A 72,089-nucleotide genomic window follows, 5' to 3' on the forward strand; every position below is an offset into this window, starting at 1 on the left:
GTTAAACTATGCTATACCCGGCTATGTCCGACTAAGTCCCTACAGTGATATTTTTAATTGCTGCTGCATGCTTAATTATTGGGGGTAGGTGTGACGACCCGGAAATTTCCGACTAAATTTAAACTTTATCTTTATATTATTCTGACACGATAAGCAATGTTTGTTAAGTTAAATCTCAAGGATTTTAAACTATGTTTATACATTCATTTAAACCTCGACCAAATTCCTATGATTCACGAACCATTAAATGAACATATATGAATATGTATGTATATGTGTATATGTTATAAATTGAAAATGTCAACAAAGTATTTAAACGTATAATGCTTTATATGAACGTATTTGTTTCAATATGATTATCGACGAAATTAAAAAAAATATATTAAATGATTGAATTATCAGAAACATTGAATTATGATTACAAGTCTCTGTTGAGAGGTCCACTATGATTTGAGAAAATCTATTCATCTTAACGATATTCGAAATAATTTGTAAAGCTATTTATAAATAAAAATAAAAAGTGTCATTTACGAAAATTAGACAAAAGCTAGTGGAGAATTGGTTTCTATAATATTCTATTAATCTATTTTTAAACGTACAAAAACGTTTTCAGTTTAAAAAGAACTTTATTATTAAAACGTATATAACTTTTATAAATATCTAGAATCACTTTTGATAACTCATTACTTAACTAGCATAATAAATATAACGATATTTATATTTTATTTCATTAAATATATATAACGATTTAAATTAATATTATATATATTTATACGCGTATTATACATAGATAGATTTTATACTTTTACTATACTTTAACTTTACCTTTACTTTACTTTTACTTTACTTTAACTTTAATAATTCACTTTAATAATTCATACTTTAATAATTCATTTTAATAATTCATACTTTAATAATTTACTTTAATAATTCATACTTTAATAATTCACTTTAATAATTCATACTTTAATAATTCACTTTAATAATTCATACTTTAATAATTCACTTTAATAATTCACTTTAATAATTCACTTTAATAATTCATACTTCAATAATTCACTTTAATAATTCAAAAATCTATTATAAATAGAATTCAATAGGTTTCATTATTTGATAGAAACTTGAAAATATTTTCTCTAAACTCTCTCAATCAATTTACATATATATATTTACTCCGTATTATTTCAAGATATTATCAGTATACATAAAATATTACGACGGAGTGTTGTCCGAGTGATTTCGAAATTATTTTTTGAGCAGGATAGAGCTAAGGAAATTATGGGTTAAAGCTATGGAGGTTATGGGTATGGTTCGGGAGTATTGCTCGTGAGTCAAACTAGTATTTATCATCTCCGTTGCGTCTACGTACTTTTCCTGCAATATTGAATCTCAATATTGATACGTTCGTGAATCCAAGGCCAACATTGCACTTGTTCAATGACGTCATATGTATTTTTGCTACAAAATACAGTATTGTGAGTTTCATTTGCTCCCTTTTATATATATTTTTGGGACTGAGAATACATGCGATGTTTTTATAAATGTTTTACGAATTAGGCACAAGTACTAAAACTAATTCTACGTGGGTTTAAACCAGAAATATACCCTTAGCTTGGTAACATTAAACTACTTGTCTATGTACGGTAGGCGCGAATCCTAAAGATAGATCTATTGGGCCTGACAAACCCCATCCTGACTATGGGATGCTTTAGTACTTCGAGGTTATTTTAAACACACCTGATCTGGTGTACTTCAGAGGGTAAAACATGAACGTTAAGGCTTGTTACCGGGTGCCTACAACTTATAGAATACTTTTATACACTTGCGAGTGTACATATATTTATAAACGGAAATCTTGTGGTCTATTAATATATTGAAATGATTGTTATGATAAACTTATGAACTCACCAACCTTTTGGTTGACACTTTAAAGCATGTTTATTCTCAGGTATTAAAGAAATCTTCCGCTGTGCATTAGCTCATTTTAAGTATATTACTTGGAGTCATTCATGGCATATTTTGAAAGACATTGCATTCGAATCATTGAGTTCATCAAGATTATTATTATGTCAATTATAGTTGGATGTATTATGAAATGGTATGCATGCCGTCAACTTTCATTGTAATGAAAGTTTGTCTTTTAAAAACGAATGCAATGTTTATAAAATGTGTCATATAGAGGTCAAATACCTCGCGATGTAATCAACTATTGTGAATCGTTTATAATGTATATGAACGGGTCCTTTCAGTTGGTATCAGAGCGGTGGTCTTAGCGAACCAGGTCTGCATTAGTGTGTCTAACTGATAGTCGTTAGGATGCATTAGTGAGTCTGGACTTCGACCGTGTCTGCATGTCAAAAGTTTTGCTCATCATTTTTGTCGGAAATTACCTGCTTATCATTCTTAGTCTAGACACATCTTATTGCATTGATTTCATATCGAAAAATTCTTTATTCAATCGTACGAAATGGAATTCGTCATTAGTTCAAGTCCCTCGGATTCCGAAATGGAATCCCACTCAAGTTCCGAAAGCAGTGTGACCGGAATGGATCAACCAATTAGTCATCATCTATTCTGGATGAATTGGGGATGGGTTCGTAGCCTCCTTAATCATTGGAGATAAGAAGAAGGTGATCCTTTCCATCCACCACATTGCCCTCTTGGCGAAGAACCTGAAGCACTTACCGGCGAACCTATCCGAAACACCATTTTCTCTCTTATTTCCAGAGTATCTCGTCACGATTATATACTACATCAAATTCTAGATTTTATTTATCCGCTCGTTTGAACCGACAATCACCCCGGTGTAATAGAAGAAGTCAACGCGCTTCGCGCTCGAGTAGTGGCTTTAGAGAATATGGTGCAAGGGTTACAAACACTAACAAATAACGAAGTATTAATTCATAATTTCAATTTTATTGAATAAATACTCCGTAAAAGTTATGTAATTTCTAAAGTCTTTAGGGATTATTCAGTTCTAGTTTCAACCGTTAATCAAATGAGTTTAATTTAATATTAACTCATTAAATCTATGTTACATCTGAAGAAAATATGCACATATATATTTTCATAAAGACTGTAATAAAATTCTGTTGTACAAAATATTAATTGTGAAATTTTTTTTTAACGGGCAGGTAATACCCGAGAGATATATAAATTCACAATTAATATGTTACATTTTTCGAATCTGATTAAGCAAATCATCAACTATACTCCCAAAATCTCACAACAATATACATTCTTGTATAGTAATCAAAACAACCATTCTCACCCAAATTTGATTATGCATTCTGATTTTGACAAATCAAAATCCAAGTCATGATTTAACAGAAGACATCACTCTTAGATTCCTACATCTTTCAAAGCTATACTTTGAATTCAAAACTGTGTTAGAACATCATATGTATATTAACGATTACAAACTGTGTTCAAACTCTCTGAAGTTTTCGAAGACACTTCAAATAATGAACAATCAAGATGATGATCTAACCACATATTACCCACATTTATGTGCCTAAAAAGCTCTCAAAGCCAAAGTCATAGTTCGACGCGTATCCGTGTCAGACCCTTTGGCATTTATTAGCTAAAATGACTTTTCAATTCCTTTTCAAAGTAGATAGTTTTGTCACAGCTCCAGCAAGTCAACTTCAACTTTTCAGTCGGACTAGTCTTATTATAACCTCGATAGATACGTTGCCCTTTCGTCATCGTTACTGGGGACCTTTCATATCTCGCCACCTTAGCAATAAACTTACCAACAACTTCAATTATCTTTGACTTTTTGAAAAATCATTATATTTATTGAAATCACATCATTTACTCATTCGCATCTTATAACAAGAATTGTCATACGAATCATCGGAAAACAGTAACCAGTATTTTGAAATCTCGCAGCATGTCTACGCCAACAGTTATATGTATACGTAAAACGTCTATCTCCTGGAATTACATACTTTGAATGTGAAGTTCTGAAAAATATTTTGAACTGCAAACTAGTTCTTGAAATGCTGATGAAGCATCAAAAACTGTAAACGATCTTAACAGTAAAAAGTTTGATGACAAAGAATAGTAAGGTGGTAAAGCTGAGAAAAAGAGAAGGTTTGGAACTGGAAAACGGATTGAACAGACTATGAAGGAGGCTGTGGACAAATCACAAAGACTAAATCTGCCTTCAAAGAATTCAAATGATTCAGTGCCTGCTAAAGTCATTAACGAATACCTTACTCTTTATTCTAAACCTTTATAGACAAATCTTCATCATCATCCTTCAATATTAGAAATTCTAAGATATTATCATATCTTTCATTATAAATATCCGCGATATTTCTGAAGATATTTTCACAACTAATCTTATCTGAAGTCATTTATCTCTTTGCGCTATCAGTGTTACATCATATAAGAAACTATTAGTTTCTATATTCTATAAACTTTCGAGTTTAAATTATGAATGTTTTGAAGTAGTGTTGGGAACTGAAGCGTGAGTTAGTATAATATAATGACACTTGATCAACGTGATTATATTACAGTAAGTCATGCTGAGTTTCTAATGGGACATGACGATTCACAGACCATGCCGTCATCATGTTCCATGTTACACGACTCTTGTATTCTATTTAATCTCTAAAAATATCAAGAATATATTTTCGTGATGATTCGGTCTTTTCAGGGTATTCTGTAAATTAACAAATCAAGATCGTGCCATTACCATTTCCTTCTTAGAACGTTAACTATGTTCATTCTGAAATTCATATCTGCGAATACTGGAACATTATAAACGTTGCTTAATCGCAAGAAGAAGAAACGAAAGGACAAAACTCCAAAATAGAAATTGAAGTATAAATCGCAGCAAATAGAAGGGAGCATTAACTATGGATGTCAATGATTATAGAAGACAAAAGCAGGGGCTTTGAAATATAAAGAAAGATATAAAACCCAACAACCACCCAAAAATTATAAACCGTATATATCGATGCATATAGCAATATAAAGACACGGAAGAACTAAAAACACTATAAAACCAAGAGTATAGTAGAAGTAAATAGATTCTTCCGGATGCAGATGGAAAAGAAGAATGACAGATATGAAAGTGAGGAGTATATCGAGAATCAGTACTGGATGAAGCATATTGACAAATACTTTAAAATATGAGTTGAGGGAAAAAAAATAGAAGGTGTGAGTTGTAAGGAAACGAAGGAGGTGGATTTATAGTGAAATACCCGACAGAGAAATCAAGATGGATTATCGTATTAATTCGAAGAGAATCATAATCTCTTTAATCACCGAAGCATCAAATCCAACATAGATTACAAAGATTTTCTTTAAATTCAGAGATCAATTGTGATGACGTCAAAAGATATGACGAATCACTATAATCTTATTTCCTTCATTTACGATAACTTCCCTCTTACGCTTCAAGTAATCGAATTATTTTATCCATACTTCTTAGACATGATAAAACTTCATAATCGTTACGTCATAATAACATTCTCATTGTTAGTCATAACGACCTCTATCAAATTTTCGGGGACGAAATTTCTTTAACGGGTAGGTACTGTGACGACCCGGAAATTTCTGACTAAATTTAAACTTTATCTTTATATTATTCTGACACGATAAGCAATGTTTGTTAAGATAAATCTCAAGGATTTTAAACTATGTTTATACATTCATTTAAACCTCGACCAAATTCCTATGATTCACGAACCATTAAATGAACATATATGAATATGTATGTATATGTGTATATGTTATAAATTGAAAATGTCAACAAAGTATTTAAACGTATAATGCTTTATATGAACCTATTTGTTTCAATATGATTATCGACGAAATTAAAAAAAATATATTAAATGATTGAATTATCAGAAACATTGAATTATGATTACAAGTCTCTGTTGAGAGGTCCACTATGATTTGAGAAAATCTATTCATCTTAACGATATTCGGAATAATTTATAAAGCTATTTATAAATAAAAATAAAAAGTGTCATTTACGAAAGTTAGACAAAAGCTAGTGGAGAATTGATTTCCATAATATTCTATTAATCTATTTTTAAACGTACAAAAACGTTTTCAGTTTAAAAAGAACTTTATTATTAAAACGTATATAACTTTTATAAATATCTAGAATCACTTTTGACAACTCATTACTTAACTAGCATAATAAATATAACGATATTTATATTTTATTTCATTAAATATATATAACGATTTAAATTAATATTATATATATTTATACGCGTATTATACATACATAGATTTTATACTTTTACTATACTTTAACTTTACCTTTACTTTACTTTTACTTTACTTTAACTTTAATAATTCACTTTAATAATTCATACTTTAATAATTCATTTTAATAATTCATACTTTAATAATTCACTTTAATAATTCATACTTTAATAATTCACTTTAATAATTCATACTTTAATAATTCACTTTAATAATTCATACTTTAATAATTCACTTTAATAATTCACTTTAATAATTCACTTTAATAATTCATACTTTAATAATTCACTTTAATAATTCAAAAATCTATTATAAATAGAATTCAATAGGTTTCATTATTTGATAGAAACTTGAAAATATTTTCTCTAAACTCTCTCAATCAATTTACATATATATATTTACTCCGTATTATTTCAAGATATTATCAGTATACATAGAATATTACGACGGAGTGCTGTCCGAGTGATTTCGAAATTAATTTTTGAGCGGGATAGAGCTAAGGAAATTATGGGTTAAAGCTATGGAGGTTATGGGTATGGTTCGGGAGTATTGCTCGTGAGTCAAACTAGTGTTTATCATCTCCGTTGCGTCTACGTACTTTTCCTGCAATATTGAATCTCAATATTGATACGTTCGTAAATCCAAGGCCAACATTGCACTTGTTCAATGACGTCATATGTATTTTTGCTACAAATACAGTATTGTGAGTTTCATTTGCTCCTTTTTATATATATTTTTGGGACTGAGAATACATGCGATGTTTTTATAAATGTTTTACGAAATAGGCACAAGTACTAAAACTAATTCTACGTGGGTTTAAACCAGAAATATACCCTTAGCTTGGTAACATTAAACTACTTGTCTATGTACGGTAGGCGCGAATCCTAAAGATAGATCTATTGGGCCTGACAAACCCCATCCTGACTATGGGATGCTTTAGTACTTCGAGGTTATTTTAAACACACCTGATCTGGTGTACTTCAGAGGGTAAAACATGAACGTTAAGGCTTGTTACCGGGTGCCTACAACTTATAGAATACTTTTATACACTTGCGAGTGTACATATATTTATAAACGGAAATCTTGTGGTCTATTAATATATTGAAATGATTGTTATGATAAACTTATGAACTCACCAACCTTTTGGTTGACACTTTAAAGCATGTTTATTCTCAGGTATTAAAGAAATCTTCCGCTGTGCATTAGCTCATTTTAAGGATATTACTTGGAGTCATTCATGGCATATTTTGAAAGACGTTGCATTCGAGTCATTGAGTTCATCAAGATTATTATTATGTCAATTATAGTTGGATGTATTATGAAATGGTGTGCATGCCGTCAACTTTAGTTGTAAAGAAAGTTTGTCTTTTAAAAACGAATGCAATGTTTATAAAATGTGTCATATAGAGGTCAAATACCTCGCGATGTAATCAACTATTGTGAATCGTTTATAATGTATATGAACGGGTCCTTTCAGTTGGTATCAGAGCGGTGGTCTTAGCGAACCAGGTCTGCATTAGTGTGTCTAACTGATAGTCGTTAGGATGCATTAGTGAGTTTGGACTTCGACCGTGTCTGCATGTCAAAAGTTTTGCTCATCATTTTTGTCGGAAATTACCTGCTTATCATTCTTAGTCTAGACACATCTTATTGCATTGATTTCATATCGAAAAATTCTTTATTCAATCGTACGAAATGGAATTCGTCATTAGTTCAAGTCCCTCGGATTCCGAAATGGAATCCCACTCAAGTTCCGAAAGCAGTGTGACCGGAATGGATCAACCAATTAGTCATCATCTATTCTGGATGAATTGGGGATGGGTTCGTAGCCTCCTTAATCATTGGAGATAAGAAGAAGGTGATCCCTTCCATCCACCACATTGCCCTCTTGGCGAAGAACCTGAAGCACTTACCGGCGAACCTATCCGAAACACCATTTTCTCTCTTATTTCCATAGTATCTCGTCACGATTATATACTACATCAAATTCTAGATTTTATTTATCCGCTCGTTCGAACCGACAATCACCCCGGTGTAATAGAAGAAGTCAACGCGCTTCGCGCTCGAGTAGTGGCTTTAGAGAATATGGTGCAAGGGTTACAAACACTAACAAATAACGAAGTATTAATTTATAATTTCAATTTTATTGAATAAATACTCCGTAAAAGTTATGTAATTTCTAAAGTCTTTAGGGATTATTCTGTTCTAGTTTCAACCGTTAATCAAATGAGTTTAATTTAATATTAACTCATTAAATATATGTTACATCTGAAGAAAATATGCACATATATATTTTCATAAAGACTGTAATAAAATTCTGTTGTACAAAATATTAATTGTGAAAATTTTTTTTAACGGGCAGGTAATACCCGAGAGATATATAAATTCACAATTAATATGTTACATTTTTCGAATCTGATTAAGCAAATCATCAACTATACTCCCAAAATCTCACAACAATATACATTCTTGTATAGTAATCAAAACAACCATTCTCACCCAAATTTGATTATGCATTCTGATTTTGACAAATCAAAATCCAAGTCATGATTTAACAGAAGACATCACTCTTAGATTCCTACATCTTTCAAAGCTATACTTTGAATTCAAAACTGTGTTAGAACATCATATGTATATTAACGATTACAAACTGTGTTCAAACTCTCCGAAGTTTTCGAAGACACTTCAAACAATGAACAATCAAGATGATGATCCAACCACATATTACCCACATTTATGTGCCTAAAAAGCTCTCAAAGCCAAAGTCATAGTTCGACGCGTATCCGTGTCAGACCCTTTGGCATTTATTAGCTAAAATGACTTTTCAATTCCTTTTCAAAGTAGACAGTTTTGTCACAGCTCCAGCAAGTCAACTTCAACTTTTCAGTCGGACTAGTCTTATTATAACCTCGATAGATACGTTGCCCTTTCGTCATCGTTACTGGGGACCTTTCATATCTCGCCACCTTAGCAATAAACTTACCAACAACTTCAATTATCTTTGACTTTTTGAAAAATCATTATATTTATTGAAATCACATCATTTACTCATTTGCTTCTTATAACAAGAATTGTCATACGAATCATCGGAAAACAGTAACCAGTATTTTGAAATCTCGCAGCATGTCTACGCCAACAGTTATATGTATACGTAAAACGTCTATCTCCTGGAATTACATACTTTGAATGTGAAGTTCTGAAAAATATTTTGAACTGCAAACTAGTTCTTGAAATGCTGATGAAGCATTAAAAACTGTAAACGATCTTAACAGTAAAAAGTTTGATGACAAAGAATAGTAAGGTGGTAAAGCTGAGAAAAAGAGAAGGTTTGGAACTGGAAAACGGATTGAACAGACTATGAAGGAGGCTGTGGACAAATCACAAAGACTAAATCTGCCTTCAAAGAATCCAAATGATTCAGTGCCTGCTAAAGTCATTAACGAATACCTTACTCTTTATTCTAAACCTTTACAGATAAATCTTCATCATCATCCATCAATATTAGAAATTCTAAAATATTGTCATATCTTTCATTATAAATATTCGCGATATTTCTGAAGATATTTTCACAACTAATCTTATCTGAAGTCATTTATCTCTTTGCGCTATCAGTGTTACATCTTATAAGAAACTATTAGTTTCTATATTCTATAAACTTTCGAGTTTAAATTATGAATGTTTTGAAGTAGTGTTGGGAACTGAAGCATGAGTTAGTATAATATAATGACACTTGATCAATGTGATTATATTACAGTAACTCATGCTGAGTTTCTAATGGGACATGACGATTCACAGACCATGCCGTCATCATGTTCCATATTACACGACTCTTGTATTCTATTTAATCTCTAAAAATATCAAGAATATATTTTCGTGATGATTCGGTCTTTTCAGGGTATTCTGGTAAATTAACAAATCAAGATCGTGCCATTACCATTTCCTTCTTAGAACATTAACTATGTTCATTCTGAAATTCATATCTGCGAATACTGGAACATTATAAACGTTGCTTAATCACAAGAAGAAGAAACGAAAGGACAAAACTCCAAAATAGAAATTGGAGTATAAATCGCAGCAAATAGAAGGGAGCATTAACTATGGATGTCAATGATTATAGAAGACAAAAGCAGGGGCTTTGAAATATAAGGAAAGATATAAAACCCAACAACCACCCAAAAATTATAAACCGTATATATCGATGCATATAGCAATATAAAAACACGGAAGAACTAAAAACACTATAAAACCAAGAGTATAGTAGAAGTAAATAGATTCTTCCGGAGGCAGATGAAAAAGAAGAATGACAGATATGAAAGTGAGGAGTATATCGAGAATCAGTACTGGATGAAGCATATTGACAAATACTTTAAAATATGAGTTGAGGGAAAAAGAATAGAAGGTGTGAGTTGTAAGGAAACCAAGGAGGTGGATTTATAGTGAAATACCCGACAGAGAAATCAAGATGGATTATCGTATTAATTCGAAGAGAATCATAATCTCCTTAATCACCGAAGCATCAAATCCAACATAGATTACAAAGATTTTCTTTAAATTCAGAGATCAATTGTGATGACGTCAAAAGATATGACGAATCACTATAATCTTATTTCCTTCATTTACGATAACTTCCCTCTTACGCTTCAAGTAATCGAATTATTTTATCCATACTTCTTAGACATGATAAAACTTCATAATCGTTACGTCATAATAACATTCTCATTGTTAGTCATAACGACCTCTATCAAATTTTCGGGGACGAAATTTCTTTAACGGGTAGGTACTGTGACGACCCGGAAATTTCCGACTAAATTTAAACTTTATCTTTATATTATTCTGACACGATAAGCAATGTTTGTTAAGTTAAATCTCAAGGATTTTAAACTATGTTTATACATTCATTTAAACCTCGATCAAATTCCTATGATTCACGAACCATTAAATGAACATATATGAATATGTATGTATATGTGTATATGTTATAAATTGAAAATGTCAACAAAGTATTTAAACGTATAATGCTTTATATGAACGTATTTGTTTCAATATGATTATCGACGAAATTAAAAAAAAAATATTAAATGATTGAATTATCAGAAACATTGAATTATGATTACAAGTCTCTGTTGAGAGGTCCACTATGATTTGAGAAAATCTATTCATCTTAACGATATTCGGAATAATTTGTAAAGCTATTTATAAATAAAAATAAAAAGTGTCATTTACGAAAGTTAGACAAAAGCTAGTGGAGAATTGGTTTCCATAATATTCTATTAATCTATTTTTAAACGTACAAAAACGTTTTCAGTTTAAAAAGAACTTTATTATTAAAACGTATATAACTTTTATAAATATCTAGAATCACTTTTGACAACTCATTACTTAACTAGCATAATAAATATAACGATATTTATATTTTATTTCATTAAATATATATAACGATTTAAATTAATATTATATATATTTATACGCGTATTATACATACATAGATTTTATACTTTTACTATACTTTAACTTTACCTTTACTTTACTTTTACTTTACTTTAACTTTAATAATTCACTTTAATAATTCATACTTTAATAATTCACTTTAATAGTTCATACTTTAATAATTCACTTTAATAATTCATACTTTAATAATTCACTTTAATAATTCATACTTTAATAATTCACTTTAATAATTCATACTTTAATAATTCACTTTAATAATTCACTTTAATAATTTATACTTTAATAATTTACTTTAATAATTCAAAAATCTATTATAAATAGAATTCAATAGGTTTCATTATTTGATAGAAACTTGAAAATATTTTCTCTAAACTCTCTCAATCAATTTACATATATATATTTACTCCGTATTATTTCAAGATATTATCAGTATACATAGAATATTACGACGGAGTGCTGTCCGATTGATTTCAAAATTATTTTTTGAGCGGGATAGAGCTAAGGAAATTATGGGTTAAAGCTATGGAGGTTATGGGTATGGTTCGGGAGTATTGCTCGTGAGTCAAACTAGTGTTTATCATCTCCGTTGCGTCTACGTACTTTTCCTGCAATATTGAATCTCAATATTGATACGTTCGTGAATCCAAGGCCAACATTGCACTTGTTCAATGACGTCATATGTATTTTTGCTACAAAATACAGTATTGTGAGTTTCATTTGCTCCCTTTTATATATATTTTTGGGACTGAGAATACATGCGATGTTTTTATAAATGTTTTACGAAATAGGCACAAGTACTAAAACTAATTCTACGTGGGTTTAAACCAGAAATATACCCTTAGCTTGATAACATTAAACTACTTGTCTATGTACGGTAGGCGCGAATACTAAAGATAGATCTATTGGGCCTGACAAACCCCATCCTGACTATGGGATGCTTTAGTACTTCGAGGTTATTTTAAACACACCTGATCTGGTGTACTTCAGAGGGTAAAACATGAACGTTAAGGCTTGTTACCGGGTGCCTACAACTTACAGAATACTTTTATACACTTGCGAGTGTACATATATTTATAAACGGAAATCTTGTGGTCTATTAATATATTGAAATGATTGTTATGATAAACTTATGAACTCACCAACCTTTTGGTTGACACTTTAAAGCATGTTTATTCTCAGGTATTAAAGAAATCTTTCGCTGTGCATTAGCTCATTTTAAGGATATTACTTGGAGTCATTCATGGCATATTTTGAAAGACGTTGCATTCGAGTCATTGAGTTCATCAAGATTATTATTATGTCAATTATAGTTGGATGTATTATGAAATGGTGTGCATGCCGTCAACTTTCGTTGTAAAGAAAGTTTGTCTTTTAAAAACGAATGCAATGTTTATAAAATGTGTCATATAGAGGTCAAATACCTCGCGATGTAATCAACTATTGTGAATCGTTTATAATGTATATGAACGGGTCCTTTCAGTTGGTATCAGAGCGGTGGTCTTAGCGAACCAGGTCTGCATTAGTGTGTCTAACTGATAGTCGTTAGGATGCATTAGTGAGTCTGGACTTCGACCGTGTCTGCATGTCAAAAGTTTTGCTCATCATTTTTGTCGGAAATTACCTGCTTATCATTCTTAGTCTAGACACATCTTATTGCATTGATTTCATATCGAAAAATTCTTTATTCAATCGTACGTAATGGAATTCGTCATTAGTTCAAGTCCCTCGGATTCCGAAATGGAATCCCACTCAAGTTCCCAAAGCAGTGTGACCGGAATGGATCAACCAATTAGTCATCATCTATTCTGGATAAATTGGGGATGGGTTCGTAGCCTCCTTAATCATTGGAGATAAGAAGAAGGTGATCCTTTCCATCCACCACATTGCCCTCTTGGCGAAGAACCTGAAGCACTTACTGGCGAACCTATCCGAAACACCATTTTCTCTCTTATTTCCAAAGTATCTCGTCACGATTATATACTACATCAAATTCTAGATTTTATTTATCCGCTCGTTCGAACCGACAATCACCCCGGTGTAATAGAAGAAGTCAACGCACTTCGCGCTCGAGTAGTGGCTTTAGAGAATATGGTGCAAGGGTTACAAACACTAACAAATAACGAAGTATTAATTCATAATTTCAATTTTATTGAATAAATACTCCGTAAAAGTTATGTAATTTCTAAAGTCTTTAGGGATTATTCAGTTCTAGTTTCAACCGTTAATCAAATGAGTTTAATTTAATATTAACTCATTAAATCTATGTTACATCTGAAGAAAATATGCACATATATATTTTCATAAAGACTGTAATAAAATTCTGTTGTACAAAATATTAATTGTGAAAATTTTTTTTAACGGGCAGGTAATACCCGAGAGATATATAAATTCACAATTAATATGTTACATTTTTCGAATCTGATTAAGCAAATCATCAACTATACTCCCAAAATCTCACAACAATATACATTCTTGTATAGTAATCAAAACAACCATTCTCACCCAAATTTGATTATGCATTCTGATTTTGACAAATCAAAATCCAAGTCATGATTTAACAGAAGACATCACTCTTAGATTCCTACATCTTTCAAAGCTATACTTTGAATTCAAAACTGTGTTAGAACATCATATGTATATTAACGATTACAAACTGTGTTCAAACTCTCCGAAGTTTTCGAAGACACTTCAAACAATGAACAATCAAGATGATGATCCAACCACATATTACCCACATTTATGTGCCTAAAAAGCTCTCAAAGCCAAAGTCATAGTTCGACGCGTATCCGTGTCAGACCCTTTGGCATTTATTAGCTAAAATGACTTTTCAATTCCTTTTCAAAGTAGACAGTTTTGTCACAGCTCCAGCAAGTCAACTTCAACTTTTCAGTCGGACTAGTCTTATTATAACCTCGATAGATACGTTGCCCTTTCGTCATCGTTACTGGGGACCTTTCATATCTCGCCACCTTAGCAATAAACTTACCAACAACTTCAATTATCTTTGACTTTTTGAAAAATCATTACATTTATTGAAATCACATCATTTACTCATTCGCATCTTATAACAAGAATTGTCATACGAATCATCGGAAAACAGTAACCAGTATTTTGAAATCTCGCAGCATGTCTACGCCAACAGTTATATGTATACGTAAAACGTCTATCTCCTGGAATTACATACTTTGAATGTGAAGTTCTGAAAAATATTTTGAACTGCAAACTAGTTCTTGAAATGCTGATGAAGCATCAAAAACTGTAAACGATCTTAACAGTAAAAAGTTTGATGACAAAGAATAGTAAGGTGGTAAAGCTGAGAAAAAGAGAAGGTTTGGAACTGGAAAACGGATTGAACAGACTATGAAGGAGGCTGTGGACAAATCACAAAGACTAAATATGCCTTCAAAGAATCTAAATGATTCAGTGCCTGCTAAAGTCATTAACGAATACCTTACTCTTTATTCTAAACCTTTACAGACAAATCTTCATCATCATCCATCAATATTAGAAATTCTTAGATATTATCATATCTTTCATTATAAATATCTGCGATATTTCTGAAGATATTTTCACAACTAATCTTATCTGAAGTCATTATCTCTTTGCGCTATCAGTGTTACATCATATAAGAAACTATTAGTTTCTATATTCTATAAACTTTCGAGTTTAAATTATGAATGTTTTGAAGTAGTGTTGGGAACTGAAGCATGAGTTAGTATAATATAATGACACTTGATCAACGTGATTATATTACAGTAAGTCATGCTGAGTTTCTAATGGGACATGGCGATTCACAGATCATGCCGTCATCATGTTCCATGTTACACGACTCTTGTATTCTATTTAATCTCTAAAAATATCAAGAATATATTTTCTTGATGATTCGATCTTTTCAGGGTATTTTGGTAAATTAACAAATCAAGATCGTGCCATTACCATTTCCTTCTTAGAACATTAACTATGTTCATTCTGAAATTCATATCTGCGAATACTGGACCATTATAAACGTTGCTTAATCGCAAGAAGAAGAAACGAAAGGACAAAACTCCAAAATAGAAATTAGAGTATAAATCGCAGCAAATAGAAGGGAGCATTAACTATGGATGTCAATGATTATAGAAGACAAAAGCAGGGGCTTTGAAATATAAGGAAAGATATAAAACCCAACAACCACCCAAAAATTATAAACCGTATATATCGATGCATATAGCAATATAAAGACACGGAAGAAATAAAAACACTATAAAACCAAGAGTATAGTAGAAGTAAATAGATTCTTCCGGAGGCAGATGAAAAAGAAGAATGACAGATATGAAAGTGAGGAGTATATCGAGAATCAGTACTGGATGAAGTATATTGACAAATACTTTAAAATATGAGTTGAGGGAAAAAGAATAGAAGGTGTGAGTTGTAAGGAAACGAAGGAGGTAGATTTATAGTGAAATACCCGACAGAGAAATCAAGATGGATTATCGTATTAATTCGAAGAGAATCATAATCTTCTTAATCACCGAAGCATCAAATCCAACATAGATTACAAAGATTTTCTTTAAATTCAGAGATCAATTGTGATGACGTCAAAAGATATGACGAATCACTATAATCTTATTTCCTTCATTTACGATAACTTCCCTCTTACGCTTCAAGTAATCGAATTATTTTATCCATACTTCTTAGACATGATAAATCTTCATAAGCGTTACGTCATAATAACATTCTCATTGTTAGCCATAACGACCTCTATCAAATTTTCGGGAACGAAATTTCTTTAACGGGTAGGTACTGTGACGACCCGGAAATTTCCGACTAAATTTAAACTTTATCTTTATATTATTCTGACACGATAAGCAATGTTTGTTAAGTTAAATCTCAAGGATTTTAAACTATGTTTATACATTCATTTAAACCTCGACCAAATTCCTATGATTCACGAACCATTAAATGAACATATATGAATATGTATGTATATGTGTATATGTTATAAATTGAAAATGTCATGTAACACCCGTTTTCAGTTACGAGTTATTTCGAACGACATTCGAAATACGAGGCATGTAAGTGTATATTTGGATCCCAAATAAAGTTGGAGTTGATGTTCTAAAACCTTACCATTGGATAGTAAATCTCATTACGTTTCCAACGATATTTGATTCGTCAAAAACGGAGTTACGGTTTGAAAGTTACGACCAAAACAAGTTCAGTTTCAGACTCAGTTCATTGGGACTCCGTCCAGACTTTAGGACGCTGTCCAACAATGAAGGTTAGGACGCCGTCCAAGCTTTTTGGACGCCGTCCAGAAGGCCTGACGGGCCAGCAGCTCTATTTTACTCAAATTAAAAGGGGTATTTGGGTCTTTTCACTTGGGGTCAGTTTGGGATCATCAAAAATGATCTAGAACTCCATTTGGAGCTCATTCTCACCCACACAAAACACTCTCATCTTATTTTAGAGAGAGAGGGTTAATTTAGAGTGAGAAAGCTTGGTTTGGTGAAGAAGATGAGCGTTTCGGTTCAAAGCTCGAGAGTTAAAGTTGTTCCTTTCATTCACGGCTACATTTTGGTAGTATTGGTAAGTCTCAACTCCGAATTTCATTGTTGAGTTTCTTGTGTACATTTAGGGTTTGAGCTTGTTATTTGTAAAACCCTTTTAGATGATGAAGAGGGTTTATGGAAACCCACTATTTTGATATTTTGCGGGTTTTGGGTTGGTTAATGATTTAAGCATGTTTAAGGTTTGTAAGTGGGGTATAATCACTAGTATTATTGATTTTAGGAGTGTTGGAACTTGTAAGACCCATTTGGGGGTAAAATGGGTGAATTTGGGTTATGTTGAGATAAGGAAAACCCTAATAGCTATGATCTAGGGTTTGGCCATGTGAATTGAAGTTGTAAGTGTTAAATTGTGTTGATTAGTCATTAATACACTTGTAAATGATGGAAGAATTGTAAATGGGTCATGTTTGGCTAAAATGGTATGTATAAGTGTTGAAATAGGTCAAATGAGTTAAGGTTGACCTAATTGGGTGAAATGGGTATGAAACACCCTAAGTTTGTGCTAATTGGTGTTAGTAGACTTACATCACTAGTTTTAGTAATTAAAGATGAGTCTTGGCCATTTTATGGGCGGTTTTGGGTGTGAGTGAGTATTGTGGTTAATTCCACAAGTTGTGTATTGAATGTGTACTTATGTATTAGGTACCTTGTTCGAAGCATACGGAAGTGCTAAATCACCACCGACGTGATAAGGTGAGTGGAATAATTATATGAGTAGGTATATAATGTATCTATTTGTTGTAGCGCGAAATGTGTAGTGTCGAGGTGTTAAGACACCACGTTTCACGTGAAGAGTGTAGCATCGAGGTGTTAAGATGCCACTCGGGTGTAGCATCGAGGTGTTAAGATGCCACCTAGGAGTGTAGTGTCGAGGTGTTAAGACACCACTCCGTAAAATAATGAGTGAAGTATCGAGGTGTTAAGATGCCACTCGGGGTGAAGTGCCGAGGTGTTAAGGTGCCACCCTAGGGGTTAGTGGTGCGAGGTGTTAAGTGCCCTAACGGATGTTGTGAACACCGATGGCGTTTTCGCGAGCGCCGTTCCCTTGTACTATTGGTTAACCATGGTTATTTGTGTTGTGAACATATTATATTATTCGAGTTATATTTATATGCGGTTGTTATGCTAGCTTGGGGGTATTGGTGAATTATAGCTTGTTATTGCGACGATAAGCTAATTGTGTTTGCTAGCATGTTGCGGTATTTGTGTAAGTGATTGCAAGTAGGTATATTATATATGTATGTGTATAATTATTGCATTCACTAAGCTTTATGCTTACCCCTCTCGTTGTTTACCTTTTTACAGGTATTGTGTTAATGATGCTAGCTAGTTGTTAGACTAGACGTGCAGGAGCGGTTGGGCTTGATGGGGTAGCTTTCGGATAATTGGACGCGGGTGGGGGTTTTTGGTAGTCCCCGGGATTATGCTCTTGGTTTCGGGTTGGGTTGTGGAGTCCTAATCCGTCTAAAGAGATAAATGGGTCGAAATCGCTACATTATTTGTAAAATGGGTCATTGTGGGCCCAGTGTCGTAAAACTTGTTTTTATGGTGGAAACATCTTAGCTTTACTTAATATGACATATTGTGAAATCGGTTACGTTTAAAAGTGTCGGGAAGCGGGTTTTCCAATCGCGTGTAAATAAAAACTGATCAGTCCACTTTAGTTCATTTGGACGCCGTCCAGAATCATGGGACGCCGTCCTGGTCTTTATCTCTGGACGCCGTCCAGATACGCTGTCTGGCAAAAAAATTTTAAGGCGTGTTTTTGGTAAAATGATGTCGGGTTGTTACATGTCAACAAAGTATTTAAACGTATAATGCTTTACATGAACGTATTTGTTTCAATATGATTATCGACGAAATTAAAAAAAATATATTAAATGATTGAATTATCAGAAACATTGAATTATGATTACAAGTCTCTGTTGAGAGGTCCACTATGATTTGAAAAAATCTATTCATCTTAACGATATTCGGAATAATTTGTAAAGCTATTTATAAATAAAAATAAAAAGTGTCATTTACGAAAGTTAGACAAAAGCTAGTGGAGAATTGGTTTCCATAATATTCTATTAATCTATTTTTAAACGTACAAAAACGTTTTCAGTTTAAAAAGAACTTTATTATTAAAACGTATATAACTTTTATAAATATCTAGAATCACTTTTGACAACTCATTACTTAACTAGCATAATAAATATAACGATATTTATATTTTATTTCATTAAATATATATAACGATTTAAATTAATATTATATATATTTATACGCATATTATACATACATAGATTTTATACTTTTACTATACTTTAACTTTACCTTTACTTTACTTTAACTTTAATAATTCACTTTAATAATTCATACTTTAATAATTCACTTTAATAATTCATACTTTAATAATTCACTTTAATAATTCATACTTTAATAATTCACTTTAATAATTCACTTTAATAATTCATACTTTAATAATTCACTTTAATAATTCAAAAATCTATTATAAATAGAATTCAATAGGTTTCATTATTTGATAGAAACTTGAAAATATTTTCTCTAAACTCTCTCAATCAATTTACATATATATATTTACTCCGTATTATTTCAAGATATTATCAGTATACATAAAATATTACGACGGAGTGCTGTCCAAGTGATTTCGAAATTATTTTTTGAGCGGGATAGAGCTAAGGAAATTATGGGTTAAAGCTATGGATGTTATGGGTATGGTTCGGGAGTATTGCTCGTGAGTCAAACTAGTGTTTATCATCTCCGTTGCGTCTACGTACTTTTCCTGCAATATTGAATCTCAATATTGATACGTTCGTGAATCCAAGGCCAACATTGCACTTGTTCAATGACGTCATATGTATTTTTGCTACAAAATACAGTATTGTGAGTTTCATTTGCTCCCTTATATATATATTTTTTGGACTGAGAATACATGCGTTGTTTTTATAAATGTTTTACGAAATAGGCACAAGTACTAAAACTAATTCTACGTGGGTTTAAACCATAAATATACCCTTAGCTTGGTAACATTAAACGACTTGCCTATGTACGGTAGGCGCGAATCCTAAAGATAGATCTATTGGGCCTGACAAACCCCATCCTGACTATGGGATGCTTTAGTACTTCGAGGTTATTTTAAACACACCTGATCTGGTGTACTTCAGAGGGTAAAACATGAAGGTTAAGGCTTGTTACCGGGTGCCTACAACTTATAGAATACTTTTATACACTTGCGAGTGTACATATATTTATAAACGGAAATCTTGTGGTCTATTAATATATTGAAATGATTGTTATGGTAAACTTATGAACTCATCAACCTTTTGGTTGACACTTTAAAGCATGTTTATTCTCAGGTATTAAAGAAATCTTCCGCTGTGCATTAGCTCATTTTAAGGATATTACTTGGAGTCATTCATGGCATATTTTTAAAGACGTTGCATTCGAGTCATTGAGTTCATCAAGATTATTATTATGTCAATTATAGTTGGATGTATTATGAAATGGTGTGCATGCCGTCAACTTTCGTTGTAAAGAAAGTTTGTCTTTTAAAAACGAATGCAATGTTTATAAAATGTGTCATATAGAGGTCAAATACCTCGCGATGTAATCAACTATTGTGAATCGTTTATAATGTATATGAACGGGTCCTTTCAGTAGGCCTATCGGGAGTAACGTCCCCGATACATTTGACTAAGTCTTTGTATTAGTTGATAATGAAATTAAACCGACAAGGACAGACACAACTTGTCATGGGGCAAACTTGAACGTTTAGTCTAAATATCACGCATTGGCATAACTTTTTGATCCTGCGGGAGATCAACTTTATAAATTAAATCTGGTGGTCTAAAACAACGACAAACTTTTTGTTAAACCTATGAACTTCACTCAACCTTTTTGGTTGACACTTTAGCATGTTTTGTCTCAGGTGCTGTTTGATTCAAGATCTTATACTTACTGCTTATGTGATGCTACTTGAACATAGGATCAAGAGATATCGCATTTATTACTTCTGCATGTGAACATTTATGATATTGTTATTTCTGTCATTGTAACAACATTTCATTTTCCGCTGCGTACTCATTAAAGTTAAATTCATCATTTACTATTGCCGGATATAAAATCTCTGACACAAATCAAAGATCGAACATTTAGATTTAAAGTTTAAACTCACTAAATATACACACATACGGAGTATATACATTATATATACATACAGCCTTTATTCGTATTCGTATAAAAAAAATAAAAAAATAAATACGATTAGTAATAGTAATAGTAAATACGGAGTAAAATTAATCAAAAAAACAGCTCGTATAAAACCCTTTTTCATCCCCAATCCCCCACTTCTCCCAAACTCCTTTCCCCTCTCTTTACCTCTCTCAAAAACATAAATCTGTAAATTTCTAAAACCTTCTCCACTCTTTATCAACGTTCCGATGACGACGGACTACTGGGCGGAATCAGCGTTCACAAATGATTCATTTGTCGCAGAGCTTCTCTTACGAATCAAACATTCATCTCTTTCGAAACCATTAATTAAAACAGCACCGATTAAAATATCAACATCAATTCTTCCGCCGCTTTGGGGGAACCGAAAGAATCGATCTAAATCATCGCCGTCGATTGCAACCGGATTCGGTAAAGAACATCGTGGTAGTCCCACCACCCATCTGTCGTGGAGCGGCGGTACTGGCTCATCTAGCGACGGTTGCGATGATTTGAGCCGTCGGTCGGATCTAGATTCCGGTAGCAGATCTGTTCAGGTTTGTGATTTCGCCGTTACCGGAAATATACTCCGATAAATGGTTTTAACTATTTGTTACTCTATTTCTCCGAGTTTCTGTTGTTCTCAGTTATGCCACGTCAGACTTTCCCGGCGTGGCAGATGTACATGTATATTTTTTTCACGGTTACATAAAAAGAAATATAAAGAAATACAGTAAAAAACAAACGTTAAAAGGCATTTTTACTATTTTATCCTTGTCTTTAACCGTGAGTGATGTTTGACATTACATATATCGGTCAAAACCTGGTTTTTCGAGTTTGTGACGGTACCGGTAGTCTATTAATTTTACTAAATTAGCCTCTGATGAGGTAAACAATTTGCACTTGCTTTTTGTTTTTAGTGTTTTATTGTACTGTATATCTTATCTTGTGCGGAGGAGTATTTTTTTAACATTTTTTTTATTTTGTGAAAAAGGCTTTTTTGAGTTATTTACGGAATGAATCAAAGATCCAAGAAAAACAATTTCATTAAGGATTTGTAATTTGACAAATTTGCCCTCTTCGTTGTCTAAAATAGGGTTCATGAAAAGGGGAAAAAAGTGATGGGGCTGGTGGTCAGCTCCATAGAGGGCACTTTTGCCATTTTAGATCTGTTTTTTGTTTTTCAATTTATAGTATTATTATTAGATAAATATTAAATTATTAATTTAATTTTATGTTTTAATTTTATTTTAAGATTTAAATTAAAAATAATTAATTAATTCTCTGGGATTCATTTCGGATCCGTGTCCTCTAAGTTTTAGTCCGGAGTATAAAATATTAATTTTCATTGTACTGTAATTACCGACGTTTATAAAAGAATAAATTTCCAAAGGAATAATTACAAAATTGGATGTGTTTTGGTGCGTGAGAGTTTGTCGGCTATATCTTTTTGACCTTTTAAAAATTCCCTTATGAAAGTTTAAAAATGCTAATAAAACAAATCTCTAACATTTAAATTACAATATTTCCGTGTAGATTTCATTCTAAATTTTTACTCTTTGCAAATTTTTTCAGGCAAATGAAGGTGCATCTACATCTAGTTTCAATCTCAATAAATCTCACAAAAGAAAGGTTTGTACTTTTTTTTATCCAATTATCGACAATAAATGTTGTATAGCTGCTATAATTATATTTCTATTTCATACGGAGTATTTATTAATATTAATTATAATTAGTAGTATATTATATAAAGCATGATTAATGATGATTGTACTAACGGAGTAGATCTTTTTTTGCAGTCTTTTATTGAGCTTAAAGATGAAGAAGGTTCATTATTGAAGGAAAGGACGCATACAAAAAAGGTATGTTTTGAATTTTTTTCTGTATATATTTGTATTTGTATGTATTTGTATTTGTAAATTAATTATCTACTTTAACAGGTTTCTCTAAATGACCTGGAACTAACATCGGCAAAAATGTGCGTGTCAATGAATGATCAAGTGACTTTTAGTAAAAAATTAAAGATAATTCAGGTATAAGTTGTAGATTGATATTGATGCTACTAATAATTTATCAAATCAAAATGTTTGTGGTGAATAATGTATAAGCTTATGAATGTGCAAGCTGTGATCTAAAACATTGTTTTATGTTCAGATTGATTCAGTGGATCAACATCGAAGAAACCAAATGGAGAAGGAGAAGTCCATGTCGCGTAAAGTAGTAGCAGAAACAGAGAGTACAGAAAGAGGGTTTGTTTTACCGGATTTAAACATGACACCAAACGATGATGATTTGGTGATGTTGAGCTGAGACTGAAAGATAGATTACGAAATATTTGTTATGTTTCCTGATCTTAATCATATTTCCTTGGTATATTATAGTATAAGAGATAAGAGATAAGATTCGTGTATATTAGTATCTTTTTCGCAAGGGTTAGGAATGCAGAGTTGCGAAAAAAAGGTCCTCTAGTGGATTTTAGTATGTTACATCCACTAAAAATATGCATTATTTAGTTGTATAGTACAATAATTAATGCGTAGTTTATGGTGGAGGAACTAATTCGGATGTTGAAAAAATCAACTCCAGTTAGTATAGGAGGTTGGTTGGTTAGATTCTTAGATGAAGAATGTAAAGAATTTTTGGTAACATTTTGCAGGTTCTGATTCTTAATTCATCATTTCTTGATAAATTGGTGGTTGAGGATGTTGACATAATTTCATGTTTTTATTTCGTGATAGTAGTTCAACGTAGGTTAAAAAATCTTTTGGGAAAGAAACTAACTTCTATAACAAAATGTGCGCTTATCAAATAAATGAAGCTTCAAGGAACTTACAAGTTACAACTAAAAAGACGCCCGAGCCTACAACTAGAACAAAAACTTAACCAAGGGGCACAACATAAACCATGGGATCAAAATATCTATCTTAACAAAATAAATGCTACGTATACAAACAACCAAAATAAAGAAAGTGACCAATTGGACGAGCGACGAAAGATTGGTAACCATCTTCATCGCGATCAGACTACCACACGAACAAGAATGTAACACTCACGCATCCTTGATGAAATCTGAGAACAACTCTATCTCGGTACCTTGGACCCGAAGCTTTCTCCTTAGTTTCTAATCTTTAGTCGAATTCTTGGATACGACATCAGAATCAATGAGAATTGCTTCGCCCTTTTCGAACTCGGCCACCATATTAGACATCATTGCGTCAAAAGCGGCAAAAGGGTGTTCCTGAACAGAAATACCATCACCCGAAGCCAAATCCGAAGGTAACATATCTAGAGAATTTCCAAATTTGAATGTGGCGGTCTTGAAATCGATCGGCAAAACCTTAACACAATTACCCTCCATCGGTTCCGATTTGAAAGAAGCTGAACCCTTCAAATACATCGAAGATGAAAACCCTTTTAACATGTCGGGAGGAATAACCTCATCACTGATCATGCATATTTTAACCGTGGGGTTTAATATGCCTGCTCAATACATAAGGAGGGGTTTAAGGATCTTAGAACGTGGCTCTCCGGTACGGCTACCGTGAATAACCCTGGCCGACATGATGATGTCGGCGGGGTGGCCAAGTGATTAAGTCCACCTCTGATAACGGTCGTCGATCAAGAGACCCCAAATAAGGTCGTAGGTACTAGCTTACGAAAGACTAATCTGTTAACCTTGAAGAGATGCTGAATGATGCTGTTTTGCGTAATGTATCTTGTGTGTGATAGTTACGTAATATGCCGTGTCTGGTAAATGATGATTAGGGTTTGTATTTATAGGCAAACCCTAATTCTAGAACCGTCCCAGATCGCGTTAATCTCATCCATAACTGACTCCCCCGAAGCACGGATATAATTATGGAAAAGATATTTACTTGACAGCTAAGCAACCGCCGTACCGGGAACAAAGGAATCAGATACAATCCGCATACCGCATAGCGCACACAAGCACACGCATACGCACACCATTAAGCGCCCGCATGCATATGAGGTGCGCATGCGGGTTGCGGTATCATTATGTCCCCCCAGTTTGATGTTATATGACGCAAGACACATGACATCAAACTATTAAGCGGGAAAAACAAGAAAACGGCTAGCATTTAATATTCCGCGTGCGCCTCGATGCCATTAAATGCCTGTCACAATCGCAGAAGCCCATTCGGCGGACATGACATAAAGTGGCAGTGTGTCAGGCGCGTGCCAACCACACGCGTACATGTAATCATACCCAACTGGCATTCACGCGCATTAATAAAGTGCTGGCCGTCGATTGCGTAACACGTGTACAGCCACGATCACACCACTCCATCCCATGACTCCCAATCTTCCCTATAAATACCCCATTTTGCAGCTCATTTCCACTTTCCTGCTTCAAGCTTCCTCGTTACGCTGCCAATTTGAATTCCGATCAAAAATCAAACATTCCGGCCACCATTTAAAGGTTAGTATTCATCCGATTACTCCTAGAAAATGACTAAAGCTAACGAGACATATGTAGATAGCGTAGAGTCTGTTATAGAGCAGAAGCACATAGATTACTTAGTGAAACAATATCCTCCCTTAGCCAAGTACAATCCGGTGCCACCCCTACCCCATCAGCGTGCTCACGAGCCACCGGAGAAGAAAGTGGCCATCTATGAACATGCGTTCAAGCATGGTAACTTTAGGGTTCCTCCATCTGACTTCTTCTTAGGCGTATTAGATCACTTCAGAGTAGGATTAGGGCAACTACACCCGTACGCCATAGGCAAAATAGTTCTGTTTGAAATGTGGTGCGCCGCAATCGACAGGGTACCGTTGGTTAAAGTTTTCTGTCATCTATACCGCCTAGCCAATCACCACAAATCCTGGTTCACCTTCTTCGCCAGACAAAATTTCACCAAAACCCCAAAGTCGAATGCGGGTAACTGGAAAGAAACTTTCTTTTTCATTGACCAAACTGTAGTTGGTACCGCTTTTCCGCAAACGCTTATATGGTGCGAGAAGGTGGAAAAGGATGTGAACAAAACCCCGGTCCTTGATGACGAGGAAACAAAGCTGTTAGCGGAGTGCGCTAACGCACAGCTGGTGCACCGGTCATACGGGAACGTGATGTTGCGGCTAGGGAAGATATCCGCACACTGGCCATGGGAGGATGTGCGTCCAGCCATAGTCGGACCGGATGGAAAGGGTAGGAATAGTATAATCACGTACTAACAGTTTGCTATTTATGTGTTCTAACGCATGCGTGCATGTTTGCAGAGATGAAGATGAAGAGAGTACTGACTGCGGAGGAGATTGCGGGCATCGCCTTCCGCAAACAGAATGTGAACCAGCCGTTGGAGCAGGAGAAGACTGGCGAGAATGCACCTGCCACCTCCGGTAATAAGCGCAAAGCCGCCGAAGCCTCCCAATCCCAACAGAAGAAGAAGAAACTCACTCCCAAACAGAGGGAGGACAAGCGGAACGATAACTTCGTTCCCATCGAACCCCGTTCTGCGGATCTACCTCCCCCATCCTCTGGTAAGAGTTCAGCTTTCGCGCATACCGCACATTTGCATTTATATAACCACTTATTAACACGCAGGGCATGCGGAAGAAACTCATCACACCCCACCGCGGGTCAATCCGGACCTCGAAGCTACTGCCGAGTCAAAGGATAAGACGATACACCTGGAATCCGAGTCCACACCAACCCCGCCACACGGTAACTTCCGATTGGCAAACCTGGCGCAGCTCACCCAGTTATCGGCGGAAAACACCGCAGAGCAGTCCGCCTTCCTCCAACAAATCTTCCCGGCTGAGTTCCGCAACCAACTAGCCGCACTGCCTTTTAATCAGGCGCTCAACGCCTTCGTCCAAAACGGCCTTGTCTTTTTTGGCATGGTTGCAGATCAAGCCCGCCGTTCGACTAACTTGTATCAAGTGGCCTTGCGGAAAGAAACAGAGCTAGGGCTGCTGCAAGCGGGGGTTGATCAGGTGAAGAAAGACAGGGACGCCGCAGAAGAAGCGCACAAGGCGGTGGAGTTAACCGCGGCAGAAACCAAAACTGCACTGATTGAAGAGAGAAAGAAAAACCGCGAGCTGGTTGGTGCGGTTGACCAGTCCAAGGGGGAGGCGGAGCGTCTGCGGGTGGAGCTGGAAAGGGTGACGGGGGAAAAGGATGACGCAGTTACAGGTCGCGAGCTAGCAGAGGCGGACTTGACAAAACTCCGCACCGCTCTTCCCACCATTGCGCAGAAAGTAATGGATTCCGAGCCTGTGTCCGACAAGTTTAACGCCTATGTTGACGCGGTTAAAGACCACGAAATCAACAAGGCAGTGCTAGAGGTGATCCAAGCTTGCGAAATCACACCGTCGTACCCCGACGTCGTGCAGAAAAAATTGAAGGAGGGTACGGCTGCGGTGCTCATGGAAGCGGAAGAAGCCATTACTGCCATCCCGATCCCCCTAATTAATGCGTTTTCCACGGACCCTAATATGTCGATTGATGGGTTCCTCAAGGAGGAATTTTAGTTTGTTGTAATAGTTTGCGCCGTAAGTCCTATGCTTAGGCAGGCAATTGTAAATACAATTTTTGAGCCATAGGTCCCGTGATGGGCAGGCGTTTAAAACAATTACCATTTGTGTAACAAAATTTGATGTATACATATTTCTGTTATGCATGCGTAGTGTGTTTATTTGTTTATATATCGCGAATCAAAACAAAAGGTGAACCGCATGCCCATGCGCATAGTTAACCAAAACTCATGCGTATGCGGGTATTACTGCGTAAAATAAACCAATACTTTAACAATTACCCTTTAATAATTTAGACTCAGAAGCTACTGCGTTTTTGCTTTGTCATGTACTAGAGGTGCACGGTAGCTGTATGGTAAGCAACGCAACTAAAAACAAGCCAATGTCTTTATGCTTAAGAGTTCCTCAAGCAAACCAATGCGAGAGTAATTACACACAAGCAAACCAATGCTTGTAATTTTTTAAGTCGACTTTGCAGCCATCTAGTCTGCGTGGCGCTTGGCTAGGGGAAAACCAATTCCCTTTGCCTGCCGTTAGCGTCTAGCCTTGTAACCAAACAGGCTTCTGCCGCACGGGGGCTAGAGGACACCCCTTAAGTAGGCAGGAACCGCATACAAAAAAGATTTAAACAACAAAAGTATGCGCGAGTAAATATTTAATTGGCATTAATCACAATTACAACCGCGACACATCCAAACGAACGGAAATTACATAGAAAAAAATAATGTGCTACAATAAACTGGAGTGATCAGGTCCACCTAGCTACATATAACATTTTTTCAATAACGTCGCATGCCAAGTGCGTTTCACAGGTTTTCCATCTAATGTCTCGAGATGGTACGCCCCGGTATTGCTTGCCTTCGCTACCCTGTATGGACCTTCCCAACGGGGGCCCAGTTTCCCAGTATCCTCCGCATGACTTGCGTCATTCTGACGCCAAACCAAGTCACCGCACTTGTAAGAGCGCGAACGCACACGCTGATTATAGTACTTTGCAATTTTTTGCTTGTTATTTGCTTCGTTGACAGCCGCAGAGAGTCTGCGCTCTTCCAGCAAATTAAGATTTTCCCGCAAAGCTTCAGAGTTATTTTGCTCATCAAAATTTTGTATGCGGAACGTTGGTACCCCAATTTCTGCGGGTACAACAGCTTCTGATCCATAGAACAAACTGAATGGGGTCTCACCAGTGCTTGCTTTGGGTGTTGTTCTATGCGCCCATAAAACCTTCGGTAGTTCATCCACCCAACCAATGCGACCATGACCCAACCTAGCTTTGATTCCAGCTACTATATCCCGGTTGGTGACTTCGCACTGGCCATTCGCCTGCGGATGCGCAACAGATGTAAAAGTTTGCTTAATATTAAGCTCCGCGCACCAGCTGCGAAAAGGGTCACCCGCGAACTGCGTACCGTTATCGCTAACAATTTCGTTTGGTATACCAAATCGACTGACGATGTCTTCCCATACAAAATTTTGCACCCTTTTTCCTGAGATTGCTGCCAGCGGTCTCGCTTCAACCCACTTTGTGAAATAGTCGATTGCAACAATCAAGAATTTGATGTTTCCTGCGTGTGCAGAATGTGCGTAAGGTACTGATGTGAGTAACATGTTAAGAAAATAAATGATAAAATTACCTCGGCCTTTTGGGAATGGTCCGACTATGTCGATTGCCCATTTGCAGAATGGCTACGGTGAGGAGACTGGTATCATTGGATGCGCAGGTGCTCTGCTAATAGGTGCATGTATTTGGCATGATTCACATTGCTTAACTATGCGCGCAGTATCCGCGTACATGGTGGGCCAATAATATCCTAGCCGCATTATTTTTGACACAATGGACCTGTGCCCCGAATGGAGTGCGCATGCACCCTCATGCACCTCGCGTACAACTTCATCCGCCTCTTTCGGGCCAATGCACCTTAAGTGCGGTCCCAAATAATTCTTTCGATATAGGACGTTACCCTCAAGGACATACAGCGGTGCCTTAACGCGGACTTTCTTTGCATCAGCGGAATCTGCAGGAGAAGTGCCATCCCGCAGAAAAGCCACGATGGGCGTCATCCATGTTGAGCTTGATTCCTCAACTGGTGCCACTAAAGGCATCATAACAATGGACTTCGCATTGAGTTCTTCTATTAGAACTTTCTTCCCCATATGATCAAAAGCCAAGGCAGCCAGTTTGCTTAGCGCATCCGCTTTCTTATTTTACCCCCGCATTACGTGGGAGATTTGAAAAGCTTCAAACTGGTCAGCGAGGTTGTGAACAAGCGATAGATATTGCTGCATGGCTATGTCATGCGCTTCGAAATCTCCGCTGACTTGACTGCATACTAGCTTTGAATCCACATAAGCGTGCAAAATTTTAACATTTAACTTATGCGCAATGCGCATACCTGCTAACAGAGCCTCATACTCTGCTTCGTTGTTTGTAACAGCAAAATTAAACCGCAGTGCGTATGTATGCTCTTCGCCATCCGGGCCTGTTAAAATTACACCCGCACCTGTACCAGATGCGCTGCACGCTCCATCGGTGTACAATTCCCATGGTGACAAAGTTGGTGCAGGTGGATCCTGATGTTCTGCTGATGCCTCGACATCCGCAGGTAATTCTGCTAGGTAATCAGCAAGTATTTGACCCTTAACCGCACTGTGCGAAGAAAATTTTATTTCATGTTCACCTAATTCAACTGCCCACTTAGCCATTCGGCCAGAAATCTCAGGCTTGTATAACACCTGAAAGAAAAATGATTGCGTTAGTCAATGCGGTAACCCCGGTCATTGCCGCAAAGTAGGCGTTTACCAACCTGTTTGATTGGTTGATCAGTTAGGACCACGATTGGATGTGCTTGAAAATATCGGCGCAAACGCCGGGCCGTATGGACCAGCGCATATACAAGCTTTTCAATCGGTGAGTAGTTTACTTCGCTTGATGTCAGCGTCTTACTTACGAAGTAGACCGGCATTTGCGTCTGAGAAAAACCTCAATCGTTAAGTTTCTGCGATATAAATAAAGCATGTAAATTAATGGATTACCTTTCCGCGATCCGCGATGAGGACTGAGCTGACAGCTTCCTTCGATGCCGCGAGGTACAGTGTTAGCGTTTCTCCTGATACTGGCGCAGTAAGTGTTGGTAATTCTGCAAGCACCTTTTTCATCTCCTGAAAGGCTGATTCTGCTTCCTGAGTCCATACGAAGTCTTTTTTCTTCAAACAATTTTTCAAAGTATTGAAGAATGGTAACTGTCGTTCTGCGGCTTTTGACAGAAACCGCGTGATAGCCGCAAGCTTCCCCGTTAGACTCTGCACATCTTTCTTTGTCTTCGGAGATGGCAAATTATCAATGGCTTCAATCTTTTTGGGATTGGCCTTGATACCCCGCGCTGTCACCACATGACCTAAAAACTTGCCTTCCTCTTCCCCAAAACTACATTTAAGTGGGTTAAGCTTCATGTTGATCCTGCGCAGAGATGCAAACGTTTCTAGGGTGTCAGTGAGCATGTCTTCTTCGGTGTTACTTTTAATTACCAAGTCGTCGACGTACGCTTCAAGATTTCTACCGATTTGGTGCTTGAATGCTGCGTCAATTACACGCTGATAGGTCGCGCCAGCAGTCTTTAAACCGAAAGGCATCTTCGTGTAACAATAAATACCCTGCGGCGTATGAAAAGCAGTCTTGTCCTCATCTTCCGCAGCCATTAAGATTTGGTGATAACCCTTGTATGCGTCCAGAAAACACTTGTACCTAAATCCCGATAGTGATTCTACCTTCCAGTCTATCTCCGAGAGAGGGTAATTGTCCTTGGGACATGCCTTATTAATATCTTTGAAATCAACGCACATCCTCCAGTTACCGTCAGCCTTTTTTACCAATACAGGATTTGCAACCCATGTGTGATAACGCACTTCCCGCAGAATGCCTGCTTTGACAAGGTTGTCCACCTCTGCGCACAACCAATCACTGCGGTCTAGAGCCATATGCCGCTTCTTTTGCCTAACTGGTGTCAATGATGGATTAACATTTAACTTATGTTCCGCAATATCACGCGGAACCCCAGTCATGTCTGACTCACGCCACGCGAAAACATCTGCGTTTGCGGACAAAATTCCATGCAATTTGGCCTTTGTTTCGGCTGACAAGCCTGCGCCGATTTTAATTCGCTTATCCGGATGCAAGCGATTTGCTATGACTGCACAATTTGCCAGTTGTTCTCCCACGCTAGGAGTGCTTATGGGCGCAACTGAGCCACACAACTCGGTTGTGTGATGTGACACAACCGTGGCAACGCCTCCTACTGTGGGAAACTTGATCAAACCATGCACTACCGATGGTATGATGTTGAAACGCCGTATGAAGTTTCTCCCTAGTAGTGCGTTATATCGTGAAGTTGAACGAACCACATAAAATCGACCAATTCATGCCTGATCATCTGCGGGTTCCTGTCATCCGCAAGCTCTACCATTAATTCTATTCGGCCTAGCGGCCACGAGTTTTCTCCGGAAAACCCTGATAGCGTAATATCAGGCTGGCGTAACTGCGCTTTGACTTCTGCTGGAAGGAAACGATAACAATGCTCATACATAATATCGACACCGCTGCCAGTGTCAACATGCATGCGCTTAACCTGGATTCCGCAATCAGGGATGCGACACTTGATGATAATGGGCTCATTAATAGAATCAATTGACATTACAGGAGGGAAAGTGATTGGGAGAAGCTCCCAATCTTGGTGATCATTGTACTTTCTCCGCTGGCTAATTTTCTCTGCGTCAACCATGTTAATGGTTAAGTCGGCATTTTTCGCTTTGTCAACTTTCTGCTACGCGAAAGTCTTAGACTTCGAAGCCTATTCTGCGGCCTTTCCCTTGTCCTTTTTAGGTGGTTTTAGATGATCCAATTTGCCCGCGCGAAGCACCTCCAGAACCCGTTCCATCAAGTTTTTACACCGATTGGTGTCGTGACCATAATCGTCATGAAATTCACAATACTTTATTTTGTCCCGCTTATCAAATTCCGTGAGCGGAGTTGGGACCGCAAAGGTCGCGCACACCGGTTCGGTTGCCAAAATTTCTTTTGGCGTTTTGGACAAACTTTTAAGCAGCGCATAGTTCTGATTATTGATGCCGCGCTGATTATTGTTTCGATAATTGCCACTTGATTTCCCTTTATCATTCCTGATGGGACCACCGCTAGGATACCTTCCACGAGAGTTATTACCACGATTTTGATCGCGCGAACGATCATCATCGTCTTTCCTCTCGTTGCGTGAGCTAGCTGTTGGAATGTCATTATCTTCGCCACTCCGCATATAGTCGTGGCATTCATTAAGCGCCTCAGCATAAGTTGTTGGGACTGTATGGCGCAGACGCCTTACCAGTGTTGGATGATGTTCTGAGTTTATACCATGTATGAGTCCGGAAATCTGTTGCTCTGGTTTGAGATCTGGTATACGCAGGCACTCATTAGTATACCTTGTGAGAAATTCGCCCAAAGATTCCTTGGACTTCTGCACGATGTCATGGCATTCAATGTGAGTGCGCTTGCGTGGTCTCTGATTCTGATATTGCAGCAAAAACTTTGTCCGCAGATCCATAAACCCGGCAATACTACCCACCGGCAACTTATTAAACCACTCACGAGCAATACCCTGTAGTGTCATAGGAAATATCTGACACGAAACCGGATCCACCCACCCTTGAGTGCGCATTGCGCCTTCGAAATGCTGTAAAAAATCATCTGGATCGGTCAGGCCATTGTAAGTACCCAATGTGCTAGGTATCTTTGGTGCTGATGGAAACGGGTATGCGGATATATGCGGAGGAAACTTGTCAAAGGTAGTCGGTAGCTCGAAGGGTGGTTTAACAGGATCCCCTTTCAAGTTTGCAAAGAAACACTTCATCATGTCCTGAACAAAGTCAGGTTGTGAAAATAAGTGAACCATATCAGGAGGTGCGGCCTGCATGAATTGACTTGCAAGATTTGCCTGCCCTTGAACATTTTGCCAAGGTTGACCCTGCGTCTGCGGATATAACCAAGGTTGCTGCGTTGGAAAAGAGGGATAACTTGAAGACGCAGAGTACACAGGTGGCTGTAAAGGAAGTGAAACCTGTGGCGCAGATATCTACGAAACTTGAGGATACACACTTAAAAGCCCAACTGTATGCGCTGTGCTTTGCTGCTGCGCTGTTATCGGGGCCCAATGAGAGTTTGCATCTGGGATGACACCAAATCCCCAACTATTAAGTAACGCTTGCGCATCCGCAGGAGTTAAAAATTGTGAAACTGGGCGCGGTGGTTGCCAAGGTTGCAACGGTGTAAATGACGAATTCTGCTGAATGCTCTGCGTATGCAGAGGTATTGAAACAGTGGTACTGTAAATGGGTACCGGGCCGCAGCAAACCACATGCGGCCCCGTTGTTCCACCGCTAGTGCCTGCAAAGATGACCCTTGGATCTACTGACGAGAAGTCCAGCCGCGTGGTTGTGACTGGTGAGTTTGCTCTTGGCGGTGTAACCCCGTCTGAATATATCGGCTTGTACCTCTGAAAGGGTTCGCCGGATATAGGTGGAGGGTACATCGTGTACCCCGCCTGAATAGCCGCCTCCGTAGTCATAACCGGTGTCTGTTGACTACTAGACGATGCGTTTTGAATATCTGTTTGGGTATGTTCCGATGATTCCTCGGAAGTCATGATACTGTTAAAGAAAAAATTCAAAAATTTTGTAAATAACGAGTCATACAATTCAAAACCTTAAAAGAAAAAGCAATTAAACAGTCTTGAATTAGTTCGACTCTCAATGAAAGCACCACTTGATCATGCATATTTTAACCGTGGGGTTTAATATGCCTGCTCAATACATAAGGAGGGGTTTAAGGATCTTAGAACGTGGCTCTCCGGTCCGGCTACCGTGAATAACCCTGGCCGACATGATGATGTCGGCGGGGTGGCCAAGTGATTAAGTCCACCTCTGATAACGGTCGTCGATCAAGAGGCCCCAAATAAGGTCGTAGGTACTAGCTTACGAAAGACTAACCTGTTAACCTTGAAGAGATGCTGAATGATGCTGTTTTGCGTAATGTATCTTGTGTGTGATAGTTACGTAATATGCCGTGTCTGGTAAATGATGATTAGGGTTTGTATTTATAGGCAAACCCTAATTCTAGAACTGTAGTGACCCGAACTTTTCCATGTTTATATATATTAATTGAGATTTATATTTACATGATTAAATGTTTCCAACATGTTAAGCAATCAAACTTGTTAAGACTTGATTAATTGAAATATGTTTCATATAGACAATTGACCACCCAAGTTGGCCGGCGATTCACGAACGTTAAAACTTGTAAAAACGACATGACGATATATATATGGATATACATATGGTTAACATGAGATTATGATAAGTAAGTATCTCCATAAGTATATTAACAATGAGTTATATACATATAAACAAGACTACTAACTTAAGGATTTCGAAACGAGACATATATGTAACGATTATCGTTGTAACGACAGTTAAATGTATATATATCATATTAAGATATATTAATATATCATAATATCATGATAATATAATAATTTAACATCTCATTAGATATAATAAACAATGGGTTAACAACATTAATTGAGATCGTTAACTTAAAGGTTTCAAAACAACACTTACATGTAACGACTAACGATGACTTAACGACTCAGTTAAAATGTATATACATGTAGTGTATTTAGATGTATTAAAATACTTTTGGAAGACTTCAAAACATATATCAAAACCCTCATACTTAACGAAAATGGTTACAGTTACTTTCCCATTCTTTTCTTTCATCAAGAATTCTAGTCGTATTTTTACCCGTATTATACACAGCTTCAAAACGTACTTACTATGGGTATATACCAATAGGAACTAGCATGAGATTCCACTCTTGATTATGTCATGTATGACTAATCAATTTTAACTTCTACCATGAGCTAGTCAACTAACTAGAACTCCTTTTAACCCCACTCACCACTCACCAATTACCACTCATCATTCACTCCATTTCACTTCCAATTCTCTTTCTAATTCTCTCTCAACACACCCACACTATTATGAACGTATTTTTCCAGTAGTTAATCATCATCTTCATCAAAAATCACTTCAAGAATCAAGCTATAATCATCATAGGAAGAGCACTTCAAGAACACTTCAAGAACACTTCAAAAATCCCTTCAAGTTTACTAATTTACTTCCAAGCTTTCTAATCCATTCCAAGTAATCATCTAAGATCAAGAAACCTTTGTTATATACAGTAGGTTATCTTTCTTATTCAAGGTAATATTCATATTCAAACTTTGATTCAATTTCTATAACTATAAACTATCTTAATTCGAGTAAAAATCTTACTTGAACTTGTTTTTGTGTCATGATCCTACTTCAAGAACTTTCAAGCCATCCAAGATCCTTTGAAGCTAGATCATTTATTGTCACTTCCAGTAGGTTTACCTACTAAACTTGAGGTAGTAATGATGTTCATAACATCATTCGATTCATATATATAAAACTATCTTATTCGAAGGTTTAAACTCGTAATCACTAGAACATAGTTTAGTTAATTCTAAACTTGTTCGCAAACAAAAGTTAATCCTTCTAACTTGACTTTTAAAATCAACTAAACACATGTTCTATATCTATATGATATGCTAACTTAATGATTTAAAACCTGGAAACACGAAAAACACCGTAAAACCGGATTTACGCCGTCGTAGTAACACCGCGGACTGTTTTGGTTTAGTTAATTAAAAACTATGATAAACTTTGATTTAAAAGTTGTTATTCTGAGAAAATGATTTTTATTATGAACATGAAACTATATCCAAAAATTATGGTTAAACTCAAAGTGGAAGTATGTTTTCTGAAATGGTCATCTAGACGTCGTTCTTTCGACTGAAATGACTACCTTTACAAAAACGACTTGTAACTTATTTTTCCGACTTTAAACCTATACTTTTTCTGTTTAGATTCATAAAATACAGTTCAATATGAAACCATAGCAATTTGATTCATTCAAAACGGATTTAAAATGAAGAAGTTATGGGTAAAACAAGATTGGATAATTTTTCTCATTTTAGCTACGTGAAAATTGGTAACAAATCTATTCCAACCATAACTTAATCAACTTGTATTGTATATTATGTAATCTTGAGATACCATAGACACGTATACAATGTTTCTACCTATCATGTCGACACATCTATATATATTTCGGAACAACCATAGACACTCTATATGTGAATGTTGGAGTTAGCTATACAGGGTTGAGGTTGATTCTAAAATATATATAGTTTGAGTTGTGATCAATACTGAGATACGTATACACTGGGTCGTGGATTGATTCAAGATAATATTTATTGATTTATTTCTGTACATCTAACTGTGGACAACTAGTTGTAGGTTACTAACGAGGACATCTGACTTAATAAACTTAAAACATCAAAATATATTAAAAGTGTTGTAAATATATTTTGAACATACTTTAATATATATGTATATATTGTTATAGGTTCGTGAATCAACAGTGGCCAAGTCTTACTTCTCGACGAAGTAAAAATCTGTGAAAGTGAGTTATAGTCCCACTTTTAAAATCTAATATTTTTGGGATGAGAATACATGCAGGTTTTATAAATGATTTACAAAATAGACACAAGTACGTGAAACTACATTCTATGGTTGAATTATCGAAATCGAATATGCCCCTTTTTATTAAGTCTGGTAATCTAAGAATTAGGGAACAGACACCCTAATTGACGCGAATCCTAAAGATAGATCTATTGGGCCTAACAAACCCCATCCAAAGTACCGGATGCTTTAGTACTTCAAAATTTATATCATATCCGAAGGGTGTTCCGGAATGATGGGGATATTCTTATATATGCATCTTGTTAATGTTGGTTACCAGGTGTTCACCATATGAATGATTTTTATCTCTATGTATGGGATGTGTATTGAAATATGAAATCTTGTGGTCTATTGTTACGATTTGATATATATAGGTTAAACCTATAACTCACCAACATTTTTGTTGACGTTTAAAGCATGTTTATTCTCAGGTGAATATTAAGAGCTTCCGCTGTTGCATACTAAAATAAGGACAAGATTTGGAGTCCATGTTTATACGATATTGTGTAAAAACTACATTCAAGAAACTGATTTCGATGTAACATATTTGTATTGTAAACCATTATGTAATGGTCGTGTGTAAACAGGATATTTTAGATTATCATTATTTGATAATCTACGTAAAACTTTTTAAACCTTTATTTATGAAATAAAGGTTATGGTTTGTTTTAAAAATGAATGCAGTATTTAAAAAACGTCTCATATAGAGGTCAAAACCTCGCAACGAAATCAATTAATATGGAACGTTTTTAATCAATAAGAACGGGACATTTCAGTTGGTATCCGAGCGTTGGTCCTAGAGAACCAGAGAATTTGCATTAGTGTGTCTTATCGAGTTTGTTAGGATGCATTAGTGAGTCTGGACTTCGACCGTGTTTTCTTTAAAAATGATTGCTTAACATTTTTGTTGGAAACTATATATTTTTAACATTTGAATATTATGTGATATATTAATCTCTTAACGTGTTTGATATTATGTGATAGATGTCTACCTCTAGAACAAGTCCCATTGACTCACCTAATAATAATGAAGAGTCAAATGTAAATTGGAATGATTCGTGGACTGATTCACAAGTTCCCGAAGAGGAACCGGAAGAAGAGTCGGAACCAGAAGAAGAATCGGAACCGGAAGAAGAATCGGAACCGGATGAAGAAATAGAACCGGTGGGGGAAATAATAAAACGGTTAAGTAAAAGAAAATCCTCAACCAACCGACCAAGGTTAATTATGGTCAATGGTGTTTCCGCTAAGGAAGCAAAATATTGGGAGGATTACCAATTCTCCGATGAATCGGATTCCGACGAGAATTCCGATGATGTTATAGAAATTACCCCAACTGAATTTAAAAAGGCAAAAGAAAATAATAAGGGAAAGGGCATAAAAATAGAGAAATCTAATTCCAACCCCGATGAACTTTATATGTATCGTCAACCCCCGAAGTCCTTAAGTTGTAACAATGACCCGGGAACCTCTAAACCACCAGGTTTTTCTAAACCAATGTGGAAAATAACGGTTCGTATTAGGGGAACATCATATATCCCTAGAAACTTGGGAAAACGAACCAAAACCAAAGAAGAAGAAACAAGCGAGTCGGAATAAGATAGTTGTATTCGTGTGGTGTAATATATGTAATATAGTGTGCTTATGCTTTATGATATATGTAAAAATTGCTTGTATTAATAAGTATTTTTTTTATGAATCTAACTCTTGTCTATTTTACAGTATAAAAACACAAAATGGATAGACAACCCAATATTTTAAGAGACCTACCCGGAGACATGATTGATGAAATCTTGTCTAGAGTTGGTCAGAATTCTTCGGCACAACTATTTAAGGCGAGATCAGTTTGTAAGACATTCGAAGAACGTTCCAAGAATACCTTGGTTTATAAAAGGCTTTCGTTCGAAAGATGGGGGATATCACATTGGGAAATCCATAAGTTACGATGTGTTTACTTTGACGCATATATTGCGGGGAACCCAAATGCTATTTTACGCAATGGGTTAAGAAATTATTTTGACTCAATATATCCGAATATTGGACCTCGTGATTTAGAAAAAGCGGCTAACATGCAACATAAAGAAGCATGTTATGCTTACGGATTAGTAATGTTCGCTTCTCACCAAAGTGAGAACAAGAACATCGGGCTACAACTATTAAACAAAACGTTTCCACAAGTGACGGAGTCGGTAATTGGGGTAAGAAATGAGGTTTTTAGATTGTTACGGGACTGTTGGACATTACGTAACCCTCGTCCCTTTGACGACGTTACAACGCGATGTCTTATCAACGGCCATAACGGTTATGTTCCACAAGACCAAGGATGGGAAGTAGTCCTAGTAAAACCAGAATGCATGACTTGTTTCTGGACGTATGAATTACGTGTCTTTATTGTCTTTGCTGAACAACTTGTGTACTAGCTAGAATTATCTTCACAACTATCTTGTATCAAAGTTATTGTCTGCTATATTTCATGCTTTATGTAAAATAAGTGGTATTGTAAGTTTGTAAAATATTGTATAAAAGTTTGAACGCGAAATATAATTATAATCAGTTTTTCATATAGAATTGTAGTAGTTGAATTGTATATTAGCTACTAAGTATGAACTTAACGGGTAGGTACTACCCGAATTTAAACTTTTAAAACGCTAATATGAAGAAAAAGCTTTTATAAATGAGTTCATATTATGCTACGAAATACTATTAACTACTCTTAATATTCTGTATGATTAACTTGTTCCATTTGACTATTTTGAAGGAAATGGCACCGACTACTCGACACACCGTGAATATGAATGAAGAGGAATTCCGTACTTTTCTAGCTTCAAACATAGCCGCGGTACAGGCTGCGCTACATACCAACAATAACCTTGGATCTGGCAGTACAGGAAATCGTGTAGGATGCACCTACAAAGAATTCACTGCCTGCAAACCTTTGGAATATGATGGAACCGAAGGACCGATTGGATTGAAACGGTGGACCGAGAAGGTCGAATCGGTGTTTGCCATAAGTAAGTGTACTGAAGAGGACAAAGTGAAGTACGCTACGCATACCTTCACAGGTTCTGCGTTAACATGGTGGAATACCTATCTAGAGCAAGTGGGACAAGATGATGCGTACGCACTATCGTGGTCAGCATTCAAGCACTTGATGAACGAGAAGTACCGTCCCAGAACCGAGGTCAATAAGCTCAAGACAGAACTTAGAGGGTTACGAACCCAAGGATTTGATATTACCACGTATGAAAGACGATTCACAGAATTGTGCCTATTGTGTCCGGGAGCATTCGAAGATGAGGAAGAGAAGATCGACGCGTTTGTGAAAGGATTACCGGAAAGAATCCAAGAAGATATAAGTTCACACGAGCCCGCCTCCATACAACAGGCATGTAGAATGGCTCACAAACTAGTGAACCAGATTGAAGAAAGAATTAAAGAACAGACTGCTGAAGAGGCCAATGTGAAGCAAGTCAAAAGAAAGTGGGAGGAAAACGGTGATAAGAATCACCAATACAACAACAACAGCAATTACAACAATAATCGCAACAATTATCCCAACAATCGCAACATCAATCGCAACTACAACAAACGGCCCAACAACAACAACAACAACAACAACAACAACAACAACAGCAACTACAATAATCATCCCAACAACAATAATAACCGCAACAACAACAACAATCAGAAGCAGCTATGCCAAAGGTGTGAAAAGTATCACTCGGGGTTCTGCACCAAATTTTGCAACAAGTGTAAAAGAAATGGTCATAGCGCAGCGAAGTGTGAGGTCTACGGACCAGGGGTTAATAGAACGAAAGGAACAAATGGTGTCGGAACGAGTAATGGCGGAGCAAGTAGTGTCGGAGCAAGTTATGCCAATGTAGTTTGTTATAAATGTGGAAAACCGGGCCACATTATTAGAAATTGCCCGAACCAGGAGAACACGAATGGACAAGGCCGCGGAAGAGTTTTCAATATTAATGCGGCAGAGGCACAGGAAGACCCGGATCTTGTTACGGGTACGTTTCTTATTGACAATAAATCTGCTTACGTTTTATTTGATTCGGGTGCGGATAGAAGCTATATGAGTAGAGATTTTTGTGCTAAATTAAGTTGTCCATTGACGCCTTTGGATAGTAAATTTTTACTCGAATTAGCAAATGGTAAATTAATTTCAGCAGATAATATATGTCGGAATCGAGAAATTAAACTGGTTAGCGAAACATTTAAGATTGATTTGATACCAGTAGAGTTAGGGAGTTTTGATGTGATAATCGGTATGGACTGGTTGAAAGAGGTGAAAGCAGAGATCGTTTGTTACAAAAATGCAATTCGCATTATACGAGAAAAAGGAAAACCCTTAATGGTGTACGGAGAAAAGGGCAACACGAAGCTACATCTTATTAGTAATTTGAAGGCACAAAAACTAATAAGAAAAGGTTGCTATGCTGTTCTAGCACACGTCGAGAAAGTACAAACTGAAGAAAAGAGCATCAATGATGTTCCCATTGCAAAAGAATTTCCCGATGTATTTCCGAAAGAATTACCGGGATTACCCCCACATCGATCCGTTGAATTTCAAATAGATCTTGTACCAGGAGCTGCACCAATAGCTCGTGCTCCTTACAGACTCGCACCCAGCGAGATGAAAGAACTGCAAAGCCAATTACAAGAACTTTTAGAGCGTGGTTTCATTCGACCAAGCACATCACCGTGGGGAGCTCCTGTTTTGTTTGTCAAGAAGAAAGATGGTACATTTAGGTTGTGTATCGACTACCGAGAGTTGAACAAACTTACCATCAAGAACCGCTACCCACTACCGAGAATCGACGACTTATTTGATCAACTACAAGGCTCGTCTGTTTATTCAAAGATTGACTTACGTTCCGGGTATCATCAAATGCGGGTGAAAGAAGATGATATTCCAAAGACTGCTTTCAGAACACGTTACGGTCATTACGAGTTTATGGTCATGCCGTTTGGTTTAACTAATGCACCAGCTGTGTTCATGGACCTTATGAACCGAGTGTGTGGACCATACCTTGACAAGTTTGTCATTGTTTTCATTGATGACATACTTATTTACTCAAAGAATGACCAAGAACACGGTGAACATTTGAGAAAGGTGTTAGAAGTATTGAGGAAGGAAGAATTGTACGCTAAGTTTTCAAAGTGTGCATTTTGGTTGGAAGAAGTTCAATTCCTCGGTCACATAGTGAACAAAGAAGGTATTAAGGTGGATCCGACAAAGATAGAAACTGTTGAAAAGTGGGAAACCCCGAAAACTCCGAAACACATACGCCAGTTTTTAGGACTAGCTGGTTACTACAGAAGGTTCATCCAAGACTTTTCCAGAATAGCAAAACCCTTGACTGCATTAACGCATAAAGGGAAGAAATTTGAATGGAATGATGAACAAGAGAAAGCGTTTCAGTTATTGAAGAAAAAGCTAACTACGGCACCTATATTGTCATTGCCTGAAGGGAATGATGATTTTGTGATTTATTGTGACGCATCAAAGCAAGGTCTCGGTTGTGTATTAATGCAACGAACGAAGGTGATTGCTTATGCGTCTAGACAATTGAAGATTCACGAACAAAATTATACGACGCATGATTTGGAATTAGGCGCGGTTGTTTTTGCATTAAAGACTTGGAAACACTACTTATATGGGGTTAAAATTATTATATATACTGACCACAAAAGTCTTCAACACATATTTAATCAGAAACAACTGAATATGAGGCAGCGTAGGTGGATTGAATTATTGAATGATTACGACTTTGAGATTCGTTACCACTCGGGAAAGGCAAATGTGGTAGCCGATGCCTTGAGCAGGAAGGACAGAGAACCCATTCGAGTAAAATCTATGAATATAATGATTCATAATAACCTTACTACTCAAATAAAGGAGGCGCAACAAGGAGTTTTAAAAGAAGGAAATTTAAAGGATGAAATACCCAAAGGATCGGAGAAGCATCTTAATATTCGGGAAGACGGAACCCGGTATAGGGCTGAAAGGATTTGGGTACCAAAATTTGGAGATATGAGAGAAATGGTACTTAGAGAAGCTCATAAAACCAGATACTCAATACATCCTGGAACGGGGAAGATGTACAAGGATCTCAAGAAACATTTTTGGTGGCCGAGTATGAAAGCCGATGTTGCTAAATATGTAGGAGAATGTTTGATGTGTTCTAAGGTCAAAGCTGAGCATCAGAAACCATCAGGTCTACTTCAACAATCCGAAATCCCAGAATGGAAATGGGAAAACATTACCATGGATTTCATCACTAAATTGCCAAGGACTGCAAGTGGTTTTGATACTATTTGGGTAATAGTTGATCGTCTCACCAAATCAGCACACTTTCTGCCAATAAGAGAAGATGACAAGATGGAGAAGTTAGCACGACTGTATTTGAAGGAAGTCGTCTCCAGACATGGAATACCAATCTCTATTATCTCTGATAGGGATGGCAGATTTATTTCAAGATTCTGGCAGACATTACAGCAAGCATTAGGAACTCGTCTAGACATGAGTACTGCCTATCATCCACAAACTGATAGGCAGAGCGAAAGGACGATACAAACGCTTGAAGACATGCTACGAGCATGTGTTATTGATTTCAGAAACAGTTGGGATCGACATCTACCGTTAGCAGAATTTTCCTACAACAACAGCTACCATTCAAGCATTGAGATGGCGCCGTTTGAAGCACTTTATGGTAGAAAGTGTAGGTCTCCGATTTGTTGGAGTGAAGTGGGGGATAGACAGATTACGGGTCCAGAGATTATACAAGAAACTACCGAGAAGATCATCCAAATTCAACAACGGTTGAAAACCGCCCAAAGTCGACAAAAGAGCTACGCTGACATTAAAAGAAAAGATATAGAATTTGAAATTGGAGAGATGGTCATGCTTAAAGTTGCACCTTGGAAAGGCGTTGTTCGATTTGGTAAACGAGGGAAATTAAATCCAAGGTATATTGGACCATTCAAGATTATTGATCGTGTCGGACCAGTAGCTTACCGACTTGAGTTACCTCAACAACTCGCGGCTGTACATAACACTTTCCACGTCTCGAATTTGAAGAAATGTTTTGCTAAAGAAGATCTCACTATTCCGTTAGATGAAATCCAAATCAATAAAAAACTCCAATTCATCGAAGAACCCGTCGAAATAATGGATCGTGAGGTTAAAAGACTTAAGCAAAACAAGATACCTATTGTTAAGGTTCGATGGAATGCTCGTAGAGGACCCGAGTTCACCTGGGAGCGTGAAGATCAGATGAAGAAGAAATACCCGCATCTATTTCCAGAAGATTCGTCAACACCTTCAACAGCTTAAAATTTCGGGACGAAATTTATTTAACGGGTAGGTACTGTAGTGACCCGAACTTTTCCATGTTTATATATATTAATTGAGATTTATATTTACATGATTAAATGTTTCCAACATGTTAAGCAATCAAACTTGTTAAGACTTGATTAATTGAAATATGTTTCATATAGACAATTGACCACCCAAGTTGGCCGGCGATTCACGAACGTTAAAACTTGTAAAAACGACATGACGATATATATATGGATATACATATGGTTAACATGAGATTATGATAAGTAAGTATCTCCATAAGTATATTAACAATGAGTTATATACATATAAACAAGACTACTAACTTAAGGATTTCGAAACGAGACATATATGTAACGATTATCGTTGTAACGACAGTTAAATGTATATATATCATATTAAGATATATTAATATATCATAATATCATGATAATATAATAATTTAACATCTCATTAGATATAATAAACAATGGGTTAACAACATTAATTGAGATCGTTAACTTAAAGGTTTCAAAACAACACTTACATGTAACGACTAACGATGACTTAACGACTCAGTTAAAATGTATATACATGTAGTGTATTTAGATGTATTAAAATACTTTTGGAAGACTTCAAAACATATATCAAAACCCTCATACTTAACGAAAATGGTTACAGTTACTTTCCCATTCTTTTCTTTCATCAAGAATTCTAGTCGTATTTTTACCCGTATTATACACAGCTTCAAAACGTACTTACTATGGGTATATACCAATAGGAACTAGCATGGGATTCCACTCTTGATTATGTCATGTATGACTAATCAATTTTAACTTCTACCATGAGCTAGTCAACTAACTAGAACTCCTTTTAACCCCACTCACCACTCACCAATTACCACTCATCATTCACTCCATTTCACTTCCAATTCTCTTTCTAATTCTCTCTCAACACACCCACACTATTATGAACGTATTTTTCCAGTAGTTAATCATCATCTTCATCAAAAATCACTTCAAGAATCAAGCTATAATCATCATAGGAAGAACACTTCAAGAACACTTCAAAAATCCCTTCAAGTTTACTAATTTACTTCCAAGCTTTCTAATCCATTCCAAGTAATCATCTAAGATCAAGAAACCTTTGTTATATACAGTAGGTTATCTTTCTTATTCAAGGTAATATTCATATTCAAACTTTGATTCAATTTCTATAACTATAAACTATCTTAATTCGAGTAAAAATCTTACTTGAAATTGTTTTTGTGTCATGATCCTACTTCAAGAACTTTCAAGCCATCCAAGATCCTTTGAAGCTAGATCATTTATTGTCACTTCCAGTAGGTTTACCTACTAAACTTGAGGTAGTAATGATGTTCATAACATCATTCGATTCATATATATAAAACTATCTTATTCGAAGGTTTAAACTCGTAATCACTAGAACATAGTTTAGTTAATTCTAAACTTGTTCGCAAACAAAAGTTAATCCTTCTAACTTGACTTTTAAAATCAACTAAACACATGTTCTATATCTATATGATATACTAACTTAATGATTTACAACCTGGAAACACGAAAAACACCGTAAAACCGGATTTACGCCGTCGTAGTAACACCGCGGACTGTTTTGGTTTAGTTAATTAAAAACTATGATAAACTTTGATTTAAAAGTTGTTATTCTGAGAAAATGATTTTTATTATGAACATGAAACTATATCCAAAAATTATGGTTAAACTCAAAGTGGAAGTATGTTTTCTGAAATGGTCATCTAGACGTCGTTCTTTCGACTGAAATGACTACCTTTACAAAAACGACTTGTAACTTATTTTTCCGACTATAAACCTATACTTTTTCTGTTTAGATTCATAAAATACAGTTCAATATGAAACCATAGCAATTTGATTCATTCAAAACGGATTTAAAATGAAGAAGTTATGGGTAAAACAAGATTGGATAATTTTTCTCATTTTAGCTACGTGAAAATTGGTAACAAATCTATTCCAACCATAACTTAATCAACTTGTATTGTATATTATGTAATCTTGAGATACCATAGACACGTATACAATGTTTCGACCTATCATGTCGACACATCTATATATATTTTGGAACAACCATAGACACTCTATATGTGAATGTTGGAGTTAGCTATACAGGGTTGAGGTTGATTCCAAAATATATATAGTTTGAGTTGTGATCAATACTGAGATACGTATACACTGGGTCGTGGATTGATTCAAGATAATATTTATTGATTTATTTCTATACATCTAACTGTGGACAACTAGTTGTAGGTTACTAACGAGGACAGCTGACTTAATAAACTTAAAACATCAAAATATATTAAAAGTGTTGTAAATATATTTTGAACATACTTTAATATATATGTATATATTGTTATAGGTTCGTGAATCAACAGTGGCCAAGTCTTACTTCTCGACGAAGTAAAAATCTGTGAAAGTGAGTTATAGTCCCACTTTTAAAATCTAATATTTTTGGGATGAGAATACATGCAGGTTTTATAAATGATTTACAAAATAGACACAAGTACGTGAAACTACATTCTATGGTTGAATTATCGAAATCGAATATGCCCCTTTTTATTAAGTCTGGTAATCTAAGAATTAGGGAACAGACACCCTAATTGACGCGAATCCTAAAGATAGATCTATTGGGCCTAACAAACCCCATCCAAAGTACCGGATGCTTTAGTACTTCGAAATTTATATCATATCCGAAGGGTGTCCCGGAATGATGGGGATATTCTTATATATGCATCTTGTTAATGTTGGTTACCAGGTGTTCACCATATGAATGATTTTTATCTCTATGTATGGGATGTGTATTGAAATATGAAATCTTGTGGTCTATTGTTACGATTTGATATATATAGGTTAAACCTATAACTCACCAACATTTTTGTTGACGTTTAAAGCATGTTTATTCTCAGGTGAATATTAAGAGCTTCCGCTGTTGCATACTAAAATAAGGACAAGATTTGGAGTCCATGTTTATACGATATTGTGTAAAAACTGCATTCAAGAAACTGATTTCGATGTAACATATTTGTATTGTAAACCATTATGTAATGGTCGTGTGTAAACAGAATATTTTAGATTATCATTATTTGATAATCTACGTAAAACTTTTTAAACCTTTATTTATGAAATAAAGGTTATGGTTTGTTTTAAAAATGAATGCAGTATTTGAAAAACGTCTCATATAGAGGTCAAAACCTCGCAACGAAATCAATTAATATGGAACGTTTTTAATCAATAAGAACGGGACATTTCAAGAACCGTCCCAGATCGCGTTAATCTCATCCATAACTGAATCCCCCGAATCACGGATATAATTATGGAAAAGATATTTACTTGACAGCTAAGCAACTGCCGTACCGGGAACAAAGGAATCAGATACAATCCGCATACCGCATAGCGCACACAAGCACACGCATACGCACACCATTAAGCGCCCGCATGCATATGAGGTGCGCATGCGGGTTGCGGTATCATTAATCACAATCAACCTCAAGAATTAGAATATTCTCCGAGTTCAAAACCGGAGTAGAAATAGGCACAAAACGGATTAACAATTCTTTGTACGGATTCTTCGTAACCGAAATACCAATTGATGTCGTAACCGGGGCCAAAGAAGCCGAATCAATGTGACCAATTTCATCCACAACGAGCTCACAACCGTTGAAAAATTTTCCTCACAATGGTAAATAGGGGGGTTGGGGGGGGATCTTTTGTCGACAAACAATTCTTTTCACACACTTGGAACGTTGAATTTTCAACAATTTATCTAATCTTCGGACAAAAATTTATCTTAACGAGGATGGAAACCCGCGCTTCGCTGCGGGGTGGACTTGATCGATTAACGCTCGATTAATTGAATGTTATAAAAATAATTCACGGTTAAAGGTTAAGGTTAACACTTAGTTAATTTAATTTAACGTTTAAAATATACGTAAATCAATAGTGTAAATTGGCATCTAGAAAGTATATTTTACTATAACCATTTATAAAAAAGTGTATTTTAATTAAATAAAAAAGTACTTAACTACATGGATTAATTTAATTTAATACGGAGTAGTATTTGTGTCATTGATGTGGGTCTGCTTTACCCAACCATACATGCATTTTTGTTTAATATTCAGAGCTAGTGTGTTTAATATTCAAAGCTAATGGCATATACCACCCGCCCGGCCAATGTATATTATGTTGGAACATAAAGTCTATATTACCAACGAAGCATTGCTTCAATGGTATCCAAAACCTTAGTAGGATGGGCCCGCGATTAGATGTCAAGTAACACGGGTTCGATTCCGAGAAGGGGGATGTTTCCTCCAGGATTTAGTATGATTAGTTGCCAAGCAACTCAGTTTCCGCGATTAGTTGCCGAGCAACCCGGGATGATCCTTGGAGTTTACTACCTAGTGTGTGTAGATCGCAAATGAGAGGATTCGATGCGAAATATTGCCGTTCGAAAAAAAAACAAAGTTCAGAAAAAATATTTTTGTTCCGTAGAATAATCAATGCATAAATTGATTGATTTTTCAAATGAACATCACCCGTATGCTTTATTCCATTGTTTAAGTTTGAATTGGAAGTAAGGAGAGTAAACAAATACTCCGTATTATATTTTCAATTTGTTTAAAAAGAATGAAATAAAATAAATATATTATGATTAATATTTTTCTTAGTTTTTCTTCTCCGTGTTATTGTGATTTGTGACATCAAAACGTCCATTTGGCCTCGTTAACTCCGTTAACACACCAATCACGTATTCACGTTAAAAACCCATACTCGAACCATCAGGCTCGTAATGGCTCGTAATGATACCCATACCTTAGGTTTGAAATTAGGTTCGGTAATAAAAATCTTTATACTCCGTATGTTATATGACCCACATACAATTCAACTCTAACACACACATTCCTGATCATAAAATTAAATCTCAATCTTAATGTACAACTCAAAAAAATTAGTCTTCCACTTCACAAATTCTTGGTCTTCTTCTCTGCTTCAAGATCTGCTTTCTATTCAATTAAATTTAGTTACAAAATCTTTTTAAGAATATATATCGAAGATTGATGTTCAACGTTATAGATCCAACAAAATATATCTTAAAATAGATCTTGAAATGGGTAATTCAACATAACTACTGTTAAGATCTCAAAGATTTAGCACAAATTAAAGTTTGGAAATCGAGATCTGACCATAACTACTTTCGACAGCGACACAAAGGGTTTGAAGGTTTTCTGCATCCACCGGATCTTCCGCCACATCAATATCCTTTCGTTGTCGTCACCCACCGACCATCGTATACGCCTCACCAAATTACCGTGTTCCGTCGGTATGTAAACAGCCGCTAGATCTGTTTTTTTTTGTTTGCTTATTTTTTTATATAATTTGTATATTTATTTTTGTCTTTATTATTTGTGCTCACTAATTTCGAAATCTATGTGGCTTTTGTAAATTTTTATGTCACTCTTGACGATTTAGTGATTTGATCTTGATTCTAGGTTGTTCGTTAGATCTATGAAGATTTTTCATTTTGTAGATGACTGAGGTTAACGGTGGTCGGCAATGAAGGTTGACTGTGATGGTTGGCAGATGGCTGGAAGGAATTGTAAGTTTGTAATTAGTAAAGGAGGTTTCTTAAAAAAAAAGGTGCTACGGTGATTTTGCTACAGTGTAACACTAATTTGCTACAGTATAACAATAATTTTGATGAGGTGTCGGGGCATGGTTGGTTACCGATTGTCCATATTTAGTATATAGTAAATTCAACATAACTACTGTTGAGATCTCAAAGATTTAGCACAAATTAAAGTTTAGAAATCGAGATCTGACCATAACTACTTTCGACAGCGACACAGAGGGTTTGAAGGTTTTCTGCATCCACCGGATCTTCCGCCACATCAATATCCTTTCGTTGTCGTCACCCACCGACCATCGTATACGCCTCCACCAAATTACCGTGTTCCGTCGGTATGTAAACAGCCGCTAGATCTGTTTTTTTTTTTGTTTGCTTATTTTTTATATAATTTGTATATTTATTTTTGTCTTTATTATTTGTGCTCACTAATTTCGAAATCTATGTGGCTTTTGTAAATTTTCATGTCACTCTTGATGATTTAGTGATTTGATCTTGATTCTAGGTTGTTCGTTGGATCTATGAAGATTTTTTGTTTTGTAGATGACTGAGGTTAACGGTGGTCGGCAATGAAGGTTGACTGTGATGGTTGGCAGATGGCTGGAAGGAATTGTAAGTTTGTAATTAGTAAAGGAGGTTTCTAAAAAAAAAAAAAGGTGCTACGGTGATTTTGCTACAGTGTAACAGTAATTTGCTACAGTATAACAGTAATTTTGATGAGGTGTCGGGGCATGATTGGTTACCGATTATCCATATTTAGTATATAGTATAATATAATATAATATAATTAGTACCCCATTATAATTTTGATGCTTTAAAAAGAGTCTCTTTTATCAATAATTTTTTGAATGGTTAATACTACAACTAATTTGTATACTTTTTGTTTTATTCGATGAAAACTATATGCTTTAAAAAATATCATTATAGAACTTTCAAAATGAGTTTAATGCAAACTAAATGTGGGCTGGATCGGTAAAACTAATTATGTTTTATTTTTTGAATAACTATGAAGAAGATAAATAAAGAAAAAAAAGAATCATTTGTTCGAATAAATATAACTTATTCAATGCTAAAAATGTGTAACTTTTTTGAGTGTTAAAACATTATAAAAAATTTCACTCTCTCGTCCAATTACAAACAACTATTTTAAAATTAAACAAAATTTAGTAAATTTTACAAACTTCATTTTTCACCAATTAAACTCATCAAGATGTCACATATACGTCATGTCATCACCATGTTAGTTTGACAAAAATTTATCGCTTCAAAACTCTATATATCTTAATAATGACACAAAAAAATATTTGTAGCATACACTAATATATTTTTAGATATATAGATTACATCAAAACAAAAATTAATAGGACTAGATCATGGACGTTAGTATTTAAGAACATTGTAAATTTAGTTTTTGGTTGAGCAATATATAGAGTTTTACTCCATCTTTTGTTCTCGTATTATTTCATTTAATTTACATTGTATTTGTAGGACGATACAAACGCTTGAAGACATGCTACGAGCATGTGTTATTGATTTCTGAAACAGTTGGGATCGACACTTACCGTTAGCAGAATTTTCCTACAACAACAGCTACCATTCAAGCATTGAGATGACGCCGTTTGAAGCACTTTATGGTAGAAAGTGCAGGTCTCCGATTTGTTGGAGTGAAGTGGGGGATAGACAGATTACGGGTCCGGAGATAATACAAGAAACTACCGAGAATATCATCCAAATTCAGCAACGGTTGAAAACCGCCCAAAGTCGACAAAAGAGCTACGCTGACATTAAAAGAAAAGATATAGAATTTGAAATTGGAGAGATGGTCATGCTTAAAGTTGCACCTTGGAAAGGCGTTGTTCGATTTGGTAAACGAGGGAAATTAAATCCAAGGTATATTGGACCATTCAAGATTATTGATCGTGTCGGACCAGTATCTTACCGACTTGAGTTACCTCAACAACTCGCGGCTGTACATAACACTTTCCACGTCTCGAATTTGAAGAAATGTTTTGCTAAAGAAGATCTCACTATTCCGTTAGACGAAATCCAAATCAACGAAAAACTTCAATTCATCGAAGAACCCGTCGAAATAATGGATCGTGAGGTTAAAAGACTTAAGCAAAAGAAGATACCAATTGTTAAGGTTCGATAGAATGCTCGTAGAGGACCCGAGTTCACCTAGGAATGAGAAGATCAGATGAAGAAGAAATACCCGCACTTATTTCCAGAAGATACGTCAACACCTCCAACTGCTTAAAATTTCGGGACGAAATTTATTTAACGGGTAGGTACTGTAGTGACCCTAACTTTTCCATGTTTATATATATTAAATCAAATTGTTATTTACATGATTAAGTGTTTCCAACATGTCAAGCAATCAAACTTGTTAAAACTTGATTAATTGAAATAGGTTTCATATAGACAATTGACCACCCAAGTTGACCGGCGATTCACGAACGTTAAAAACTTGTAAAAACTATATGATGACATATATATATATATATATATATATATATATATATATATATATATCTTAACATTATAGTATGATAAGTAAGTATCTCATTAGGTATATTAACAATGAGTGTTATATATAAAAATGAGTTTATTGAATTAAGAAACTCGAAACGATATATATAACGATTATAGTTATAACAACGTCTTACTAATTAAATATGAATCATATTAAGATATTGATACACTATGATAAACATGATAAATGATAAGTAAATATATCATTAAGTGTATTAACAATGAACTACATATATAAAAACAAGACTACTAACTTAAGGATTTCGAAACGAGACATATATGTAACGATTATCTTTGTAACGACATTTAACTATATATATATATATATATATATATATATATATATATATATATATATATATATATATATATATATATATATATATATATATATATATTAATATATCATAATATCATGATAATGTAATAATTTAATATCTCTTTAGATATAATAAACATTGGGTTAACAACATTTAACAAGATCGTTAATCTAAAGGTTTCAAAACAACATTTACATGTAACGACTAACGATGACTTAACGACTCAGTTAAAATGTATATACATGGAGTGTTTTAATATGTATTCATACACTTTTGAAAGACTTCAAGAAACTTATCAAAGTACTTCTACTTAACAAAAATGCATACAATTACATCCTCATTCATTTTCATCAACAATTCTACTCGTATGCACTCGTAGTTGTACTCGTACAATACACAGCTTCTAAATGTATTTACTATTGGTATATATACTCCAATGATCAGCTCTTAGCAGACCATGTGAGTCACCTAACCATGTGGGAACCATCATTTAACATCTAGCATGAAATATCTCACAAAATAACAAACTATTGGAGCCTATATGGTGACACCATATTCACGTGAATGAACACACACATACACACTTTCATTTTGCAACTTACATGCATCAAACTACTCTCTCTCAAGTGTTATTCTATTGTTCTAAATGTTCTTCATCATCTTCATCAAAATCTAGCTCAATCTAGTTCATAAATCCATATATAAACCAAGTTATAAAACAACTACTCAAGAACACACCAACAACACTTCCAAGTTTGCTAGCTTACTTCCAATCTTGCAAATCCACTTTGAGTGATCATCCAACCTCAAGAAATCTTTCTTATTTACAGTAAGATATCTTTTTAATACAAGGTAATACTCATATTCAAACTTTGATTCAATTTTTATAACTTTAACAATCTTATTTCGAGTGGAAATCTTACTTGAACTTGTTTTCGTGTCATGATTCTACTTCAAGAACTTTCAAGCCATCCAAGGATCCTTTGAAGCTAGATCTATTTTTCTCATTTTCAGTAGGTTTATCCACAAAACTTGAGGTAGTAATGATGTTCATAACATCATTCGATTCATATATATAAAACTACCTTATTCGAAGGTTTAAACTTGTAATCACTAGAACATAGTTTAGTTAATTCTAAACTTGTTCGCAAACAAAAGTTAATCCTTCTAACTTGACTTTTAAAATCAACTAAACACATGTTCTATATCTATATGATATGCTAACTTAATGATTTAAAATCTGAAAACACGAAAAACACCGTAAAACCGGATATACGTCGTCGTAGTAACACCGCGGGCTGTTTTGGGTTTAATAATTAAAAACTATGATAAACTTTGATTTAAAAGTTGTTCTTCTGGGAAAATGATTTTTATTATGGACATGAAACTATATCCAAAAATCATGGTTAAACTCAAAGTGGAAGTATGTTTTCCAAAATGGTCATCTAGACGTCGTTCTTTCGACTGAAATGACTACCTTTACAAAAACGACTTGTAATCTGTATTTCTGACTATAAACTTATACTTTTTCTATTTATATTCATAAACTTAAGTTCAATATGAAACCATAGCAACTTGAATCACTCAAAACGGATTTAAAACGAAGAAGTTATGGGTAAAACAAGATTGGATAATTTTGCTTGTTGTAGCTACGTGAAAATTGGTAACAAATCTATATTAATCATATCCTAGCTAACTTATATTGTATAATACATATAGTCTAATATATTATGTAATCTTGGGATACCATAGACACGTATACAAATGTTTTGACATATCATATCGTCCCATGTATATATATTATTTGGAACAACCATAGACACTCTATATGCAGTAATGTTTGAGTTAGCTATACAGGGTTGAGGTTGATTCTAAAAATATATATACTTTGAGTTGTGATCTAGCCTGAGACGTATATACACTGGGTCGTGGATTGATTCAAGATAATATACATCGATTTATTTCTGTTGTGACACCGCTTTTTTTTTTTTTATACATGGCGGAAGCATAATATTAATTAATTACGATATCAACATTTGTACAAACCGATGTCACGTGTCATTAAAACAATTTACATATTAATAGGAAGAGACGTAAATACATTCTGTTTTCAAAGGTACACGGTTCATATTCTAAAAGACCACATCAGAGTTAACCCTGTCAAACATAACATCATCATGCCCGTCTTCTCCCAAAAGCACTATCTACAAAAGCTAACAACCTGCAGGGAGGAAATGGAGGGGAATTAGCACGAAGCTAAGTGAGTACGACTAACTACAGGCCATAGTATACATAAGTGTTATACTAATCATGTCACTTAGTCTAACACACAAACATCACCCAAGTGCCGTCTACAGAGACTCTGGCGGCTCGGCCAAACCATTAACCACCAGCTGATCGGACTGGGGCTTACCAGAAGTTCTTCCACCACCGTATGTATATACATAATCCACACGCGACGGACGCGTCATTCACATATATATACACCACGGCTGTCTAGGCCACCACATGAGGAACCCAACCCGCAGGTTGATCTCTCCTACCGAGGCCACCACACAATAGGGACGCACTGGGCTCCAGCAGACAAGCATCAACCAACATGCAGTCATCACAATGTACCAACTATCCACAATAATAAGTATATCTAACAAGCATGGCAGTCATAATATAACATGCTACTATATACTATATACTCCAGTTAGTCCCACTCACCAAATACCAGCAAACGAGAAGGTATTCAGCTATCTAGTCACTGAACCTTCTCTTTCTCCTTTTCTCCTTGTTAGAATCAGTAGACAACAAAGAACACGATTCCAAGAACAATTTGAGCTCAAGAACTAGTTTTAGCAATTAGGGTTTCAAAGGGGAAGAATTTAGGTACGGGGTAATATTTGGGAAGGGTCTGGAAAGTGCAAGAAATGTACTGCATAAGGCATCAAAAGTGGGTTAAAATCCCACACTGTGTGACAAAAGGGTATTTACCAGTTATCTGATATCTTTCGTACATCATTTGGCAACCCAAACGAAGTCCAAATTAAATAAACAAACCTGTTCTGTGACCCTTGTCACAAACTGGTCCTAACCTCATCATTAAATAATACCAAACATTAAATAAAAATAAAAGCATATAATAACACTACACTAACTTAAGGGCATTCTAGTAATCTTACATCTAGGCCCACTTGAGGATGTTACAAATCTTTCCCCCTTAAGAAGATTCCGTCCTCGGAATCTGGTCAAGGTCAAACAAATGGGGATAGCGCGTTCTCATTAACTCCTCGGTTTCCCACGTCAGGTTGGAACCTAAACTATGTCGCCACTCTACTAACACCATTGGAATCAGCTTCCTTCTTAACTTGGTGACTTTCTTATCTACTATCTTAATCGGCTCTTCCACTAATTTCTTAGTCAAATCAACTTTCAAGTCTTTCAATGGAAGAATCTGACTTTCATCGTCTACTTTACACTTCCTTAAATAACACACATTGAACGTGTTATGAATTCCTGCTAACTCAGATGGAAGATCTAAAACAACAGTTTGATCGTTCAAAATTTCTGTTATCGGAAAAGGTCCAATAAATCTCGGCGCTAACTTACCACGTTTACCAAATCTGATCACTCCCTTCCATGGCGAAACTTTCAAATAAACACGATCACCTACATTAAATGTCACCGGACGTCTGCGCGGATCAGCATATACCTTTTGTCGATCTCTAGCTGCCTTTAATTTCTCACGTGCAATTTCAACTTTTTCTGCAGTTATCTGAACAATCTCGGGTCCTGTAAATTGTTTCTCTCCTGCTTCTAGCCAACACGTAGGAGTTCTGCATTTTCGACCATATAACATTTCATACGGTGGCATTCCGATACTCGAATGATATGAATTGTTGTAAGCAAACTCTATCAATGGAAGATGTGAATCCCAAGAACCACCATATTCTAAGACACATGCTCTTAACATATCTTCTAATGTCTGAATTGTCCGTTCACTCTGACCGTCTGTCTGTGGATGATATGCTGTACTCAGATTTACACGTGTACCCAAATTTTGTTGTAAACTGTTCCAGAAGTTCGATACAAACCTTGTATCTCTGTCGGAAACTATAGACAACGGTACACCATGTCGACTAACGATCTCTTTCAAGTACAATTCTGCCAAATTACTCAACGAGGCTGTTTCACGAGTAGCTAAAAAAGTGATCACTCTTGGTTAAACGATCCACAATCACCCAGATCATGTCGTGTCCTTTCTGGGTTCGGGGTAACTTGGTTACAAAATCCATCGTTATATGATCCCATTTCCACTGAGGAATTTCTAACTGTCTTAGAGATCCATACGGTTTCTGACGTTCTGCCTTAACTTGCGCACAAATATGACATTTTTCGACAAAATTTGCAACATCTGTCTTCATTGTCGGCCACCAATACAATATTTTCAAGTCTCTATACATCTTTGTACTACCTGGATGCACAGCTAATCTCGATTTATGCGCTTCAGTAAGGATTAAATCTCTCAAATCTCCAAGCATAGGCACCCAAATTCGATCTTTATAGGTTTTTAATCCTCTAGAATCATTGCATAGGTCAAATTTTCTTTTAGTCATTTGTTCAGTCTTTAGGTTTTCGTCATTCAAAGCTACTAACTGAACGGTTTTCAATCGATCAATCAGGTCTGAAACTATCTCAATTCTCATAAATCTAACATTTTCGACTGTTTTCTTGCGACTCAGAGCATCTGCGACCACATTTGCTTTACCCGGATGGTATTTAATCTCACAGTCATAGTCTTTAATCAATTCTAAACATCGACGTTGACGCATATTTAATTCTTTCTGCGAAAAGATATATTGAAGACTCTTATGATCTATATAGATTTCACAATGTGTACCATACAAATAATGTCTCCAAAGCTTCAAAGCAAACACAACTGCAGTTAATTCTAAATCGTGGGTAGGGTAATTTCGTTCATGATTCTTCAACTGTCGTGAAGCATATGCTATAACTTTATTTCTCTGCATCAAAACGCAACCCAGACCTGCACGTGACGCATCGCAGTAGACCACAAAATCTTCTGTTCCCTCTGGTAAAGCTAAAATCGGCGCTTGACATAACAACTGTTTGAGAGTCTGAAAAGCCTTTTCTTGTTCATCAGTCCATCAAAAGGCTACATCTTTTCTAGTTAACTTATTCAATGGACCTGCTATTTTAGAGAAGCCTTTGATAAATCGGCGGTAATAACCTGCTAAACCCAGAAAACTCTTAATTTCTGTCGGCGTTTTCGGTGAGTTCCAATTCATTATGGCCTCTATCTTAGACTGATCTACTTTAATACCCTGTTCACAAATCACATGATCCAAAAACTGTACTTCCCGCAACCAAAATTCACATTTGGAGAACTTAGCGTACAATTGTTCCTGTTTCAAAAGTTCTAACATCAACCTCAGATGCGTAGCATGATCTTTCTCGGTTTTCGAATATATCAAGATATCATCTATGAAGACAATCACAAACTTGTCAAGATACTGACGACACACCTTGTTCATTAAATCCATAAACACTGCTGGCGCGTTTGTTAACCCGAATGGCATAACTAAAAATTCATAATGACCATATCTAGTTCTAAACGCTATTTTCGGTATATCACTCTCTGCAACACGTACCTGGTGATACCCTGAACGTAAATCAATCTTTGAAAAGTAGGAAGCACCCTGTAACTGATCAAATAAGTCATCTATTCTTGGTAACGGATACTTATTCTTGATTGTTCTCTTGTTTAAATCACGATAATCTATACACATACGAAGCGACCCATCTTTCTTTTTCACAAACAACACAGGAGCACCCCACGGTGAAGAAATTGGTCGGATAAACCCCTTATCTAACAATTCCTGAATCTGAGACATCATTTCTCGGATTTCTGATGGAGCTAATCTGTAAGGAGCTTTTGCAACTGGTGTAGCACCTGGAACCAAATCGATTTTATACTTTACTTCACGTACTGGAGGTAACCCTGGTAAATCATCTGGAAATACTTCTGGAAATTCTGACTCAACGGGAATATCGGTCACCTGCTTCTTCTCTTTCTTAACATCAATCACGTAGGCTAAGAATGAATCACACCCTTTCGTTATCGACTTCTGAGCTTTCATTAGGGAAACCATAGGGAAGTTAAGTCCACTGCGCTCTCCCCTAGCTATCACTCGGGATCCGTCGGCCAAATGGAAAGAAATCATCTTCTTATTACACTTAATATTAGCCCTATTAGCTCTTAACCAATTCATGCCTATGACTACATCAAAGCTAGGTATAGGCATCAACAAACAGGTTAAAGGAAAGGAATGGCCGTCAATTTCGATGGTAATTCCAGACACAGATGATGTGCATGGACCCATTTTACCATCAGCTACTTCTATTCCCAAAGGCGCATCTAACATTCTAACAGGCAACTTCAACTTATCACAGAAGCCTAAGGACATAAAAGATCGATTCGCTCCTGAATCAAATAACACACGAGCTGGCAAGGAATTAACCAAGAACATACCGGTAATGGCATCATCGGTAGTGGTTGCAGTGTCTACCATCATCTGAAAAGCCCTTGCCTCTGCTGTTGAAGGATTCTTTCTCTTCTGCCCGGCGGTAGAAGCAGAAGATCCCCCAGAAGTTGCTGACCTCGCCCCTGCCCCTGCCCCAGAACTGGCTCTCGACGCAGTTGGACAATTCGCTGATTTATGACCTACCTGATGACAAGTCCAACACATATCGGACTTAAAGGAACAAGTTGTTGTTTCATGACCTAGTACTCCACATCTCAAGCATCTTCGGGTCATTGGAGAACATGGACCGGCATGATTCGACTTACAAACATTACACCAACCAGACTGACTAGAACCCGATCCACTCATACCAGACTTACTTCTCTGTTTAATCCCACCTGACTTCTTACCACGAAAACCAGATTGCTTACTCGACTGCTGAGTCGACTGTCCACCTGATTGACCTTCTGATTTACCCCCAAAAGGTCCACCTTTTGAACTTTCTCTTTTCGCTGCCATTATATCACCTTCTGTAACTTTAGCCATCTCATGAGCCTGTGCCAATGAGGTTGCAAATCTTGCAACTGTCCGATATTCTGGCCTAATCACCCGCATAAAATGCTGAATCTTATCTTTCTCAGTTGGTACCCACTGTTGAACAAACCTTAACTTCGATGTAAAATCTTTGAAAACGTCATCAATCGTCATGTTTTCGGTCATTTTCATACTCAGAAACTCAGTTTTCAATCTTTCCATCTCATACTCAGAACAATACTGCTCCCGAACCTTAGCAGCGAACTGTTCCCAAGTTATCTGACTGATCTGTTCTTTGGGTAAATATGCAGTGATAGAGTCCCACCATTCCATTGCTTCACCCTTGAGAAGCTTACTAGTAAACAGTACCATAGATTCAGGCTCACAAAAACAGGCTTCCAACGCTCTCTCTACTTCTCTTAGCCAATTAAGGGTCATTGTAGGGTTTGTGTGACCACTGTACTCAGGAGGTTTGCAGTCCATAAACTGTTTATAGGTACACTTCCTTCTTATCTCAGGGACTTGAAATGGGTACATCATTTGATTAGGAAAAGTCTGGTTAAACGAAAATGGCATTTGATAGTTTTGATAGGTATTTTGTGGAAATTGTGACTGAGAACTGCCACCGGCTTGATTATAAAAATTAGGAGGAAAGGTTGTGTTCAACGCAGTGGTATTTGGGTTCCATTGCGCCCGCTCTTGTTCTAATTCTTTAATTTTCTCCTGAGCTTCTAGTAACCGACTTTGAAGTTCTATTACTTCTTGAGAAGTTTCTTCTTCTGAAGACACATGTCCATCTTCGTCAGGGGCTCTAAAAGTACCAGTTCCAGGGACAGTGGGGCCAGTAGCGTTAGCTTCGTTATCTGCCATTACTGCACTACCACAACACTCACACCAAAGCTTAGTATAAACTCTGTTAGTACTAACAACTAACACATAACCTGTCCTAATACTCACTTAACCCATCCCCAGCATGTTATGTTTGACATGACTCTTCTAAGTTTGGGAACATGACATGTAGATCACAATGCACAAGCTGCCAAACTCAGCTCTGATACCAACTTGTGACACCGCTATTTTTTTTTTTTGTATACATGGCGGAAGCATAATATTAATTAATTACGATATCAACATTTGTACAAACCGATGTCACGTGTCATTAAAACAATTTACATATTAATAGGAAAAGACGTAAATACATTCTGTTTTCAAAGGTACACGGTTCATATTCTAAAAGACCACATCAGAGTTAACCCTGTCAAACATAACATCATCATGCCCGTCTTCTCCCAAAAGCACTATCTACAAAAGCTAACAACCTGCAGGGAGGAAATGGAGGGGAATTAGCACGAAGCTAAGTGAGTACGACTAACTACAGGCCATAGTATACATAAGTGTTATACTAATCATGTCACTTAGTCTAACACACAAACATCACCCAAGTGCCGTCTACAGAGACTCTGGCGGCTCGGCTAAACCATTAACCACCAGCTGATCGTACTGGGGCTTACCAGAAGTTCCTCCACCACCGTATGTATATACATAATTCACACGCGACGGACGCGTCATTCACATATATATACACCACGGCTGTCTAGGCCACCACATGAGGAACCCAACCCGCAGGTTGATCTCTCCTACCGAGGCCACCACACAATAGGGACGCACTGGGCTCCAGCAGACAAGCATCAACCAACATGCAGTCATCACAATGTACCAACTATCCACAACAATAAGTATATCTAACAAGCATGGCAGTCATAATATAACATGCTACTATATACTATATACTCCAGTTAGTCCCACTCACCAAATACCAGCAAACGAGAAGGTATTCAGCTATCTAATCACTGAACCTTCTCTTTCTCCTTTTCTCCTTGTTAGAATCAGTAGACAACAAAGAACACGATTCCAAGAACAATTTGAGCTCAAGAACTAGTTTTAGCAATTAGGGTTTCAAAGGGGAAGAATTTAGGTACGGGGTAATATTTGGGAAGGGTCTGGAAAGTGCAAGAAATGCACTGCATAAGGCATCAAAAGTGGGTTAAAATCCCACACTGTGTGACACACGGGTATTTACCAGTTATCTGATATCTTTCGTACATCATTTGGCAACCCAAACGAAGTCCAAATTAAATAAACAAACCTGTTCTGTGACCCTTGTCACAAACCGGTCCTAACCTCATCATTAAATAATACCAAACATTAAATAAAAATAAAAGCATATAATAACACTACACTAACTTAAGGGCATTCTAGTAATCTTACATCTAGGCCCACTTGAGGATGTTACATCTGTACATCTAACTGTGAACAACTAGTTGTAGGTTACTAACGAGGACAGCTGACTTAATAAACTCAAATCATTAAAACGTAATAAAAATGTTGTAAATATATTTTGAACATACTTTGATATATATGTACATATTTGTTATAGGTTCGTGAATTGACCAGTGGCCAAGTCTTACTTCCCGACGAAGTAAAAATCTGTGAAAGTGAGTTATAGTCCCATTTTTAAAATCTAATATTTTTGGGATGAGAATACGTGCAGTTTTATAAATATTTTACGAAATAGACACAAGTAATTGAAACTACATTATATGGATGAATGATCGAAGCCGAATATGCCCCTTTTGCTTGGTAGCCTAAGAATTAGTAAACCGATCTACTAATTGACGCGAATCCTAAAGATAGATCTATTGGGCCTAACGAACCCCATCCAAAGTACCGGATGCTTTAGTACTTCGAATTTGTTTTTATCATGTCCGAAGGATTTCCCAAAATGATAGGGGATATTATTATATGCATCTTGTTAATGTCGGTTACCAGGTGTTCACCATATGAATGATTTTTATCTCTATGTATGAGATGTATATTGAAATATGAAATCTTGTGGTCTATTATTACGATTTGATTAATATATAGGTTAAACCTATAACTCACCAACATTTTTTGTTGACGTTTAAAGCATGTTTATTCTCAGGTGATTATTAAGAGCTTCCGCTATTGCATGCTAAAATATGGACAAGATTCGGTGTCAGCATGATTGTATAATATTGTTTAAAACTGCATTCGAGATTTACTTTATTGTAACATATTAATATTGTAAACCAATATGTATTGGTAGTGTGTAAGTGTGATATTTTTAGATTATCATTTCTTGATAATCTAGGTGGTGTCTTTTTAACCTTGTCGATAAAAAAAAGGTTATGGTTTGTTTTAAAAACGAATGCAGTCTTTGAAAAACGTCTCATATAGAGGTCAAAACCTCGCAAAGAGATCAATTAATATGAAACATTTATAATCGAAATGAACGGGACATTTCACAATATATACCACCATTATTGGTGTTTAATTGTTTTAAATAAAATTATGTCATCACTAAGGATCGAACCCATGACCTCTCCCTATCCCATGACACAAAGTACATGGGGAGAACCGTTGGGCAATGCCCGCAAGTTCAATGCAAAGTTGATTTTGAGAAGACGTTTGATTGTGTAAGTTGGAACTTCCTCGTTTGTACAATGCAAAGTTTAGGATTCGATTCAAAATGTAATCGTTGGATTGAAGCGTGCCTCTCTTCATCCTCAATACCCATATTAATAAACGGCTCACCCATCAAAGAATTCACACCCAAAAGAGAGTTTCGGCAAGGGGATTCGATTTCACCCTTCTTATTTATTATTGTTGCGGAAGGTTTAAATATATTAACAAAAAGAGCAATAATCAATGGTTATATCAAAGGTATTAAGGTCGGTAACGACAAAATTATGGTTTCTCATCTACAATACATGATGACATTATATTCTTCGAAAAATGGAGCAAACGAAATGCATCTAACATAACCAAGTTGCTAAAATGCTTTGAGGATTTAACGGGGCTAAAAATTAACTTAAAGAAAGTAATTTGTACGGGGTCGGTGTGACAAAGGAGGAAGTGGGGTACTAGATTGCTCATCATGATCCCTACCTTTATCATACCTTCGAATTCCAATTGAATTCAAGATGCATAAAAAATCGGAATGACATCCTATCATAGAGAAATTCAAAAAGATACTCACGGATTGGAAATCAAAGACCATCTCATTCGGTGGAAGGTTTACAATGGTGAAATCTATCCTTAGTAGTCTCCCTCTTTATTACTTTTCTTTATTTCGTGCACCATCATCCATTATTAACAAACTTGAAGCTTTAAGAAGAATTTTTTTGGGGGATGATTCGAAAAAAATATGTTGGATTAAATGGGACCGAGCATTACTTTCATATTGGGGGGGGGGGGTGTTAAACATTGGTTCTTTCTTTGCAAAAAAAAAAGTCATTACTATGTAAACGGCGGTGGCGCTTTAAAAACAAAACGAATGTTTTTTTGGACAAAAATTATAACAAGTATTTATGGAGATGATGGTGTCCTTTTTGAAACTAACAATTGCAGTTCTAGATCTATTTCTGGACGCTCAACGTGGAAGGAAATAATTAAGGCTGGAAAATCTGTTGATAATTTTGACATTAGCTTTACAAACTCATTCAAAAAACACGTGAGAAATGGAAGTAGCACTTCATTCTGGAACACATTTTGGGTAGAAACCGTCCCATTAAAAATCATAGTTTAGCAGGCTATTCAATCTTGAGACTAATTAAGAAGCTTTAAAAAGGGATAATCACCAAAATGCCCATTTTTTCGAAGCTTGTTGACTGACAGCCCTAAAAAAAAGTTTGACAATTTACCCTCGTAAGGCGCAAGATGCCTTGCGTCCTTGCGACCTCGTGTCCTTGCGACCTTGCGACCTTGCGTCTTACCTAAAAAGAGCTGGTTAAATTATGACTTTGCGTTCAATGTTCACCTCACAAACCACTCTCATACGCAAGCTTCTCTCTGGTGGCCATTCGCTCGTCACTCGCAAAATCATTATCAAGCTTCCTTAGATTCTCACAAACACTCGCAAATTATTCGCAAGATCTTCATCATCATCCTCACATCTTCATCGTGTTCATCCTTCCATCTTCATCATCACTAAGCGCAACCTACATCATTTCATCTTCGATCTTCGAAAGTACAAGCGAGCTAATACGCCACCTACATCATCGAATCACCATCATCGTTCATTATGTCTCAAGAACAGGTTAGATTTTCTTAGATCTATGTTATATTATTCGATCTATGTTAGTTTTCTTCGTTCTTTGTGCTTAAAGAAAGTTTTTGCACTCCAACTGTTCGATAAAATGTGTCAATGAAATTTGTTTGTATTTTGTGATTTTGTTTGTATATTATTGAGATTGCGTACGATACCCAGGACTTTTTGCTATTTTAAGTTGTAAAACTCGGTTGATATATAGACGCAAGGGTAACCTTGCGTATTTGCGTAGGACATGTGGATGTACGCAAGTTTTTTTTTGCGTCTTTGCGTATGGCATATGGTTATTCTTTCATGTGGACGCAAAGTTTTGTTTGCGTACTTGCGTCTTTGTTCTAGGTTACGCAAGGTGTCTCTTGCGTCTTTGCGTATATTTTGCATGATGAACTAAAGGTTAACCTTGCGTCCTTGCGTCCGTCATTAATGGCACGCAAGCTTTGTTTTGCGTCTTGCGTATGATTGATTTGTCTACTGATGTTCTTCTCACTTTTACAGGGCTATGTTGAAGGTAAATTGACCATGAAGAATATGTTGACCGTGATACCTCAGGTCAAGAAAATTTTGACTGAAAATCAAGAAAAATTATTCCGAAGTACATGCTTTGGTCCCTGGTTAGATCTTTCATACACGGGTATTGATCCTGGACTAGTACATGCCATGCTCCAACGGAAATGTGAGCGTTCATCAAAATTAGATGCTACTAAGTACCCGGAAGAGCAACAAGATATTTGGTTTTCTTTTTCTCCTAATTTTATGATTAGATTTGGTCGGCGTGAATTTTGTTTAGTAACCGGTTTTTTGTTTGGATCCCGGACAGACATGGTCCATTACATCCCTCGCAATTATTAATCTAAGACGGCACCCATTAGACGGCGTTGTTTTCCAAAGCATGCCGATGCCAGCAACATTTTTGTTAATGATATACAAAACATCCTGATCAAAAAATAAGGTGATGTAAAGGTTAGTGATGATGATATTGTTCGATTAGCTATAATTTTGATCATAGAGAGAGCGTTTATGGGGAAGCAGGGGATACATGTAGTTAATAAACAGTTTCTGTGGTTGGTTGGAGATTTCAATAAGGTGAACGCGTACCCATGGGGGTCTCGTATTTGGGATGCTACTTACTCAGCGGTTAGTGAAGGTTTTGAGGTTCGGGAAAGCCAATTAGAGAGTGGGAGTGGAAAGGCGTACACTTTGGCTGATTTTATGTGGGCATTTAAGATTTGGATCCTCGAGGCATACCGTCGTACCATTAAGAGTTTTGCAACCAAAAATGACAAGGATGGAGTACCAAGAGCTTTATTTTGGAAGCGTTCATCTGCTGAAACCTTTACAGTCTCTGATTATCTCAAACTTTTACATATAATGGTTAGTTAACACATTTCCTAAGTATATACAGCAGTTTAATATTGAACAGATCAGGATAGTTTGTATCGCAAGAAGGCGCAAGGTTAATCTTGCGTCCTTGCGTCGGTCGCAAGTTCAACCTTGCCTCCGTTGCAAGGTTAAGCTTGCGTTCTTGTGATGTCAAAGCTAAGGGATACGAAATAGTTTATATTTTACTAGGAAAAACTATTAAATATGCTACAATTTTACACAAGATATTTATTTATTTATAGAATGGATATACTTAAACCTTGCTACAACACTTATAGGCAGTGTACCTAATCATACAGTAGTGTAGTTTTTAGTAAGTCCGGTTCGTTCCACAGGGAATCTTTTTTAAACAAAGCTCAACGCTATATTAGTTTACTTTTATAAAAATACAAATATATATATATGTAATATTATTATTATAAAGGGGGGTTTTTACCGTTTAATGACCGGTTTGTCGATTTTAAACTTTAGTCGCAGTTAAAACCTAATGTACAATATTAAATAAATAAAAGACTTAATTTAAAGCGTGAAGTAAATAACGATAAATGAAATTGCGAATAATAAAAGTGCGATAAAATAAACTTGCGATAATTAAAAAGTACGATAATTAAAAGTGCGATTAAATACAATAACAATAAAAATGCGATAATTAGAAGTGCAATTAAATATAAAATAAAGGAAATTAAATATGAAATAAAAGAATTATGCTTATTTAAACTTCCATAATCATGATGTTTGACGTGTTGATTTTAGTTTTTTGCCCATGGGTTAATTGTCCTTTGTCCTGGATTATTTAATATGTCCGTCTGGTTTTTGTCCATAACAGTCCATCAGTCATAAATATAAAGTGCGAGTGTCCTCGTCAAATTATCCTTATACCCGAAGTTAAATATTCCAACTAATTGGGGATTCGAATTGTAACAAGGTTTTAATACTTTGTTTAATGAATACACCAGGTTATCAACTGCGTGTAAACCAAGGTTTTACTACTTTGTTAGCAATTACACCAATTACCCTTGAATGTAATTTCACCCCTGTTTTAATTATTCTAGTGGCTAATAATCCATTCCCGTGTCCGGTTAAATGAACGATTATTCGTACATATAAATACCCCGCCCATCGTGTCCGATCGAGTGTATATGGTAATTTATAGGGACGCCCAATTGTAAATCTTTATATTAACATTAACAAACTTTCATTTAGTTAAACAAATATAAAGCCCATTAATAGCCCATAGTCTAATTTCCACAAGTGTCGTTCTTTTGTCCAAACCCCAATTATGGTACAAAGCCCAATTACCCAATTTTAGTAATTAGCCCAACATCATGATTACTTCGTTTTAAATAAGCATAATAATAACTTAGCTACGAGACATTAATATAAAAAGGTTGAACATAACTTACAATGATTAAAAATAGCGTAGCGTTACATGGACAGAATTTCGACTTACACCCTTACAACATTTGCTAACCTACCCTTATTATTAGAATTATAATTAAAATTAAAATTAAAATATAAATTATATATATATATATATATATATATATATATATATATATATATATATATATATATATATATATCGTATGAATGAGGAGAAAAAAGATGATGAAAATGATCAGATTTTGGTTTGCTTTATAGGGAGTTTCAAAACTGGGGGCTCCGCGACTCGCGGCCATTTTGGCCTTCAAACTCCGCGAGTCGCGGAGTTTGAAATTCCAGCTCACACTTTGGAGTCTTTCTCTGCCGACGGTTTTTATTTATAAATATAATATATATATATATAATTAATATAATTAATTATATATTATATTATATTTATATACATAGTTAACTTGTAATTTTTAGTCCGTTGCGTCGAGCGTTGAGAGTTGACTCTGGTCCCGGTTCCGGATTTTCGAACGTCCTTGCGTACAATTTTATATTTTGTACTTTGCGTTTTGAATTTTTTTACTTTTGTAATTTCGAGACGTTTCTTATCAATAATTGGAACCTTTTTGATTGTCTTTTGTACTTTTGAGCTTTTTGGTCGTTTGCGTCTTCAATTCGTCGAATCTGTCTTTTGTCTTCACCTTTTATTATTTAAACGAATATCACTTGTAAATAGAACAATTGCAACTAAAAGCTTGTCTTTCTTGAGGAATAATGCTATGAAATATATATTCGTTTTTAGCATTATCAAATATTCCCACACTTGAGCGTTGCTTGTCCTCAAGCAATATCGTCTTGAAATACTAGAATCACTTCTTTATTCTTCACACTTTGTACATCAGTGATTTTCTATACGGCGGTATAAACAATGGTAGTAACGATATGGTTTACAGTCCCACATGACTATAAAAATTTAGATCCATTAAGGAAATTGGATCTTTATGAAAACATTTGATCTTTTGAAAATTAAATCTAATTTTTACCCTAGATAAGTTTTCCGGAATAACCCTTTACCGGTGTTTGCAAAATATTTTTGTGGGTTTGGTGGGTTTCAGATTTGAAAATTTTAGCTCAAAACTTGCGGTTTTGTGTCACCCACTTGCTAACCTTGTATTTGGAAAGCAACACGTCCAGTTTACTTGTCCCGTATATTACCTTTCGGTAAACTACCGTCCGGTTGTAAAGGAAAGCGTTGAACAAGCAACTGTTAAGGCAATGTCCCCTGACATGCTTTTAATTATGGTCTATAACGTGTCGGACGCAATTACTATCCTTGGTAGGAGCAATAGTAAAGCTCACCCTTATAATTTTTCGGTATGGCACAAGGTCCTGTCTTTGACCACTATGCAACCACCGTTCTTACGGTTGACACCCGATTTGGTTCAGGTGACCTAATGAATTCCAGGTGAATTCCTAGGATTTTACGTTCAATGGTAATGAACGCATTAAAAATAGGGTTTTCAGAAAACAAATCGGTTTGTAATTTTGATCAAAATATTTTCTCGTTCAAGCTCGAGTTTAGATATCATTGAATTCCATGAGTTTGTAATTCTCAATCTTTAAGGTCAATCTCTAGGATTGAGTAATATCAGTCTTAAAAGCTGATTTTTAATCTTTAAGGAGATTATCCTTTCTGGGGATCTGATTCATTAGTCTTATCCAGCTAATTTGCATGGTGCCCCCCCATTTTACAAGATAAATCCTTCTCATGGTTAGGATAAATCTGACCACATGGCGACCCTGTTTGATTGTGAGGTCCGTGGATTTCCTGCTGATTTTAGAGATGACTTTTCTAGATTTTTCGTCAACCTACAGCTGGTCTGAACGACAACTTCATGACCTAAATCAAGAAGCGCGTTTCTTTTTCGGAAGACTTTACTTCCTTTTAATGATGGAATTGATTCATCGTGTAGATCCATCTCTTCTTTTCTTTCATTGGGTAAAACAGTTTAGTTTAGTCCAAAGCAAAAGTATTTTCAGTTATTTGTTACAGATATATGTGACATATGTTTAAGATAACTTGGTAAATTTTCCCACACTTGGCTTTTATTTTCCTTTTTATCGTCCTCTATTCCATTTTAAATGAATTTTAACATTTTGGTTTGTTTCTCAATTTATGTCCTTTCCGAGGTAACAATAATTTCGGTGTTAAAACCTAGTTTTATCGTTCATAAATATGTATAAACATGATTTTGAGTTCATTTAATTGAAAATTTTTTAAAAATTTTACTAGAATTGGGTAGTCAGTATATAAGACTAGGGCTGTTCTTTATTATCAGAGAGCACTAGATTCTAATACAACTACTGCTTTACTAGTATTTTTAATGGTAACCAAGTGTATAAAGTAAAAAATTTTAAAATCCGAAAGAATTTAACCCCTTCCCACACTTAAGATCTTGCAATGCCCTCATTTGCAAGAAATCAGGAATAATTTAAATTATTGAGGGTGATTTGTGTGAAAATGATTAAATTTTACCAAAGTTTCCAAATATATTGGCGTTTGTTTGCTGAATGATAAATGGTGCACATCATTTGTTCATTCCGTCTTGTTGTTATTTCACATATATTTTGCATCTTGTCGTCAAAATTAGTTGCTTTTGCTGAACTTAATGCCAGTCTTTGAAAATGCGTTGTTTTACCCTGTTGTGTACATAAGATAAACTGCAAACATATATACATATTTTTGAAGTTTGGTATATTACCCCACATTCAAAAATTATTAAAATCTAAGAATAAAAGTTAGACAATTATAAAAATGATTACAATATTAACAAAAGTATTAAACGTATCAATCATTACAAATTACAAAATAAAAAAAAAATAAGTAAACTAAGGATGATATTGGTACCAATAGGGGTTCCAGGCATAACCATAGGTGCTATAGAATGCTTCGGCAGGGTTATACGTAGGATATGGTGGCTGCATCTCTATAGACCAGGGAGGGAAGATGGGTTTCGGTGTAGGAATATAGTTTCTACCTATATGTTGGCAATGAGCTATGATTTGGTTCTGATGAACTTGCCAATCTTCAAATGCTCTCTGTCTAGCATTTTCGTATTCCTGAGAAGCTATAAACCTTTGCATTTCTTGCATCTCATTCCCCCCTCCTACATTACCTTGCTGTTGGTTTCTCTCCACCTGTGGATGTCTACCATGGTATCGTACTGCGGAGTTATTTCGTCTCTTTAAAACTTTCGCACCATGGTATACATTTAAACCTATAGTATCGCGGGGTTCCGGTTCTTCTACTAATAATCCCCCCGACTTATATCCACACCGAGATATTCACCAATCAAAGTAATAAAAATACCACCTCCTATTATGCTATGCGGTCTCATCCCCCGAACCATAGCTGATAAATAATAACCCACACAATATGGTATACTTACAGCGCTTTGTGGGTCTCGAATACACATATGGTAAAACAAATCCTGTTCATTTACTTTTTCCTTGTTTTTACCCCTTTGTGTAATCGAATTAGCAAAAAACCTATGAATTACTCTTAATTCGGCTCTATCTATATCCAAATAAGAGTAATTTCCCCCTTTGAAACGGTGATGGCTTGTCATTTGACTCCACACACCGTGTGTATCAAAATTTTCATCTATCTTTCTACCGTTTAGTATC

The 72,089-nt window shown here is 35.9% G+C and overlaps 1 protein-coding gene across 1 annotated transcript; it reads left to right on the top strand.

Moving 5' to 3' along the window:
- The first annotated feature begins 21,607 nt into the window (after window positions 1–21,607).
- On the top strand, window positions 21,608–24,138 carry LOC139863989 (uncharacterized). Its single transcript, XM_071852585.1, has 5 exons — window positions 21,608–22,006; window positions 23,025–23,081; window positions 23,249–23,311; window positions 23,390–23,482; window positions 23,604–24,138. Exons 1-5 carry the CDS (start codon window positions 21,680–21,682, stop codon window positions 23,757–23,759), a joined length of 696 nt encoding a protein of 231 aa, XP_071708686.1. The 5' UTR covers window positions 21,608–21,679; the 3' UTR covers window positions 23,760–24,138.
- Window positions 24,139–72,089: the final 47,951 nt, after the last annotated feature.

The sequence above is a fragment of the Rutidosis leptorrhynchoides genome, chromosome 1 (genome assembly GCF_046630445.1).
Source record: "Rutidosis leptorrhynchoides isolate AG116_Rl617_1_P2 chromosome 1, CSIRO_AGI_Rlap_v1, whole genome shotgun sequence".
In the NCBI taxonomy this organism is placed as follows: domain Eukaryota; kingdom Viridiplantae; phylum Streptophyta; class Magnoliopsida; order Asterales; family Asteraceae; genus Rutidosis; species Rutidosis leptorrhynchoides.

Bases quoted from the DNA above. Each gene is read 5' to 3' on its own strand.
- LOC139863989 (XM_071852585.1), top strand. From the start codon at position 21,680: ATGACGACGGACTACTGGGCGGAATCAGCGTTCACAAATGATTCATTT. The intron at 22,007-23,024 runs GTTTGTGATTTC...AAATTTTTTCAG, and splicing joins CCGGTAGCAGATCTGTTCAG to GCAAATGAAGGTGCATCTAC. The intron at 23,082-23,248 runs GTTTGTACTTTT...CTTTTTTTGCAG, and splicing joins ATAAATCTCACAAAAGAAAG to TCTTTTATTGAGCTTAAAGA.